The sequence below is a fragment of the Hyperolius riggenbachi genome, chromosome 6 (assembly GCF_040937935.1).
Source record: "Hyperolius riggenbachi isolate aHypRig1 chromosome 6, aHypRig1.pri, whole genome shotgun sequence".
In the NCBI taxonomy this organism is placed as follows: domain Eukaryota; kingdom Metazoa; phylum Chordata; class Amphibia; order Anura; family Hyperoliidae; genus Hyperolius; species Hyperolius riggenbachi.
Genome location: NC_090651.1, coordinates 377328301 through 377389248, shown reverse-complemented (window position 1 = coordinate 377389248; position 60948 = coordinate 377328301). Strand labels below are relative to the sequence as shown.

The 60948-nt window shown below is 45.5% G+C and overlaps 1 protein-coding gene across 3 annotated transcripts; it reads left to right on the top strand.

Annotated features, from left to right (window-relative positions):
- The first annotated feature begins 401 nt into the window (after positions 1 to 401).
- On the top strand, positions 402 to 39441 carry LOC137523076 (trichohyalin-like). Of its 3 annotated transcripts, XM_068243272.1 has the most exons (14): positions 402 to 470; positions 11221 to 11265; positions 18041 to 18133; positions 18741 to 18833; positions 23160 to 23252; positions 23519 to 23605; positions 24324 to 24410; positions 25129 to 25221; positions 25488 to 25574; positions 25743 to 25829; positions 27058 to 27091; positions 27644 to 27769; positions 27940 to 28056; positions 37626 to 39441. In XM_068243272.1, the coding sequence occupies exons 2-14, from the start codon at positions 11240 to 11242 to the stop codon at positions 38211 to 38213; spliced, it is 1611 nt and encodes a 536-aa protein (XP_068099373.1). In that variant the 5' UTR covers positions 402 to 470; positions 11221 to 11239; the 3' UTR covers positions 38214 to 39441. The 3 variants fall into 3 exon arrangements, with proteins under 3 accessions (XP_068099373.1, XP_068099374.1, XP_068099375.1); XM_068243273.1 differs by lacking the exon at positions 25488 to 25574; XM_068243274.1 differs by lacking the exon at positions 25743 to 25829.
- The last annotated feature ends 21507 nt before the right edge of the window (positions 39442 to 60948 follow it).

The following is a 60948-nucleotide window of genomic DNA, read 5'->3' as shown; positions in this document are numbered from 1 at the left end:
CCTGCCACTACCCCTCTGTGTATCCAGGGTCCGTGAAGTCTCATCCGGGGTCTGTGAAGTCCCAACAAGTCCGGACCCTCCATCAGTTTTTTAACCCGATCCCCAGGATCGTTCATGGATCCATTTTTTTTATTGAGTGAAGACGGCCGCTATTTTTAACATTGGTATCCGTGGCTCCAGTTTTGGTCCGGGCACAAAAACTGAGCCACGGATACGTCTTTGAAACAAATGTGAACCGGCCCTTAGAGGTGTGATGTGTCTGTTATTCTGCCCTGAAGGGAATCTTCTACTTGCACTTGGCAGGCCTGAAAACCAGCCGAACTGGATATATTTTCACAGAACTATTAAATGTATGCGTTCTGTGTCTGACGTGTCTGTCACAGCTTTGCTTTTCCAAACCTGTGAAAGGAAACTAAAAGCTATTTTTACGAGGACGTTTAAAGAAGTAGACGTGTCCGAGCGCATTATCGGTAAATATTCATTTTATGCCGTTCATTTTTAAATCTGGTAGAATATATATATTTTTGGTTATACTGTTATTGATATTCAAAGAAGATATCAGTATAGATCAGACTTTGTAATTCTTATTACTCCAGTGATCATAATCATTGTGTCATTCAAGGAAGATATATGCCCAAAAGTTTCTTTACCTGGGGAAATTATAGGCTTAACCTGAGGCGTGAGACCTATGGAAGCTGCCATATTTATTTCCTTTTAGGCTACTTACACACCAAGACGTTGCGTTTTAGGGGACGTTATGGTCGCATAACGTGCCCCTAACGCAAAGCATGGTGGTGCGGGAGATGACGGTAGAGTGAGTCGCGTTAGGTGGCTCTATCCGCATAAGTTCTCCCAGAGTGGCGGTGATTGGCAGGCGGGACCACGTGATGCGGAGCGAGACACTCCGCATCACGTGGTCCCACCGGCCAATCAGCGGCTGCCAGTGCAGTGCATATTAAGTAGCCATGTGCGCGGCTACTGTAGCGGCATCTCCCCGCCTCCTCTCCGCCCCCCACTGAGCATATGCAAACAGTCATTAACAACAACTTTCACTACAACGTGCAGCGTTACATGTAACGCAACGTGGGCACTGTGAACAGCCCACTTGTGTTACATTGCTGTGCGTTGGGGGAGTGTTACAGGTGCACTAACGTGCGCCTGTAACGTCCCTGTGTGGAAGCAGCCTTAAACAATACCAGTTGCCTGGCAGCCCTGCTAATCTTTCTGGTCAGCGGGTCTAAATCACACACCTGAAACCAGCATGCAGCTAATCTTGTCAGATTTGTTATAGACCTCTGATATGCATGCTTGTTCTGGGTCAATGGCATTAAGTTAGAGGCAGAGGATCAGGCAATGTGCAATTATTTGAAAGGAGATAAACCTGCCAGCCTCCGTATCCCTCTCACCTCGGGTTCTCTTTAACCTCTTGAGGACTGCAGTGTTAAACCCCCCCCCCCTAGTGGCCAGGCCATTTTATGTAAAATGGGCCACTGCAGCTTTAAGGCCGAGCTGCAGGGCCGCACAACACAGCACACAAGTGATTCCCCCCCCCCCCCTCTTTTCTCCCCATCAACAGAGCTCTCTGTTGGTGGGGTCTGATCTCTCCCCGTGTGTTTATTTTTTTTTAATATAAATATTAATGTTCATTATTTATTTTTTAATAAATTTTACTATTTTTTTTTTTTTAATTCATATTACCCTAGGCCTGCCCTCCCTCCGCCAGCCAATCACTGTGATCAGCTGTCATAGGCTTCAGCCTATGACAGCCGATCACCTCTGATCCTCAGGAGGGAATAGCCTTGTCACACGCTTTCCCCAGTACAGTGCTGCTGCAGATCGCAGCACTGTACTATGTAATTAGACGGAGATTTCGCCGTCTAATAGTCTCCCGAGCAGCGATTGCCGCTCGGAGACTGAAGGGGGCGGAGCTTCGCCCGCTGAGCAGGAGATGCTTGCACACAATCTCCTGCAAATTGCTGCCCCAGGACTTTACACCAATTGGCGTTAGGCGGTCCTGGGGCTGCCGCTGCCGCGCCCATCGGTGTGACACGGTCAGCAAGCAGTTAAAGGGAACCTTAACTTTAGGGGAAAAAAATTCACTTACCTGGGGCTTTCCCAAGCCTCCTCCCGGCATCCTGTGCCCGCGCCGGTCCTTCGGTGCCCTCCGGTCTCCCTCCGCGGCTAAGTTTCGTTTACGGCCGACTGCCAGTCGTCCTCCGGCAAAGCGTCCTCTTCTTCCGCATTCCCCGCCGTAAAGCACGTCCGAATGACGCGCTTTACGGCACTTTACGTCGGGGAATGTGAAAGAAGAGGAGGCTTTGCCGGAGGACGACTGGCAGTCGGCCGAAAACGAAACTTAGCCGCGAAGGGAGACCGGAGGGCACCGAAGGACCGGCGCGGGCACATGACGGCTGCAGGAGGCTTGGCAAAGCCCCAGGTAAGTGAGTTTCTTTTTCCCCCCACAGTTAAGGTTCCCTTCAAAGAGAACCTAAACTGAAGATAGTCAGAATAACCATATACAGGTCATACTTGCCTCCCATGTAGTCTACTCCTCAATCTCTTTCTCCTCTCCTGCAACCCATTTGTCCGCTGTGATCAATGGAATTCTCCGTCCTCCATTTTAAAAATAGTCATTACCCCCATAACAGCTTTCTGGTCAGCACACTGTTACACTGTAATATCGCCCACTTGAGCCATAGGGAATCATGGAGATTACCTTGGTTATCAGTTGTCCTTTCAGTTAACCAGCAAAGCCACCACTTACATTAAAAGTTTGGCAGTTAATATTAACTAGCAGATTTGTGTCGGTCAGGCATTGCACAGTGTGTAGGGTAGGTTACAGTGGGGGAGATTAGTACACCGGTATGGTGCGTTGATTTGATTTTTTTTTTTTTAACGCAATCCATCAAGAATATTGATTGAAAAAGATATGAAAAAAAAAAAAAGAGAAACCAATGACGGTGTTTTGGAATAGTATTCACCCCCTCTTGGTGGGCAGCCCTTTTTGGCAGGTGTGGTGTACCATGTTCTTTCCATTTCACTAATTATGTGACATATGAAGGTAATTGGTTGCACCGGGACTGTTTAGGGGCTTCATAGCAAAGGGGGCAATTACATATGCACATGGCCATTTTCAGTTTATTTTTGCAAAATTTTGTTTTATGTATATTTTTCTGATTTCACTTTACAATCTTGATACTTTTTTTTATGTGGTGGATCTGCACAAAATCGTGTCTAAATATTAAAATGACAGGTAGGAATGTAACAAAATAAGAACAAAGCCAGGAGGATGAGAAGATGGGAAGAATAGACTTTTATAAGGCACCGTCTGTGGGGTGTGGCCACCATAAGGAAGGGAACACACTTATTTGGCTTGTGCGTGTTTTGCTGCATTATATGCCAAAACAGGCCCCGGCCATTGTAGTCAGACCAAGGCCAGCATATGAGCATATGCTAAAGCAGCCCATACACTCAGCCGATTTTCTGGCCGACCGATCGATCGCTGACGGCCGATTTCGATCGATTTCGATGGATTTCCATCGAACTTGCAGGGTGGAAAATTTAGGTCGATCTGATGAGATTGCTTATCAGTTTGCATTGGCCTTAATGGAAATCTGATGGCAAAAAAATGCCATCAGATCGAATTTCAACAGATTTCAAACTGAAATCTATTGGAATTCTATCCTGGTAAAAAATGTTCTAAAAACGCATCAGATAGATCATCAGATGCATTTCTTATCTGTCTGCTGCCAATCTGACGAGTGTATGGGCACCTTTAGACTTTTATTATTGTGTAATAAATGTATAAAGTGTGTTTGTGGTGTGTGAAATATTTGGCCATGTTCACAGTAATGCCTTGCAGTGTAACGGGCGCTCTATACTTCTGCACCACTTGGTGTGTGCAGACAGTGTGTTGCGGTATAATGGGTTGCGGTCAGGTAACACACTGCAAGCATTATGTTACCGTTTAAGCGAGCATTAACAGTGACATATTTTTCATTGTATGCTTTACTGTACCTGATGAACGGGGCAAATAACTTGCAGCATCACTGTCTCGATCCATTGCGTTCCTGCTATCACAGGGAACGCAATGCAGTGATCACTGTGAACCTAGCTTTGACTGCAAAAATGCGTGGGAAATTGAGCAGCATGTTAAAGGGGTTCTCCTGTGTCTTTTAAAAAGCTAAAGCAGACACTTACCTGGGGCTTCTATCGGCCCCCCGCAGCTGTCATGTCCCACGCTGTCCTCCTCCGATGCTCTCGTACCCACCGCCGGTAACCTGCTAATTATTCGTTTAACTAGACGAATAGAACTGCGGCTGCGCGGTCGTGGCCACGCACGTGCTTTCTCCTGCGCGCGTCATCGGGAGCTTACTGGCAAGCACAGTAAGCTCCGGATGACGCGCACGGGAGCAAGCACACGGGAACGCAGCGCAGTTGTATTCGTCTAGTTAGACGAATAATTACACCAGTGCCAGCTGCATTTTTTTCCCCAACTTGTGCTTTTAGCTAATCGGAAGCACAAGGGGGATGCGGAAATTTTGAGGCGCATAAATATTGAAGCCTCTTGTAATAGCCCTTTGGTTTTTCTGTGGGGGACATGGATCGATGATCGGGAACCATGTTGCTGTTCACTGATCCCCGAGGTACCGGGGGACACCACGGGGGCGCGCCCACGATTGCGCGCCGAACCGTGGCACCGCAGCAGAGAAGCCACCCGGACGTGAGCTTCTGCCGGGCGGCAGAAATGGTTAACATTGGTTTGTCGTTTTTCATGTGCATATTTTATGCACTATTATTGGTCACTTTCACTCTTGCACCTTCTTTGTGGTGCTCATACTTGCTAAGGACCCGGATGGACTCCTTGGTTGGATCATACAGACCCAATTTTGGTTGTCCTTGTAGGCATAGGGCATACTTGTAGTGAGGCAGGCAGTTATTACTGGTCATCCCTCATATCTCACACGATTGGGGTCTGACTGACTGGTTGGTTTTAACATTTATTGTACATGTGTTTTGATACCAATAAAAATGTGTTTTCTTTTTTAATTAAACCTTGGTTGTGAAGCCTATCCAGCAGGATTCTTTTTCTTTCCTTTCTTCTTCTCAGAACCTACAGTCAGAAGGCAGTAGAGAGATTTTTTTTTTGTAAATATAAGTGCCATCCAGATACATTATTAACAAGGGATCTTGCAAGGATTGTGAGGTATTTATGGCAAATAGATAAGACCCTTAGCTTACTTAATGCCAACATAGACTCAGGCTGACATGAAGAGTATTTTACAGATCCTATCCTGTTCATTGTATGCTGCTTAAGCCTGTAAATAGGGAACTGTATGTTACTGAGTACTGAGCGGGATAGGGGGGCACTCAGGGAGGCACAGTGATTCCCAGGGGGAGCCAGTGCCCCAGTGTGCACTAGTGTAGCTTCCCCACTGATGGTGAGGCTATGGTTACTGTGGTCATACTTATAAAGCTTGGAGTCCAGCAGGACCTTTTAGAGTTTTTTTTCAGCCATATTTTTAAAGTGAATGTTACAAAAAGTATGATAAGGCAGCACGGAATGCAAATTTACCACTTCTTGGTAATGTGTCGAAACAGACACAGTTTAACTAGTTGTTGCTATGGGGGCAATATATCTACGCCATGTTGGACTTTATCTGAAGTCCCAGGGGTGTAGCTACTCGTCTTTGGGTTTCTATGCACGCCACGTGCGCCCATCAGCCGTGGATGCATGTAAGATTGGTGAAAGGAAATATATGTTCCCAAAGCCAATCTAAGTGCCTGATTCATAAATGATCAGTGCTGTAACCAACAGCACTGATTATTCAATAAAAGTATGTAAAAAAAAAAAAAATTCCTTTTGTTTTCACTTCGCCTTAGAATGCATCAGCATGTGGCCAAAAATAATATTGCAGGTACAAAAAATAAGAGTAGATAAAAATGAAATAAAAAAATCCATTAACTCTTTCTGATACCACCCCCTCCCCCATGTAAAACAAAATAAAAGTCTGTAAAAGAAAAGTGGTAGAATTTAAAAGAGAATACATAAATTGTTAGGTTAGGGATTTAACTTTGGGTACATGTATGCCATTAGGTTATATTATTGTTGTTTTTACACATTTGGGATTGCAATTAATGATAGGGTACAAAGAGGAAACCAAGATACTAAATGGAAAAATACACCTTATTTCCAAATAAAATATTTCCCCCATACACTGAGCTAGGAACATTATTGAAATGTTGTAATAACTGGGCCAATTTGGCGAATAAAATGTGTGGGGTTTATCTACAGTCACACGTTTTAATTTAAGGCTGCTTTCACAGTAAGACGTTACAGGCGCACGTTAGTGCAGCCTGTAATGCAGCCCACTGCACAGCAATGAAAAATCAATGGGCTGTTCACAGTGCCCACATTGCATTACAGTGTAACGCTGGACGTTCAAACCAAGTGCTGCAATCTGTACGTTATACTGGGCTAAGCCGCGTTAGACTACTTGCACATGCTCAGTAATGTTGGAGGAGGAGGTCTCCCCTCCTTTTCCGCCGCCAGCCACATGGCTAATTAATATTCTCTGCACTAAGTGACGTTCAGTGTTTACTTCCTGGAGCGGCCGCTCTGTGCGGCGATTGGCCGGCGGGACCACGTGATGCGGATCACTTGGTCTCCGCATCCCATAGCATAAAAAAGGCACACCAAGAGCTGCATAACGCGGCTCTTTGTAGCGTCCTCCTACAACACCACCATGTGTTTGTTAGGGGCACGTTATGCGACCTATAACGTCCCCTAAAACGCAACGTCCTGGTGTGAAAGAGGCCTAAAACTATAATGGCTGAAAACTGAGAAATAATAATTTTTTAAATTTTCTTATTATTCCTGTTAAAATGCTTATACAGTAAAATAACTCTAAGCAAAGATGTACCACCAAAAGAAAGCCCAATTTGTAGCAAACAAACCCGATGTATAGATTATTTAGGTATGATACCGTCTTTCCCCGAATATAAGACACTGTCTTATATTCTTTTTAAGGAGGAAATGTGTGCTAGGGCTTATTTTCGGGGGTGGGAGGGGCTAGACGCTATATGTATGGGGAGGCTCTTACCGAAACTCCCTTGTGGCGGCGTCAAAGTACCGGTAATTCCTCAGGTGGTGGCGGAGCCATAGTAATGAATCTGTGAGGGCGCCCTTTGACACTCACGCAGTACGCTAGTTCAGCTCTGCACTGGCGCGCCCTTCCTTTCACCATGTGCGCCCGGCTGATGCGTCCCAGGCGCACATTGATTATTATTAAGAGGGGAGCGCAGGCACAGAGCCAACCTAGCATACTGCGTGAGTGTCAAAGGGCGCCCTTACAGATTGATTACTATGCTGCCGCCACCACCAGAGAAATTATTTGCAACAGAGGGGGACGCAGCCACAAGGGAGGTACAGTAACAGACCACTCCCCTCCCCATACACAAAGCGTCCCCCCAGCTAGGTCTTCATTTCGGAGTAGGTCTTATATTTCAAGCATGCTTGAAATATAAGGTAGGCCTTACTTTTGGGGTAGGTCTTACTTTAGGGGAAACACGGTAATCTATATATATAAAATCGTGTGTGTGTGTGTGTGTGTGTGTGTGTGTGTGTGTGTGTGTGTGTGTGTGTGTGTGTGTGTGTGTGTGTGTGTGTGTGTGTGTGTGTGTGTGTGTGTGTGTGTGTGTGTGTGTGTGTGTGTGTGTGTGTGTGTGTGTGTGTGTCGCGATCACTCGAAAACAGCTGGACCGATTTGAACGAAACTTGGTACACAGATCCCTTACTACCTGGGATGATAGGTTCTGGGGGTCTCGCGGCCCCCCTGCACACCTAGGCGGAGCTACAAACAGCAAATCAGATTTCACCCATTCAAGTCAATGGAAAAAATGTAAAAGTCTGCCATTCTCACAGTAATCAAGCCAGAGTCCCCACACTTGGCACAGTTGGTCACTTGGTGACCGAAGTTACAAATCCAGGAAAAGTGGGCGGAGCATAAAACAGCCAATCAAAATGCAGCCATTCATTTTAAATGGGAAAATGTAAACTGCAGCCATTCTTACACTGTTAATCGCAGGGTTCTCAAACTTGCCACACTTGGTCACTGGGTGAATAAGATTACGATTTAGGAAAGTGGGTGGAGCCTACAACAGCCAATCAAAATTCACCTATTGCATTTAAAGGGGAATATTTAAACTGCTGCCATTCTTACACTGTTTATGGCAGAGGCTTCAGACTTGCTGCAGTCAGTCATTGGGTGACTGGGGTCCAAATTCACTAAAGGGGCGGGGCCACAGACAGCAATACAGATTTCTTTGCTGGATAAACTGCTTCCATTCACACATTTTTGATGCCAGGAACCTGAAGGCTCACAAAACAACAGCCAATAAAAATTCAACTTTTGATTTTCAAAGGGAATATTTAAACTGCTACCATTCTTATACTGTTAAAAGCAGATGCCTCAACCCTGGTACAGTTGGTTACTGGGTGACTGGGGTTCAAATTCAGAAAGGGTTGGAGCCACAAATAGCCAATCAGATATACAAAGTATTGATACCAAGGACCCCAAAGCTGATAAACTTGGTAATTGAGTGACTATATGTCAAGGTTACAAAAAGTGGGTGGTGCCAGAAGCTTAATTTTTTACATGGCAGGGTTCCCAAACGTGACACAATTGGCCACTGGGTGCCTGGGATTATTATTCAGAAATGTGGGTGGCGCCTACAACAGCCAATCAAAATTCACCTATTGATTTTCATGGGGAATATTTACATTGCTACCATTCTTACACTGTTAATGGCAGAGGCCTTAAACCTGATACAGTCAGTAATTGGGTGACTGGGGACCAAATTCACTAAGGGGGGTGGAGGCACAAACAGCCAATCATATTTGTTAGATTGATTTCAGCCATTCTGTTATTGGCAGGGTTCTCAAACTTGACACAGTTGGCCACTGGGTGACTAGGATTAATATTCAGGAAAGTGGGTGGAGCGTACAGCAGCCAATCAAAATTCATCTTTTGATTTTCAAGGGGAATATTTACATTGCTGCCATTCTTGCACTGTTAATGGCACAGATTATTATACAGATAAGTGGGTGGAGCCTAAAAAAAGCTAATCAGAATTCACCAGTTGATTTTCAAGGGGAATATTAAAATTGCTGCCATTCTTGCACTGTTAATGGCACAAGCCTCAAACATGAAACAGTTGGTCATTGGGTCACTGGGGTTCAAATTCAGAAAAGGGGATAGAGCAGGCATGAGCAGGCTTGGCCCTCCAGCTGTTGAGGAACTACAAGTCCCGCAATGCATTGCAGGAGTCTGACAGCCACAGTCATGACTCATAAAGACAAATGCATTGTGGGATTTGTAGTTCCTTAACAGCTGGAGGGCCAAGTTTGCCCATGCCTGGGATAGAGCCACAAACCGCCAATCAGATGTGTTTCATTTCACTGGGAAAATACAAATTATTGATGCCAAGGACCCAAAGCTCACAAACATGGTCATTGAGTGACTGTGTGTCCAGGTTACAAAAAGTGGGTGGAGCCAAAAGCAAATTTCACTGGGAAAATGTAAACTGCAGCCCTTCTTCACTGTTAATGGCAGGGATCTCAAACTTTGCCAAGATGGTCACTGGGTGACTGAGATAAATATTCAGGGAAGTGGGTGGAGCCTATCATAGCCAATCAAAATTCACCTGTTGATTTTCAAGGGGAATATTTAAATTGCTGCTATTTTTACACTGGTAATAGCAGATGCCTCAAACCTGCTATAGTTGGTCATTGGGTGACTGGGATTCAAATGTTGGAGAGGGGCGCAGCCACAAACAGCCAATCTGATTTGTTTAATTTCTATGGGAATATACAAATTATTGATGCCAATACCCCAAAGCTCATAAACTTGGTCATTGAGTGTTCGTGCATTAGGGTCAGAAAAAGTGGGCGGAGCCAAAACCGGTCAAATACATACACGGGCAGGCAGTTCCAGGTCATTAGTGGGCGGAGACAAATACAAATTTCCCTGGGAAAATGTATACTGCAGCCATTCTTACACTATTAATGGCAGGGTTCTCAAACTTTGCACTGTTGGTCACTGGGTGTCTGGGTTTAATATTCAGAAAAGTGGGTGCAGCCTACAAAAGTGAATCAAACTTCACCTATTGCTTCTAAAGGGGAATATTTAATTGCTGCCATTCTTGCACTGTTAATGGCACAGGCCTCAAACCTGCTACAGTTGGTCATTGGGTGACTGGGGTTCAAATTCAGAAAAGGGGGTGGAGCCACAAACAGCCAATCAGATTTTTTTTTTCAATTTCAATGCAAATTATTGATTCCAAAGACCGCAAAGCTCACAAACTTGGTCATTGAGTAATTGTGTGTTAGGGTTAGAAAAAGTGGGTGGAGCCAACACTAGCCAAATACATTCCCGGGCAACGCTGGGCAATCAGCTAGTTAGTGATAAAGTTATAAGCGGATGAATGGGAGGAGAGATGAAGTGTGAAAATTTCTCTGGTCCTTAAAGAGAACCCGAGGTGGGTTTGAAGAATGTGATCTGCATACAGAGGCTGGATCTGCCTATACAGCCCAGCTTCTGTTGGTATCCCAAACCCCCTTAAGGTCCTCTACTCTGCAATCCCTCTTAAATCACAGCCGTGCTGTCGACACACAGCATGTCTCAGCGGGCTGTGTTTTTCTCTATAGTGTCAGTCTGCTGCTCTCCCCACCTCCTGCAGAACTCCGGTTCCCGCCTGCCTCCTTTCCCTCCCCGCTGATTAGAGGGAAGGGAGGGGGGTAGGGACCGGAGCTCTGCAGGAGGCGGGGGAGCAGCCGAGACTGACACTACAGATGTAAACACAGTACGCACAGCGCGCCTGTGATCTATGTCTGATTGCAGAGTGCAGGGGGACATTAGGGGGGTTTGGGATACCAACAGAGACTGGGCTGTATAGGCAGATCCAGCCTCTGTATGCAGATCACATTCTTCAAACCCACCTCGGGTTCTCTTTAAGGGGCATTAACCCGTAGTGGTCAAGTAGTTAATATAAGAAAATCTTTTATTTACTGGCATGTGCTTTTAGATGGGGTGGATTGCATGTCTTGCTAGTGCTACAGAATTGAAAAATGAAGTAAGAAGCAGATGTTGTAAATGTCTCCAACATGCCTGTCTGCTTTTATACACAATTAAAATGTTACTTTAATATTCTCTCGTATAGGCAAAATCCAGAATCGGGAATGATGCAAGATCCTGCGGTCGATCCGTAAGTGTCTGGGTGGTTATGATTGCTCATTCATGTGACCCTTTTAGTTCCTACATGGTTTAAAACAGTACCAGGAAGTGATACATCGTCACTTGGTCAGTTTGGAACTGGCTTATGCAGTTATGTGTTACTCCTGCTCCCTGCTTAAAGGGAACCAGAGATGAAAGTTTCACACAAAATAAAAATATCAATCGATAGCTTGTAAAGAATAAATGCTTTACCTGATAATTTCTCCGCTCTGGTGTGCATTTTTGAGGTTTTTTTTAGCCATCATTGCTCCAGGAAAAATCCAATATGGCCACTGGCTCATAGCCATTCTGCTTACAGGTTATGAGCTGTTCTGGATGTGCTGTCTAGGCTCTATGAGACTATAGACAAGCAGGGCTGCTACTGCAGCCTTTCATCTGTGTGCTTTCATTATTCTGGAATGATGTGCAGCTGCCTGTAGGAAGTGTCTCTCATAGGAATGAAACTGCACAGATAATAATGATGATGACTGCACAGTGCACACAGATCACACAGCAGCCACACTTGTCTGTTGTTTCAGAGCTTCTTTCTCAGCAGGAGCAGCCCCTCCCATGTCATCAGAGCTCTGAGTATGCAAAGCAGGAAGCTGAGCCAGGAGGGAGCGGGCTTGAAATGACTTCACAGAAGACTGACTCAGCTATAATGATTCCAGGTTGAACCTAAACTGAATGCTCAGTCGGGGATTCTTATCAGAGCTGATAACAGGCAAATTGAGCAGAGAAGAATGAAACAGAGAGCAGAGTAGGTGTACACTGTCATGTTACCATTGATATATATGGTAAAATGCATGAGGGTGCTTCATCTCTGGTTCATTTTAAGCCTATGTCCTGGGCTGCTGACAAAGACAGGTACTCCCTTCCTCCATCTTCACTTGGTTTATTCTACTAAACAAAATTTACTCTCTCAATTACTACAGTTATCTAGGTGGATGAAACCAAGGAAAATAGGGGATCATCATCAGTGAAGAATTTTTAAATGTAAAAAAATGTCAACAAAGTCAAAGGTAGGAACTAGTGACCATGGAACGGGAGCTGTGTATAGAAGAACTTCTGTTGCATATACAGTATAGTGCAGGCATGGGCAAACCTGGCCCTCCAGCTGTTAAGGAACTACAAGTCCCACAATGCATTTGCCTTTGAGTCATGAGTGTGGCTGTAAGACTCCTGCAATGCATTGTGGGATTTGTAGTTCCTTAACAGCTGGAGGGCCAAGTTTGTTGATGCCTGGTATAGTGGCTTCAATACATGGGGGTGAGGAAAGGGTATAGCACATATGGAAGAGGGGCGTGTTCTGTATGAAAGTCATATATTCAGGGAGAGGTAAGAGCTTGCAATGTGCAGACATTGACTCAATATTAAATATTGTAAAAAAAAAAAAAAAAAAAAAAAAGCAATTTTAGGAATATGACTAATTTCACATAGTCGTAATTTTGCATCAAAATTCACAATTATGATGCAAAATCGTAATGCAAAATTTCAGGAAAAACCGTACTGAATTTTGTCTGTAGTCAGTTAAAGGGGAACTTCAGCCTAAACAAACATACTGTCATTAAGTTACATTAGTTGTGTTAATTAGAATAGATAGGTAATATAATCTCTTACCCACCCTGTTTTAAAAGAACAGGCAAATGTTTGTGATTCATGGGGGCAGCCATCTTTGTCATGGGGGCAGCCATCTTTTTGGTTGAAAGGAGGTGACAAGGAGCAGGAGACACAGTTCCAACTGTCCTGTGTCCTGATTACCCCTCCCAGCTGCACACACTAGGCTTCAAATGTCAAATTCAAAATGTAAAAAAAAAATTGCAACAAAACAGCAGAACGAGAACAACAACATCAGAAATCCCATCATGCTTTGCACAGCATCCGGGGAAAAATGCCCGGGCAGTTTTCTTCTGTGCAGCTAAAAATGAGGCTTGTATAAGAGAAACAAAGTTCTTATGCTGTAAAACTGTTAAAGAAACACCAAGCGTTTTCAGTGCTGCTGAGTCGATTTTTAGTCTGGAGGTTCACTTTAACATATCTAGCAATGTTGGTGACAATAGCATGTATGGGGACTTTGCTATTAACAACTAAATATGACACGAAAATTACACAAAAAGTACGCGCAATTACGAATGGATTACACAAAATCAATTGAATTTACAGATCATAATTACGTATGGGCATAGTTTTGGGAAATTCTGCGTAATCCTAATTAGTTGATTACGATCAGCACTGATATTTGTGAATGAGATTTGAACACCAGCACTACCACTGAAGTTGCTGAGGATCCAGAGTTTGCATTTTACTGGTGCCCACGGTTTTTGTCTTAAAGCGGAATATAACCCTGCATTTCAACTTTGCTCTAAAACATTATTACATATTATATGCAACTAGCAATTTTTTTTTACTAGACCAGCATTGAAAGGGTTACACACAGAGCGTTAAAGTTCCGTGGAGAGAAATGCAGACGCATCCAAAGTTTAGATAGATACAGTTAAGTAAACACAATGTAACAAGTGTGAAATGTGACTCACTCTCTCTGACTGTGCAGGAGCTGGAGGACAGCCAAAGAGTGTGTAACATTCACCACTTGTTACATTGTGTTTACTTAAATGTATCTATCTAAACTTCGGATGCGTCTGCATTTCTCTCCACGGAACTTTCAAGCTCTGTGTGTAACCCTTGCAATGCTGGTCTATAAAAAAAAAAAAAATGCTGGTTGCATATAATATGCTGTAAATAATGTTTTAGAGCAAAGTTGAAATGCTGGGTTATAGTCCGCTTTAATGGCAAAGCTCTACAACTGTTTGTCTGTACGTGGAGGCGCAGCTTTAATCAGTGATTATTATTATTTAGTATTTATATAGCGCCGACATATTACGCAGCGATGTTCGTAATCAGCATATATGCTTATATGTAATTACGATTTCTAAATGTAATTGATTTCATATAGTGATTCGTAATTTTGGCTGAAATTTCACATCATTTTCGCGTAATTTTGTGCCAAATTTGGCAGTGAATAGAAAAGCCCCCATGCATGGTAGTGACACCAAAATTGCTAAACGAATTTACCAAAAAGACCTTGTAGCTTTTGAGAAAATCGATTTTAAAAATGCAAAGAAAAAATGGTTTTCAAACTAAAAAATGACAGTTGTAAAACCATTTTTCTTTACATATTTAAAATTGATTTTCTCAAAAACTGCAAGGTATTTTTAAATTTTTTTTTTTAACTTGTACCCTATGTTCTCCTTAACATATGTATTTTAGTAGCAATAGCATATATGGGGGCTTTGGTTATTAACCGCTAAAGTCAGCACAAAATGTAGCGAAATTGCGTGAAAATTACGCAAAAAATGTACGTGAAATTATGAAATATTACTATCGCATACAAAATGAACTATGATTTTCCCTGAAAGTTCACATTACGGTTACGGTGCATAAATGCAAATTTCGATGCGAAATTACGCATATGCGAAAAAACGGCCCACCACTGGTTTCAATCAATGCTAACCTGCCAAGCATACAAGTTGTTTCACCAAATGACCTAGAGTGCATGAACTTTATCTAGAATCTCTGTTTGCTTTGAGGACATAACTCTGGTGATTTATTTGGGTCTTTGAAGAGCAACTACAGCAGCCATATGCACCCAATTATTTTCTGTGGTTTGGAGGGCAATGTAACAAACATCTTGTATCACACAAATCCACTGCGAGCTACCATATCTGTAAAAAACAATTTCACATAGTGTGATCTGTTTAACCACTAAAGATAACCACCACAACTCCCATCAATCGTGTTGCTGGTGAACAAGTGATCAATCATGATTCCCACCACCTCTAATAACAGAGCGGCTCACCAGATGTTTACCACCAATTCACAATTCACAGTGGGATTGATTCTTTAACACAACGTATAGGGGAGTACATTGACTTCTTCCTGCAGGAGGAGGTCAAAAAACTCCCAGCTTTATTGAAGGATACCAAACATTTATTGAAAAAATTGGAAACTCTAGAAGTGAATCAAGAGGACTGGATAGTCACAGCTGATGTGGCATCTTTGTACACAGTGATTCCACACGGTAAGGGCATGGAGATAGTGGAAGAAGCATTGGTGGGAGGATCTGATTTAGATCCTAGACAGATTTCCTCCATTATGACTTTGTTAAAATTTTCCCTAGAACACAACTACTTTTGGTATGATGGGGATTATTATCTCCAAACGCAGGGATGTGCGATGGGGGCAAAATATGCCCCCAGCGTAGCGAATCTCTATATGGGGAAGTGGGAGGATATGATCATTAATGGGGAGGGTAATCAGGGGATTGTAATGTGGTCCCGATTTATAGACGACCTTATGTTTGTCTGGAGGGGTCCCAGGCAGGAATTGGATCTATTCTGTGAACGAATTAATCAGCTATTGGAGGAAATTGATCTGACCTTCACGGTCAGCCAAGATACAGTCCAATTTTTGGATCTGGTGTTATGGAAGGGGGAGAAAGGATTGGTATCAAAAACGTTCTTTAAAACCACTGATAGAAACGGATATATTCCGAGATCCAGTTGCCATCATAATAGGTGGCTGTCTAATATTCCTAAAGGCCAGCTGACCAGGATAAAGAGGAATTGTACATACCAGGAGGATTATGACATTCAAAGCCAGCTCCTTATAAACAGATTTGTGGAGAAAGGTTATGATAGGACAGAGGTGGAAAAGGTTGCTATGGAGGTAGGAGGTATGGAGGGCGGAGCCAGTACGCCTGACGCACAGCACGGAAATCCGGGCAGGCTGGTGGTCGTGGGGGTTGATCAAGCGGGACGCCGCGGACGGACCTCGTATCTGAGACTACAGACCTAACAGCTCTGCTGCTGTGAAATACTTAAACATCCATCTTGGAGCTTGTAAGTGTATTCGGGCGCGAGAGGCGCAGTATGGTTTTATTTTAGCAGACATATTACGCTATGAACATTTTTATGTGTTTTATTGAGGAATAAATGCCGAATTTTATCATATTATGGATATGGATGTGGATTACTGATGAGCCTGGAGTACCACATATTGAGCCTGAATTCCACCTGTGAATTGGTGGTAAACATCTGGTGAGCCGCTCTGTTATTAGAGGTGGTGGGAATCACGATTGATCACTTGTTCACCAGCAACACGATTGATGGGAGTTGTGGTGGTTATCTTTAGTGGTTAAACAGATCACACTATGTGAAATTGTTTTTTACAGATATGGTAGCGCGCAGTGGATTTGTGTGATACAAGACTTCTTAAAACAGGATTCAACACAGCGCACTCCAGTTGCTCTTTGGAACTTTGAGAAACCTTATTGGCAGCTCAGCCTGCGGTGATTAGTAGGCAAAATACTGTTAAAGATATTATATACAGGTGGTAGTGTGTTGTTTAGACTGATTTAGGTGGCGCAGCATTGTTTGATCAATAATGTCACAAACAGGGCCGGGCCGAGGCATAGGCTGGAGAGGCTCCAGCCTCAGGGCGCAGTGTAGGAGAGGGCGCACAATTTATTCAGCTGTCATTCCTAATTGTGTATGAAACAGAAAGAAATAAGAAAAGGGGATACATAGCAGTGACTGCAAGCCAGATAACTAGAGATGAAGGTGTTGGGGAGGTTGTGGGCCCTGTGGCCCTCTTAGTCTAATAGCAATCAGTGTGTGATGGCTGGGGTGGGAGGGATGGAGGGGCGCACTTTGGTGTCTCAGCCTTGGGTGCAGGAGGACCTTGTCCCTGCTCTGGTAACAAACATGTACAACCGCTTTGTAGAGTCCCATAATGTTGCACACATGGAGCCTGATGCACGGACCCTCAATAAATTTGCCGCACAACAATAATACTGGTGCTATCACCAGTAGAGTATTTTGCATTGAGACCTGCGGTACATGGGTAATGCGCATTACCATAGCAATGCTCACATTAGCAATGTACTGCAGGCCGCGCTAATTGCGCAATGCAAAGCACTCTGCTGGTGCTAGTACCATTAACCCAAATGTTTAGTTTGAAAGCTGCTTGTGCGGTGCCAGCCTTTGTCGGCATATCTCATCTGGCTGCCTTATAAAGCCAAACCAGCGGGTGGCAGGGAGGAGTAACTTTTATCTGTTCCGGACGGCTACTTTTCTTCCACCACCGGCCGCTCTGAACTTCCGACCTGTCTCCTGGGTCCCAATCACATGATATGATGTGATTGGGATCAAGGAGACTTCCTCAGCATAACAGCGCCACCTGGTGGTGGAAAAGGGGTGATGGAAGAGACTTTTCAATCGCCCTTCTTCCACCACTGGGTGGCGTTGTAATTCTGACATGGTCACCTGGATACCAATCACATCATTCAAGATTCAAGCACTTTATTGTCATTGTGTAACACAACAAAATTACTTTTCATGACAGCCCCACGGTCTATAGAGGGAAAAGTGTGATAGTAACAAAGGTAGAAATAGAAGAATTATGCAAGTGTGCCAGGTTTTTCAAATATTTAAACAATTTGTACACAGTGTTAGTTATTCAGAGTTAATCAAGTTTATGGCAGAAGGGAAAAAGCTGGTTTTCAGTCTGTTCATTTGTATGTGGATTGATCTAAAATGTCTACCTGATGGAAGGAGCTCAAACAAGGCATCCCAGCCCAGGTGGTGCCTGGGCTGGGATTCGACCCGGGGACCCAGTGCTGCAAGGCGAGAGAGCTAACCACTATGCCACCGTATTGCCCTTAATGTCGCACCATACAGTCAGGTTCCTAACTTCTTCTCTGTATGCAGTGTCACATCACGTGATTGTAACCAAGAAGACATGTCGGGAGTACGTCACCACTACGGTAGAGGAAGAGGAAGGCGATTCAACCATCCAGACAGGTTTGTATGAGAGCTCCCTGCTGTCACTCTACCCTGCTGAGCCTGCCAGGCAAGGGAGGGCACACTTCCTAAGCTGCTGAAGGGTTATATTGCGGTGCACTGCCTGTGCATAGCAAATTTACCAGCGGTTCATACATAAGAAAGACAAATCACTGTGGGGAATAACTTCTTTGGTCTTTTTTGTATTTAATAACAGGTTGTTAATTATTATTTAGTATTTATATAGCGCCAACATCTTGAACAGTGCTGTACAGAGTATATTGTCTTGATTCTTAACTGTCCCTCAGAGGGGGCTCACAATCTAATCCCTACTGTAGTCATATGTGTATGTATGTATCATGGAATGTAGGTATTGTAGTCTAGGGCAAATTTAGGAGGGAGGGCAATTAACTTATCTGTATGTTTTTGGGATGTGGGATGAAACCGGAGTGCCCAGAGGAAACCCCCAGACATGGCAGTACATACAAACTCTGCGCGGGTGGTGCCTGGGCTGGGATTCGAACCGGGGACCCAGTGCTGCAAGGCGAGAGAGCTAACCACTACGCCACCGTGCTGCCCTTAATGTCGCACCATGCAGTCAGGTTCCTAACTTCTTCTCTATATGCAGTGCCATATCATGTGATCGGAACCAAGAAGACATGTCGGGAGTACGTCACCACCACGGTAGAGGAAGAGGAAGGCGATTCAACCATCCAGACAGGTATGTATGAGAGCTCCCTGTTGCCACTCTACCCTGCCACCACATACCCTGCGGAGCCTGCCAGGCTGGGAAAGGCACTTATCCCAAGCTGCTGAAGGGTTAATATTGCTGTGCGCTGCCTTTGCATAGCAAATTTACTGGCAGGCCATACATAAGAAAGACAACATCACCGTGGGTGTCAAGAACCGCAAGGCCGATCCTTGATTGGGTCAATCGCTCAGTCAGAAACTCTGTCTCGCTGTCGCTTTGCGCATAGATGCCCATATGTGGATTCGCGATCTATGAACCGACTAGCCGAGAGGAGCGTTCTGACATCAAAGGATTCACCACACACATACAATTCAAACGCTTGCCACCACGTGCGAGTCAGCGCACGCCTGTAACTATTAACACACTGAGAACACTGTAACTTAACCAGAGCCAGGCCGACACATAGGCTGGCGAGGCTACGGCCTCTGGGTGCCTGTCAATCATGAGCGCACTTCGGAGCCGTGCCTCCCCGCCCTGCAATTTACCGGCCGCGGGTGGCAGCGGTGAGAATTTGTTTCTGTGTACACTCTCTCTCTGAGAGAGTGTTGCCATGGCCACAATAACGCTGCCTGCACTGCACCGCCCCCCGCTCTCAAGAGCCGATGTTGTTAGCAAGGCTAGTAGTAAGCAGCCACTAAGCTAGCGTGCAGCTCACTCGTAAGCCCATGTTTACTGTAGCTGACGCTAGTGGCTCTCGCGTGAGTCCCGCCCGTGGCCCGCCCCTTCACTTGATGTGGTCACGGACGGTGTCTGCTTGCTGAGTCCACCCCCCTTCCTCAGTCATCACGTCACGTGACAATGAAATCAGTAACGTCCCTTGCAGGCGTCTTCTCTTCTCTGGCTGGGCTGGCTGCCGCTGCTGCGTAGTGGGGAATGGACTGCACCCGCAGCCATAACAATAAAGTAAGTTAGTGAGTGCTATGAAGAGACAGTCAGCTTCAGTGTGTCACATAGATAGATGATAGTGAGTGACTGAGTGAGGAAATAGTATCCTGAATCCTGAGCTGACTGACTGCCTAGTTAGTTGTTTGCTAATTGCTATTGCTAAGAGATCTGCCTGCGAGCAAGCAGCATAGTGTCTGTTACCTGTGTATATAGGTGCAGAATGAGTGTGTGGATATAGTATATCATTCATTCTACACCTATAAACACAGGTGGCCAGAATTATGCTGCATGCTTTAAAGTAGTTATCAGGCAAATATTTAAAAAAAAAAGCTTTATTCACCTGGGGCCTTTTCCAGCCCCCAGCAGCCGACTGTTCTACACTGTCACCTCCACTCTCCCGGTCTCTGTGCTTGGTGCGGAAGCCGACCCCAAAGTCATCCGCACTGCGCATGCGTGAACCGCCGCTGTTTATCAAGCCCACGTTGTACACGGCTTACTGCGCAGGCACAGTAGTTCTGCGCCTGCGCAGTAAGCCGCATACAACGTGGGCTTGATTGACAGTGGCAGTTTGCACCTTCCGCACTGAGCATGGAGACAGCGGCGGCGGAGCAGTGCTTTTCAGCGCTACTAGATTTGGGCGCAGCCAGCGCCGCCATAGACTGTAATGGGAATCAGTCTATAGCGGTGCTCAGTGAGTAACGTTGGCTCCGTCAGAAGACGGAGCCGAAGTTGCTTAAAAAACACAATAATTTGGCCTCCAGCAATCGCTGGAAGTCGAATTATTTCATTCCCCCACTATCCATGGCGGCCTGGAGGGGGAATAGTAATTAATTCGGCCCGGACTTGTGCAGAAGCAGGATCAGCCATATACTGGCTGTGTCCTCCTGCGCCCAAGTCTACCGGCGCCGATTTCAAATGTACTCAGTGGCAGGGAAGTGGAGGTGACAGCTTGGAACAGTCCGCTGCTAGGGGTTGGAGAAAGCCCCAGGTGAGTAAAGCTTTTCATTTAATATTTGCCTGATCACTACTTTTAAAGGAAATTTGAGTTGAACTTACCTGGGGCTTCTTGCAGCCCCCTGGATACCTCCTGTGCTGTGCCCACGGTGCCGGTCCAAGACTCTCTGGCCAGCAGCGGGACTCCTCAACGCACTCCCGGGGGCTTTTGCCGCATCTGCCATTTATGAAAATTGCTAATGGACATGCGCAGTGTGCGCATGGCTTGGGGCCGCACATGTGCAGGAGCCGCCGACTGGCGGCAACCAGCCAGCTTTGTGGTGGTCGCCACTGCTGGCCAAAGGGACTTGGACCGATGTGTTGTGGGCACAGAAGGACTTCAGGGGGCTGCTAGAAGCCACAGCTAAGTTCAACTCATTATTTGTAGACTTACAGTACCCCTGACCTTATTTTAAAATAAAAATGTTTTTAACGCTTTTTTTATTTGCTGTGACATATGAGTCACAGCACCATCATCCCCCTTTAGCACCCCCTCTGTCCCCCACTCTGCTCAGCTGTAATGCAGAGCTCGCTGATGGGCGGGCAAGAAGTGTCAATACTTCCTCCTCTCTGCCCGTCCTCAGGAACGCCCACCCCATAATTTATTGTTACATTAAACGTGGAGAGGGGGGCGCACTTGGGCAGCCCAGCCTCTGTTGGTGGTGGACCTTATCCCGGCCCTGAACTTAACCCTTAGCTGTATGCAGGGATCAGCGCCAGATCAGTCTATCTGTGCCCGATTCAAGCATACGGGTTGTATATACGAGATACTTTAGAACACAAGGTAACGGAGAAGTTAGTACGATTGTGTATGTTTAGGAACAGGTCATAACCGTAAAACGATTTTTTAAATGTTTTAATAACAAAAATACATTATACACATTTACATACACTAATTAACATGTAAACACAAAGCTTAAAATAAAAGGTAATAACTGTGAAATATTTACTTAGCAGAAATGCAGTCTATGTGGGAATATTTCCTCAAATAAAGTCCAGTTCAAATGCAGGCATTGATATCAGAGTCCTTGAAACAAAGTATATGTCCATGTCCATGTCCTCTGATCTCCTGGAGAGCACATGTGTGTGAAGATTTTAGTTGATGGAATTTTGGATACAAAATGGTCACTGAGGGACCAGACTTTTATACAATCTGACTTGGTGGGCGGTCCTTTAGTAAAACATGGGCGGTTTTTACCTCCTGAATGACAGACTGACACAATTTACCAATAACCTGTGCCATTTCTGTCTGGATTGGCGCACAGCGAATCCGAGGGCAGAATTGTAACCGGCGACCAGGGGCGTACCTAGAAAGCCCGGGCCCCCTGCAAAAAAAATCCCCGCCCCCCAGGGCCCGCTCAGGGACTTTTTGGGGGGAGGAGGGGTCGCAGCATAAGAGGAGAGCTGTGGCCGCAGATCGGTGGGGAGGGGGGAAATTCCCCCCCCCCTCCCTCACCTCGGGCTCTCCTCTCAGCGCTCCCCTCCTGCAATCAATCATTGGTGGTGCTCGTGGCAGCAACAGCGGCGGCAGGCAAGCTGAGCACATACCTCCTTCTGGCCGGAGGTCTCCGTTCACTAAGTGCTTCATAGAACTTCCTGTTTACATAGGAAGTTCCATAAAGCACTTAGTGATCGGAGACCGGCCAGAAGGAGGTATGTGCTCAGCTTGCCTGCTGCCACGAGCACCACCAATGATTGCAGGAGGGGGAGCGCTAAGAGGAGAGCCCGAGGTGAGGGAGGGGGGGGGATTTCCCCCCTCCCCACCGATCTGCGGCCACAGCTCTCCTCTTATGCTGCGACCCCTCCTGCCCCCAAAAAGTCCCCAAGCGGGACCCTAGGGCCCCCCCCCCCCCACGGCAGCAGGGGTCGCATCCCCTATTGTTACGCCAGCCAGCAAGGTAACGTGCGCTCAGCGAACGCCAAATAACTCAGTTTCCGTAGATGCTATACTGCTATAAATTGGATGAGCTAGTAGGCTGATTATTAGTAACCGAGAAATATATTTGCCTTCTTGGATTCTTGGATTATTAATAAAGGAAGTTTGTCTATTGTCTGATTCAGCATTTCGGGGGAACATTTTGGAGTTTTGAGAGGGAACCAAAAGGACTGATCTTTATCTGCTGATGCTGCTCCATGGCCAGCATTTGGTCGTAGCAACTATGTGTGAATAGCTAGGAGGAAGTGGAAGAATGAGGGGTCTGCTCGTAAATCAGAGTGAAGGAAGGGGAAAAAAGACATCTGCTGTACATTTAAAACAGAAAGTGACATTTTGCTCTGCTTTGCGGAACGATACAGAATCGATAATTGTCTCGACTTCCGTATCATTCATGACAGTGGGAAATACATTTTTTTTATTGCTTTTGTATTTAATAACAGGTTGCAGCCAGGTTCCTAACTTCTTCTCTGCATGCATTGCAGTGTCGCATCACGTGAGTGGAACCAAGAAGACATGTCGGGAGTACGTCACCACCATGGTAGAGGAAGAGGAAGGCGATTTAGCCGTCCGGACACGTATGTATGGGAGCTCCCTGCTACCACTCTACCCTGCCACCACATACCCTGCCGAGCCTGCCAAGCTGGGAAGGGCACTTTTCCCAAGCTGCTAAAGGGTTAATATTGCTATGCGCTTCCTGTGCATAGAAAATTTACCGGCGGTCCATGCATAAAAAAGACAACATCAAGGCAGGGAATACATTTTTTCATTGTTTTTGTATTTAACAACAGGTTATTAATGTCGCACCATGCAGTCAGGTTCCTAACCTATTCTCTGTATGCAGTGTCACATCACGTTATTGGAACCAAGAAGACATGTCGGGAGTACGTCACAACTACGGTAGAGGAAACAGATTCAGCCGTTCAAACAGGTATGTATGGGAGCTCCCTGCTGCCACTCTACCCTGCCGCCACATACCCTGCCGAGCCTGCCATGCTGGGGAGGGCACTCTTCCCAAGCTGCTAAATGGTTAATATTGCTGTGTGCTGCCAGTGCATAGCAAATTTACCAGTGGCTCATAAGAAAGACAACATCACCGTGGGGAATAATTTTTTTGGTCTTTTTTGTATTTAACTGCTTCTGGACGGCGGTGGTTGAAATCTACGCCCTGTTTTGAAGCTGTTATTCCTGCCTGGGTATAGATTTCACTTCACCGCCTCCACGTGTTCTCATAGCTTTCATTGTTCCCGCCGATCTTGCCGACCTCTCCCCGCCGCAGCTCACTCTCTATGATCTCTGTGAGCCTTTTAGGAGCCGATTTCATTGGCTCCTGACCCTGTCCATCAATGTAAGCAACTCCCATTGGCTTACACTGATCACACGGTCAGAAGCCAATGAAAGCAGCTCCTGACCGACTCACAGAGCTCTGCCAGCCCGTCATAGAGACGTCAGAGTGGGTGGCCTGAGGTGATGGGTGTGGGTGGGGGTAGTGGCGGGTATGTGCGGTGGTTTGTTGGAAGGAGATGGTTTCTGGTACCAGCGGTCTCTGGTCCTTAAGGGGGCAGAGACCGCGGGTCCTGAAGGGGTTAATAACAGGTTGTTAATGTTGCATCATGCAGTCAGGTTCCTAACTTCTTCTCTGTATGCAGCATCACATCACGTTATTGGAACCAAGAAGACATGTCGGGAGTACGTCATCACCACGGTAGAGGAAGACGATTCAGCCGTTCAAACAGGTATGTATGAGAGCTTCCTGCTGCCACTCTACCCTGCCGCCACATACCCTGCCGAGCCTGCCATGCTGGGGAGGGCACTCTTCCCAAGCTGCTAAATGGTTAATATTGCTGTGTGCTGCCAGTGCATAGCAAATTTACCAGTGGCTCATAAGAAAGACAACATCACCGTGGGGAATAATTTTTTTGGTCTTTTTTGTATTTAACTGCTTCTGGACGGCGGTGGTTGAAATCTACGCCCTGTTTTGAAGCTGTTATTCCTGCCTGGGTATAGATTTCACTTCACCGCCTCCACGTGTTCTCATAGCTTTCATTGTTCCCGCCGATCTTGCCGACCTCTCCCCGCCGCAGCTCACTCTCTATGATCTCTGTGAGCCTTTTAGGAGCCGATTTCATTGGCTCCTGACCCTGTCCATCAATGTAAGCAACTCCCATTGGCTTACACTGATCACACGGTCAGAAGCCAATGAAAGCAGCTCCTGACCGACTCACAGAGCTCTGCCAGCCCGTCATAGAGACGTCAGAGTGGGTGGCCTGAGGTGATGGGTGTGGGTGGGGGTAGTGGCGGGTATGTGCGGTGGTTTGTTGGAAGGAGATGGTTTCTGGTACCAGCGGTCTCTGGTCCTTAAGGGGGCAGAGACCGCGGGTCCTGAAGGGGTTAATAACAGGTTGTTAATGTTGCATCATGCAGTCAGGTTCCTAACTTCTTCTCTGTATGCAGCATCACATCACGTTATTGGAACCAAGAAGACATGTCGGGAGTACGTCATCACCACGGTAGAGGAAGAGGAAGACAATTCAGCCGTTCAAACAGGTATGTATGAGAGCTTCCTACTGCCACTCTACCCTGCCGCCACATACCCCGCGGAGCCTGCCAGGCTAGGAAGGGCGCACTTCCCAAGCTGCTAAATGGTTAATATTGCTGTGCGCTGCCTGTGCATATCAAATTTACCGGCGGTCCATACATAAGAAAGACAACATCACCGTGGGGAATACATTTTTCCGTTGTTTTTGTATTTAATAATAGGTTGTTAATGTTGCACCATGCAGTCAGGTTCCTAACTTCTTCTCCGTATGCAGTGTCACATCACGTGATCGGAACCAAGAAGACATGCTGGGAGAAGAAGACAGTGGAGAAAGAAGAAACCAATCCAGCCATCCGGACAGGTATGTATGAGAGCTCCCGGCTGCCCCTCCACCCTGCCAAGCCCTGCCGATACATAAGAAAGACAACATCACCGTGGGGAATACAATTTTTCGTTGTTTTCGTATTTAATAATAGGTTGTTAATGTTGCACCATGCAGTCAGGTTCCTAACTTCTTTTCCGTATGCAGTGTCACATCACGTGATCGGAACCAAGAAGACATGCTGAGAGAAGAAGACAGTGGAGAAAGAAGAAACCAATCCAGCCATTCGGACAGGTATGTATGAGAGCTCCCGGCTGCCATTTCACCCTGCCAAGCCCTGCCGATACATAAGAAAGACAACATCACCATGGGGACTTGTTCGGATCCACAATAAAAAAAGGTTGGGTGGAGATGGAACATGATTTTTTCCTCATGTTCATCTCTTGTGCTGACATTCTTCAACTGCCTCGGGACTCCGGAACTTCTGATGATGCTCTGAGTCCTCATAGGAATGATTGGCTAGGAACAGGAAATGAGGAAACAAGGTACTTGTGAACAGACAGCTCTAAAGCTATTTAGCTAAAAGCAACAAGACAAGATTTTACAGTAATAAGCAGCCAGCAGACTTTATAGAGGATATCAAGACATAAGGTTGCTGCCTTATACAGATGAAAATGGCCAGACTGGAAAACTGTTACCTGTGAAGACCTCAGCAATGACCAAGGCTCCTCCTTAGATTGAGAGTAACATAATTTCTTGTAAAACTTGGTATGGGCACCCAGACCTAGTACACAGTTCAAATGATACTTTTTTGTTTGTTTGTTTAACCTGATCAGGGAGTTAAACTCATGACCTCATGCTTCATAGGCAGAGACTGTACCTCAGCTGCCTTAAATGAAACCTATTATATGCCTGCGGAATGTTTGGCCACTAGGTGAGCACAGGTAATGCATGGCTGAAATTTCATGTGCAGCTGTCGGAGACCTCTACCTAGGGTGCCAAGAATCACTGTTTTTTTTGTTTGTTTGTTTAACCTGACAAGGGAGTTAAACTCATGACCTCATGCTTCATAGGCAGAGGCTGTACCTCAGCTTCCTCAAATGAAACTTATTATGTGCCTGTGGAATGTTTGGCCACTAGGCGAGCACAGGTAATGAATGGCTGAAATTTAATGTGAAGCTGTTTGAGACCTTTACCTAGGGTGCCGAGAATCACTGACTATCTTCTTTTCCACCGTGCTGCACACCGTGCGGCATACCACACTACTGAAAGTGTACTTGATCTGAAGCTCGGGTACAAAATCAGATACCTACCTATAGAGAGGGAAGCCTCAGGATCCTCAGCTTTGTCTCGGGTTCACTTGAGGTTTATACTGAGCTTATTTATCATTAATAAAACTGGTATTTGAATGGGTGTAGGTCTACTGTATCTGATAAAATATTGTGGGAGGGGGAGGGGTGTGATTAAATGTGGCCCAGTTTGGAACATTAATATTTAGTACACTATCTTTCTTTTTCTTCAGACAGCCTAGAATCCGATCTGCAATGGCTGGAAATGTAAGTAAAATTGCGGACAGTTACCACCTGAAGGCAATCACTCCTGTACAGTTTTGTAGACCCTATTTTGCTGGGAGTTCTGCGTTGATGCTACTTTACTTTACATGAATTTGAAAAATAACTGCCAGGGTCAGCCATTTTGTTTTAATTCCGCGGAACCATTTGTGTATGCAAGAAGTGTTGACATGTTTGTCTTCTTTGAACGTGGAACTTTGTTCTGAATTATTTTGATCAGAACCTGCATGCAGATAGCGATATGGGGTGTTATTTAACCTTGTCGCCCCCTCTGCCTGCTGCATGCTTTCCAGCTATCCAAAACTTCCTCCATCTAAGCTGGAAATCGTAAAACAGGAATCAAGCTGCAGTGGCCAAATTTGTGAAAAATGGCCTGGGCTTTCGGGGGGTTTCAGCCCGTGTTCCTCAAATGGTTAAAGTGGAGAACTTAGGGGTCACCATAATAAAAGTGGATACTGCTGTTGAAAAAAGTAATACTTTGAACCTCCAATTGGACAACTGTACTAAAAACATCCATATTTGTTGCATTTTCACCAGGAAAACACAGAACAGGAAAGAGAACAGGAACAAGTAGAATATGAAATGTGGTGGCACAAGACTAAGCATGTTTTGGTTGAATGTCAATTATTTTTTCTCTTGGGCATCCTGTTGATTCTTGTACTGGTGAGTTAATTTTCATTTCTGGTGCATTTGCAGTTCATACCTTTTGCTTTGCTTTTCCTTTTCAGCATCCTTTTCCCTTTCCTTCCTTTTCTTTTGCTTTTCATTTTCCTTTGCTTTCTCCTCCCTCCAACCTTCTTTCTTTACCTATTTTAGTTTGTATTTTCTTTCAGAATGCAAGTATCATCTACAATGTGATGAGACTTCTAAGAGCCTGCTATAATCGATTGCTGACTCATCCCCTGAAGCTTTCTTCTTCCTCCACCCTGATAGCAGCAGCAATAGTTTTAGTAAGTACTTACACAAGACTGCCAAAAGTACTGAAACACCCACCTTTACACACACATCAACTCTATTGACATTTCATTCTTAAAGTGAACCTGAACTGATGTTAAAAATGCATTTCTGAATTCCATGGGGCTTCCTCCCGTCCCCTGTAGTTTGTGAGGTCCCCTCTATTTTTCCGCTGGGGACGTTACCTGTGCAAACCGGCTGGGAGTCGTGTGACCGTGCATACGCAGCCCATCTGAGCACCTGTCTGGATCATGCTTCCGTCACCAGGAGCATTCTGTGCATGAACGGTTCATTCTTTCGAGATCGGGGCATATGCAGATTGCTATCAGCGATGGGCGCCCGGTGGAGTTCCACACAACTCCTGGCTGGGTTGTGCAGGTCGTGCAAGGGACCCAGAAGACCTCACAGACTATGGGGAGGCTGGAGCTAGCCCCAGGTAAGTTCAGAAATATATTTTTACATCAGATCAGGTTCACTTTGATCTAAAGGTCTTAATATGCAGTTGCCCACACTTTGCAACTATACAAATTTCAGCTATTCTTGGAAGGTTTTCCACAAGGAGTGTGTTTATGGAATTTTTTGGGGCCATTTTTCCAGAAGAGCATTTCTGAGTTCAAGCACTGAAGTTGAGATAAGAAGATCGGGCTTGCAGTCTTGACTCTGATCCATCCCAAGGTTTTTGGTATCAGATTGGGGTCAGGGCTCTCTGCAGGCCAGTCAAGTCCCTCCACATTGAACTCACTCATCCATGTCGTTACTGAGCTTGCTATGTGCACAATCATATTGGAACAAGAAGGGCTCATCCCCCAACTGTCCCCAGGAAGTTGGAAACATGCAATTGTCTAAAATGTCTTGGCATCAGAATGCCAAGACGTTTTTGACAATTTCTTTGAGCATACAAAGGTTCTTTCACTGGAATGAAGGGGCCATAGCCCAACCCCTTAAACAGCCTTACACTATAATACCCCCTTACACACCATTTTACTTTTGGCACAATGAAAGTCAGGCAAGTAGCATACTCTTGGCATCCACCAAATCCAGAGTTGTCTATCGATTGCCGGACAGAGAAGCATGATTCACCACTCTGCTCTAGAGTCCAGTGGCGGTGTGCTTTACACCACTGCCCGCGGTTGCACTTGGTGATAAAAGGCTTGGATACAGCTGCTTAGCCATGAAAGTGCATTCCATGAAGCTCACTATGTGCTGTTCCACAGCTAACCTGGAGGCAATATGAAATTTGGAGGTCTGTAGCTCCTGACTATAGGAAGCTGGTGATTTCTGCTCAATTTGCATCTCATTATTTGCTCTGTGACTTTACGTGGCCTACCACTTTGTGGCTGAGTTTCTCTTGTACCTTCTGGTTCCAGCTTGTTATAACACCACGAACAGTTAACCATGGGATATTTAGCAGCAAGGAAATTTCACAAATGGACTTATTGTACAGGTGCCGTCCTATCGCAGTACCAGGCTGGAATTCCCTTTGCTCCTCTTGAGAGTGGCCATTACTTTCACAAATGTTTGTAGAAGTAGTCTGCCTGCCTAAATGCTTGATTATATGCCCATGTGGCCATGGAAGTGATTGGAACACTGGAATTCAATGATTTGGCTGGGTGTTCCAATACTTTTAGCAAATATAGTGTATATGACATGGACAATTGTATGCCTGCTGATGCAGGTTGAGATAAAGTAAGAGAAAGGGTTAATTGTTATGCAGAGCAAGGAATAAAGTCTGTATGGCACCAGGTCTCTGTGTAAGGGCTGATTCACACTACAAGTTCTAAGTGCTTTGTGATTTAAAGTTGGCTGATGGTGTAATGGTTAAGGGCTCTGCCTCTGACACAGGAGACCTGGGTTCGAATCTCGGCTCTACCTGTTCAGTAAGCCAGCACTAATTCAGTAGGAGACCTTTGGCAAGTCTCCCTTACACTGCTACTGCCAATAGAGCGCGCCCTAGTGGCTGCTGCTCTGCTCTGGCGCTTTGAGTCCGCAAGGAGAAAAGCGCAATATAAATGTTATTTGTCTTGTCTTGTCTCTAAAAAGCTCTTGCTAATATTATCCTATGTGTGTGTTCACATTGGAGCGATGTGATTTTGTAAAAATCCCCCATAGCATTGTATTAGCAAAAGCTTTTAAAATCTCAAGCGCTTTAAAAGCTCTTGTTGTGTGAATCAGCCCTAAGGGCTCAGCCACACTATGAGCCCTTTTCTGAGCGCCTGTGATTGAGTAGCGTATACACTGACTGTTGGTATAATACAATGTGCAGTCACACAGATTCAGTGAAAGGTATACACTGACTGCAGGTATAATACAATGTGCAGTCACACAGGTGCAGTGAAAGGTATGCAGTGACTGCTGTTGGTATAATGCAATGTGCAGTCACACAGGTGCACTGACTGGTATATAAAGCAGCATGCTGTCACACAGATGCAGTGAAAGGTATGCAGTGACTGCTGGTGGTATAATGCAATGTGCAGTCACACAGGTGCACTGAATGTGCTGGGCCTGGCACAGTATAGCAATTAGCAAGGGCCAGCTGCGACAAGAACATTAGCTCTCAAAAGAGCTTTTTTGTGGTGCTGTTCAGCAATAGAGTTGGGCCGAACGGTTCGCCTGCGAACGGTTCCATGCGAACTTCCGTGGTTCGCGTTCGCGTCCCGCAGGCGAACTTTTGCGGAAGTTCGGTTCGCCCCATAATGCACCATGAGGGTCAACTTTGACCCTCTACATCACAGTCAGCAGGCCCAGTGTAGCCAATTAGGCTACACTAGCCCCTGGAGCCACTCCCCCCCTAATAAAAGGCAGGCAGCGGCGACCATTACGGTCACTCGTGTGCCTGCATTAGTGAGAGTAGGGCGAGCTGCTGCACACTCTCTCTCATAGGGAAAGATTAGTTAGGCTTAGCTTGTCCCTAGCTGCATACCTGTTCTGTGAACCCACCACTGCATACCTGTACTGTGAACCCACCACTGCATACCTGTTCTGTGAACCCACCACTGCATACCTGTTCTGTGAACCCACCACTGCATACCTGTACTGTGAACCCACCACTGCATACCTGTTCTGTGAACCCACCACTGCATACCTGTTCTGTGAACCCACCACTGCATACCTGTTCTGTGAACCCACCACTGCATACCTGTTCTGTGAACCCACCACTGCATACCTGTTCTGTGAACCCACCACTGCATACCTGTTCAGTGAACCTGCCACTGCATACCTGTACTGTTCAGTGAACCCGCCACTGCATACCTGTTCTGTTCAGTGAACCCGCCACTGTATACCTGTTCTGTTCAGTGAACCCGCCACTGCATACCTATTCTGTTCAGTGAACCCGCCACTGCATACCTGTTCTGTTCAGTGAACCCGCCACTGTATACCTGTTCTGTTCAGTGAACCCGCCACTGCATACCTGTTCTGTTCAGTGAACCCGCCACTGTATACCTGTTCTGTTCAGTGAACCCGCCACTGCATACCTGTTTTGTTCAGTGAACCCGCCACTGTATACCTGTTCTGTTCAGTGAACAGTTTGGTGTGTCAGTGTGAAGCAGTACCTTAATTACACTACCTGATTGATGTATACACATGCAAGATGTTTTAAAGCACTTTAGGCCTGTCATTTAGCATTCAATATGATTTCTGCCCTTAAAACGCTGCTTTGCGTCAAATCCAGATTTTTCCCGGGGACTTTTGGCGTGTATCCCACTCCGCCATGCCCCCCTCCAGGTGTTAGACCCCTTGAAACATCTTTTCCATCACTTTTGTGGCCAGCATAATTATTTTTTTTTTCAAAGTTCGCATCCCCATTGAAGTCTATTGCGGTTCGCGAACTTTAACGCGAACCGAACCTTTCACGAAAGTTCGCGAACCCGGTTCGCGAACCTAAAATCGGAGGTACGGCCCAACTCTATTCAGCAACGAATATCAGCAAGGAGCAAGCTAACAGACCACCTAACTAACGCTTTCACTATCTCTCCAATGTCTCTCCCTTCTCTTACTAATTGCAGCAGCAGACAGAGTGAGAAAATTATGTAGTATAGGGGGCGAGTCAAACTCGCTAAATGTTTGCGATTCGACGTGAGCGCGAACTCGCATTGTTCGGGTAACAAGTTTGCATGTAAACCATTCGGGCCATCTCTATTCTCCTGTAAACCCCACATACCTGTAGAGCTTTTAGCCGGAACACTATAAAGCTTTTCAGAGGTCTCTCAGCACAGCCTGTGTAAAAAAATGCTTTGTTTACCAGCTGTTTGCAACGATTTGTGTCAGGGGAGGTGGAGGCAGAGCTGGACATGTAGCTAGGTTACACTTGTCTGTCACTATTTACAGAGGAACAATTTACTGTTTGTTTCTGCTCTGCCTGCTTTCTCACAGATGATATGAGAACAGCTGAGGGATTTTTAGATACAGAGAAGGATCTGAAAAGAAGGACCTCCTTACTTGGATGCTCTCCTCCCCCATTCAGAATGAGATCTTCCTGGCAGTAAACTGTTTACTTTACACACTGCAAGGCAGAGAGAGACACAGGATCGGGTACACAGAACTGCAACTGATGAGTTATTTACACACATTTGAAGCTATATTGCTGCTGTCTATCATTCTGAACAGATTCCAGTCACAGTATTAGAGCCAGTGAAGATTGTTTCTCTATGCTGAATGTGCTGGACACAGTCGTCCGTAGCAATGCCCACAGTGAAAACTATTCTCTGTAAATGTCATATTTTCATATGTTTTATATTTTGTATTGCTATTTGCTAGTAATTACTGGAAATATATGTGGCATTTAGAATTTTAGTTAACTTTGATAGTTGTCCTTTAAGTGCCTTAAAGAGACTCCGTAACAAAAATTGCATCCTGTTTTTTATCATCCTACAAGTTCCAAAAGCTATTCTAATGTGTTCTGGCTTACTGCAGCACTTTATACTATCACTGTCTCTGTAATAAATCAATGTATCTTTCCCCTGTCAGACTTGTCGGCCTGTGTCTGGAAGGCTGCCAAGTTCTTCAGTGTTGTGGTTCTACTATGAACTCCCCCCTCTCTGCACACTGCCTGTGTATTATTTAGATTAGAGCAGCTTCTCTCTTCTCTCTTATCTTTTACAAGCTGGATAAATCATCCTCTGAGCTGGCTGGGCTTTCACATACTGAAGAATTACAGACAAGGGCAAAGCTGTTTGCAGGAAGAAAAGAACAGCCTGAAACTTCAGTGCATGAGAGATGCAGGGGGAAAGAAACACACAAATGATCTCTTGAGATTCAAAAGGAATGCTGTATACAGCCTGCTTGTGTATGGATGTATTTTCTATGTGTGGACATACTGTACATCAACCTACTTCCTGTTTTGGTGGCCATTTTGTTTGTTTACAAACAAACTTTTTAAAACTGTTTTTAGCCACTTTTAATGCGGCTAGGAGCGGCGAAATTGTGACAGAGGGTAATAGGAGATGTCCCATAACGCACTGGTATGTTTACTTTTGAGCGATTTTAACAATACAGATTCTCTTTAATGCTCTGGTAAAAGGTAAAGGAGGGCGTGGTGCCCTCAACCTCAAATAAATGCAAATTAGAATGAGAATAAAGAAAAGTATAAGTCTGCTCTTTTTTTATAGAATGGAATTCATTCCAATACTAAAAATAGCTCATCACAATGTCTAAAAACTTCCCCTGCTCTGTCTGTATGATTCTTGCCTACCTTGTATAGGAAGGCATCGACTCTTAATGAATTTATGATAATTATTTTCAAAAAGCACCTCAGACGACAATGCGTTTCGCGGCTCAAACCGATTCCTCGGGTCAACAACAGGGTGCTCTATAGAGTATTTTTAAGATAAAACAGGGCGCTCTTACAGCAAGCTATAGGTATATAGTCCACAACTTATCATAGTACATAGTAAAAAAACAACAATACAGGGACAATAGTGATTTTTTCTGATGGTATGGGGAAATTTGTGACAGAGTCCACAAAGTCCTTCTTCCAGCCTTCTTAAGGAAAAATACTTCAGACTTCCTGAATCATATGGTTAAAGTTTACGCTCACCAGAAATGACAGCTGCCCCTCTCAGGATCAGCCAAAAGCGCTTCTGGCCCAGCCAGTGTTTACTCAGTGTTCCAGCGTATCTTCCTTCCTCTGTTTTTTACTCAAATCATGAAAGACAGAAGAGACACTCCAATAGTGTAACACTGTATATTGCAAATGGATTCTATTTCACCCATGCTCCCGGTTTTACTAACAGCACCCAGTGCTCCACCACCGAATGATCAACAAAGCCTCTCACCACAAAGTCTGGCTGACCCAGCACAGACCAGCAATTATCACTTCATAGATGACACCAGGTGTATTCCCTTATTGGCAACTCTCCTAGGGTTCAAACAAGGCCAAACATAGTGTAAAATCTTCTTTTATTAAAAGGTTTAAAACGTAGTGCACTTACAAATTAGTAGAAACAATTGCGCATATAAGATCCTGTAGAGCTCTCTCAGCGTCCCTCACTCCTCTAGGCCACGCCCAACTAGTTTCGTCCTATGACTCATCAGGGGCTGTAGTTGTTCGTGTAGTATATATTTAGATATACTTTATTTCCTCTTAAATTAACTGCAAAAAAAACCAATAATATGATTCTTGCCTACCTTGTATAGGAAGGCATCGACTCTTAATGAATTTATGATAATTATTTTCAAAAAGCACCTCAGACGACAACGCGTTTCGCGGCTCAAACCGATTCCTCAGGTCAACAACAGGGTGCTCTATAGGTATCCGTAAAATCCTGGGCGCCAAAAAAACTGTTTTAGATGACATGGACCCCCCAAAAAAGGGCCAGTTTTAGGTGACATGGACCCCTTATAAATAAGATGCCCCCCCCCCCCCCCCCCCGTACCATACAGTGGTATTTAGGAACGATCAAAGATACAAAGGTATGCAAGCACTTCTGAGTTTGTGCAAATGTGTGTCATTTCTGTATGCAAATATTTGCAGCTTGAAATTGGACCAATCAATGTAAACCTGGGTTTAAATTGATTGGTCCATTTTCAAACTGCATATATTTGCATAAAAATTGTATACATTTGCATAAACTCTGAAAATGTTGCATATCATTGATCATCCCTAGTGGTATTAAAGATAATCTATACTCTCAAATTCTTATAATAATAAAAAGCAGACCATTCTATTCATTATGTTCTCCTGGGCCCCTCTTTGCCATTTCCGCCGCTCCCCACCACGATCCTGGCTTTTAATCGCCAGTTTTAGGCAGTGTTTACAAACAAAAAATATGGCCGCTAACCAGGAAGTGATGTTTGTATACCCTCTTTCCCTGAAAATATGACCTACCCTAAAAAAAATAAGCCCTAGCTGGAATTTTGAGCATGATTGAAATATAAGTCCTACCCCGAAAATAAGCCCTAGTGGAAGCTAAAGAGGAGGAAGAGGCAGCCAGGAAGTGGGGACACAGTGGTGCAGCACACTGATTCTGTCATCCCAGGACACAGCAAGGTTATCAGCTGTGTGCAGGGAAGACAGGGCAGGTGCCTGATCAGTACAGCAGCATACTTTCAAATCCATGAACAACACAGTACGAAGGAACAGGAAATATTCTGTTGAGAGACACTTCCTAATACAAATATAAGACATCCCCTGAAAATAAGCCCTAGCACAGGCATGGGTAAACTTGGCCCTCCAGCTGTTAAGGAACTACAAGTCCCACAATGCATTTGCCTTTATGAGTCATGACTGTGGCTGTCAGACTCTTGCAATGCATTGTGGGACTTGTAGTTCCTCAACAGCTGGAGGGCCAAGTTTGCCCATGCCTGCCCTTGCACATCTTTTAGAGCAAAAATTTATATAAGACACTGTCTTATTTTCGGGGAAAGACGGTATATCTCATGTTACAGTATACTACAAGATTTTATTACATTGAGAATTTATATCTGCACTCCAGTCTGGGATTCTCACAGTTCACAGTATGAGACAGGCAGCTTCCTTCCCCCTCAGAGAGCTCTGTCTGTGAGTGGTAAACAAAGCACACAGAGCCTGCAGGGGGAGTGGAAGGGTTCGTGCATAACTTCTCCCTATCACAGCAGAGGCAGCACATTCCTCTTTGGCTTGACAAGGCTTGACAAAGAAAAAAAGATTAGATATATTACAGAGACAGTGCAACTAGAAATGGCTGCAGTAATCCAGACCACATTAGAACAGGTATAGGAACTGAAAGGATACAAGAAATAAAGCTGAATATTTTGTTACAGAGTCTCTTTAAGTGGCATTTTCTCTCCCATACCCCAGATCACAGCATTAGATGACCTTTTAACCCCCCTCAACCTCAAAATAGCAGCATGAAATGGCTTTTGCCCCCTCCACCACCACCACCTAGATAGCAGCATTAGGTAATCTTATTTCTGTCCACCCCATATAGCATTATTAGGGAAGTTTTTACCCCTTATAACCCCTAAATAGCATTATTAATGTAGCCTTCCCCCAAATAGCAATATTAGAGTTGCCCCCCCCCCCCCCCCAATAACAGGTATTAAGGTTGCCTCTGGCCCCCATAAAGGTATTAGGGTTGCCTTTGTTCCCCCACATGACAATATTATCTTTGCCTCTGCTTCCCCCCCCCCCCCATACACGTATTAGGGTTGCCTTTCTCCGCATCTCCATCCTTGCCAGAAGCTCTTCTCTGTTCCCAACAGGCACACACATACCAATGTAACATGTCAATGGGTCATGGGGACAGAGACACCTCTGCAGGGAGCCCGGGAGATGACACAGTGCCCAGAAAAAGAAAGAAGTAGAAGCACCGCACGCTGGCTGGATGGGTGAGACTACCCTCTACTGTGCACTCTGCAACAAGCGGGGGTTACCATCAGCTCATGTATCACCCCCATAGTGACTCCACTTAAAGCGGACCTGAACTCAGAACTTCCTCTCTGCTCTAAAAGATAAGCAACAGCATAATAATCTTTAAAGAATAACGTTTATTTGTTGCAGCCCACAGAACTCCTACTGAGATTCTGCTACTTCTTGGTTTCATGAGAGCAGAGAAAGAGTTAACCTCCTGTGTTTATATATTAGTACACAAGTTGGCACACCCGTGGCACTGATCAGACAGAGCTGGCAGCTCAAATTACAGTGACTCATTTTCTGCAGATAAGGGAGAATTGGACAGACTGTTACAACTAAATACACACAGGGTGAGTTTCTCTGTGTTTTCTTTCTCTCCTGTGGAAGAGTTTAGGTCTGCTTTAATGGAGTATACTTAGCTGCCCTACAGGCACTGGGGCCCTGGGCAATTGCTCAGTTTGCCCCTTACAAGCGCCTGTAATGGTAACAATAAAAAAAGCAGGCTAAAATAAACTAAGCAGTTGCAGGCAATCTCCTATTAAGTTTCCTAGATGGGAGATCAGAGGACTATAAGCAAGCAAGTTATTGCTGATTACTAAAACCACAACATTGTTGAACTTTATTTTAAAAAAAATTAAAAAATAAACGTTTCCACATACATAATTGTTGACCAAAAGAAAGATTTCCAATATTCCATAATATAGACAATAAAATTCTATCTTTTGACCTCCTTAGGGAATCTTTGCAAGTTACCACGTATTCACTGAATGGAATCATGTGCAAGACCAAAAAAGAGAATTGCTGGCTGAGCGTAACCGGTTAGCCAATGAGCAGGAACTGCTATTTGCCACGTGGAATCAGTTCCTAGCTGAGCGCAACCAATCAGAAGGGGACCAGAGGTGGAGGCTGGAGGAACTTCTGAGTGAGAGGAGGCAACTGCTAGGAGAAAGGAATGAACTGTTGGCTGAAAGGAGCCAATATATGAAGGAAAGACATCAGTTACTCAGAGAAAGGAATCAATTTCAGGAGGACAGGAAGCAGCTACGAGAAGAGAGGAACCAACTGTTTGATGAACGAAACCAGCTAAAGAAAGAAAGGGACCAACTCATAACAGATCAATGGCAACTGAAAGAGGAGAAGGATCTTCTAATGGGCAAGCTGGATGAGCTGGATGAGATTCATGGACAGTTAATGGCCCTCATGAGAGAAGGAATGGCAAAGATGAACACTAAAGGAGGGAATGACAACTCTTATTATGATTACTTTCTGAGGTCAATGAGGATCTTAGAATATGCCTTACCGTTCACAAAATATTTTTTTTGATCTTTTCAGGTCATCCAACACTGAAGAGGAAGTCCGTGCTCCTAGAAAATTTTATTGGTCGGGTGGCCACACACACCATACAATTTTTATATTTCTTTTCAATTTGAGAATTCCAATCAATTTTTCTGATTGTAACATTTGAAAAATCTAACCAATGTGCCACAAGTTCCCTAGTCTGGTGTGAGGTCCGTGGTCTCTACACCCTGGAACTAGTCTGAAGTATAACAGATTGATAATGCAAGTTCCCTAGTCTGGGTGTGAGGTCCGTGGTCTCTACACCCTGGAACTAGTCAAAGCATAAACAGAATAACAGTACAAGTAATCTGGCTCAGTGTGAATTCTCAGGTCCACCTGGTTCAAACACACTGTTGGATCTGACTAAGGTCTGAGTGCTTTCACATAAGTGTTCGCAATGGCAGACAACTTGAGACTGGCCAGCAGTAACTATATATGGAGTAGTGCTCTCCGGCACCACCCCTAATTGATCAACCAATAGTATCCTGCTCTGGAGTCAGCTGATCAGCGTGATCAGCTGACCTCTCCTTGCCCAGTATAAGTGTTCTGCCTCTCAGCGCGCGCGCGCGTATTCCTAAGCCTGTGTGCACTAACAGACTCAGCCACACCAGACACACGCTGCCGCGTGCAAACCACCGCGCTGGACGCGGAACCAGCCGCCTTACTGTTGTTACATGCGGCGGCTTTTCCGCGTTCTGCCCTGTTACCAGACGCAGGCCTCCGCGTGCAAACCGCCGCATTGGACGCGGAAACAGCCGCCTCCTCAGCAGCACACGCGGCGGCTTTTCCGCGTTCTCTCACACTCTGAAAAACTTGCATTGATCTATACTGTACATCTAGAAATTGATAATGTAACCTACACCATTCAATGTTCTGAAAAATTGATCAGAAAAATCCACCACTCCCGATCAACGTCTATCGAAAAAAAAGGGAAATTCAATCAGATTTCTGGATCGAATAGAAAAAAAAAACTTTACATTTTTCTGTACATCTGATTGGTTTTATTGAGTTGTTGTAAAATTGGATCTTTTTTATAGTTTATGGTTACTTTAAAACATTTCAAAATGACACAGATACCTTGAAATAGTTTTTAATGATATTAGCAGTCAGGCTAATGGACAGCGGTTGATCCTGCCTCTTAATCCTCCTGGTGGTAACCCCGACTTACACTCGGGGTAGCCGCCGTGAAGGATTGCATGGCCCCGGGAGAGATTTTTGTAATAAAACTTGTTGTAATAGTTGTAGCTAGCACTAGGCTAGCTACCTGTGTCCCCAAAATCCCTCCGGTCCCCTTCGATCGCCCCCGATCGCCGCCGTAATACGTACCCCCCAGGGATCCTGCGATGGCGCAGCCTCCCAATCAGCTCCAGGCTTCGCTATGGGGAAGATCGGGACTGGGCAGGACGTCATGACGTCATGTCCGATCGTCACGCCATAGCGACGACTGAAGCTGATTACGGAGGCTGCGGCTCTCGTGGGATCGCGGCTGGGTAAATATAAGCGGCGGCGATCGGGGGGATCAGAGAGGTCCGGGGGGCTTGGGGGACACTGGTAGCTAGCCTAGTGCTAGCTACAACTGTTACAACAAGTTTTATTACAAAAATCCTTCCCATGGATGCAGCCACCGAAACTGCGTACCGCCAGGAGGGTTAAGGTGCCCATTACCGGTACAATTTTTAGTGAATGGTCACATTTTCAATCACATTACTCAGATCGTATTGTATGAAATAAGAGCAGCTGGTGTGCGGCTTACACTGCACTGGAGTAGGGAGCTGAACATAGACTATTCCAAACATGGCTTCACAGGGCGGAGTCTCTGCGATCCGACGCCGTCAGTATCTTTATGGAACACTGTTCTTCAGGTAGAACCCACTGAATAAAAAAAATTACTCTGACTGCCTTTTTATTCCTATAGCCATGTGCTTTATTACTGAGGTCCTGAGAAAATGGTCACCTCTTTCATAGTTGGCCTTTAACCACTTCCCCGCCCTGGTAATTTTCACAGGTCAGCTCAGCTCTGATTACTTTGGCAATAACTTTATCAATAATTATCACAACTAAATGATTTGATATTGTTTTTTTCAGGACACATTAGGCTTTATAGGGCTGATATTTGTTATTAGTAATTACCTTATTTTCTATGCATTTTAAAAGGAAAATAAGGAAAAAAGTGAAAATCATAATTTCTGGTCAGAATTCCACGGAAATCCTAGTTTCCACAATTCAGTAATTTTTTTAGCTCAATCACAGAACTCAGAAGCATTGGAACAATCAGAGAATGCAGAATTTCCCTGCAAAATTTTAATTTAGACCAATCACAAGACTAATTTTCCGTTTTTCCGATTTCCGTTTTTCCAATTTCCATTTTCTTTTCATTTTCTTTGCATTTCCTGGTGTGGAAAAAAAAAACGGAAACGAATCAAATACTCCTTGAAAAACGGAAATAAAAAAAATGGAAAATGATAAAACGAAATTTCTGCCGAATCAGAAATGGGCATTTACAACCATCCTTAAAGGGGAACTTCAGCCTAAACAAACATACTGTCATTAAGTTACATTAATTATGTTAATTAGAATAGATAGGTAATATAATCTCTTACCCACCCTGTTTTAAAATAACAGGCAAATGTTTGTGATTCATGGGGGCTGCCATCTTTGTCATGGGGGCAGCCATCTTTTTGGTTGAAAGGAGGTGACAAGGAGCAGGAGACACAGTTCCAACTATCCTGTGTCCTGATTACCCCTCCCAGCTGCACACGCTAGGCTTCAAATGTCAAATTCAAAATGTAAAAAAAAAAAAAATTGCACCAAAACAGCAGAAAGAGAACAACAAAATCAGAAATCCCATCATGCTTTGCACAGCATCAGGGGAAAAAAGCCCGGGCAGTTTTCTTCTGTGCAGCTAAAAATGAGGTTTGTATAAGAGAAACAAAGTTCTGATGCTGTGAAACTGTTAAAGAAACACAAAGCCTTTTCAGTGCTGCTGAGTCGATTTTTAGTCCGGATGTTCACTTTAACAGCCACTTAGGGTGGACAACCAGGACCATTAGGGAGCCTTGCCCAAGACTAAGATGGTTGAAGACCTCCACCGAGGCCTGGGGGTATCAACACAGTACCAGGTTAAAAGGAGGCAGTGGTGGACTTACCTCCAGGAAGTCAGGCTCAACTAGTCTTATACTGGGAATACACGGTTCGTTTTTGAGCCATTTAGATGGCTCGATAGATCATTTCCGACATGTTCGATCTCCCGCCTGATTGTTTCGCCTCTTGATAGAAGTGTATGGAAAAGGATAAGAAAAATGAGTGGAAGATAGGAGAACCGAGTGGGAGAATCGAGCGGGGAAATGATCGAATGGGAGAATCGAGCGCCAGAATCGACCCGTGTATTCCCAGCATAATATCAAAACAGCTTTTATTTTCATAAAAAAACCCCTCCAAATTGCTATGCATTCCAACGGGCGAACTCGCTTCCTCAGGCAAAATGATTGGAGTATCTGAGAGGCACAAACAGTATACTCAGAGGAGTTGCCACTAACACTTAACCTGCTATAGGTTTCTTATTCTCATGTGTGTTGCTTTTATATACAGACAACAGAGTTTTTATATAATATAGAGTTATGTTCCATGATTCTAGGTTTGTACAAACTATCTGTAATTAACATATGTGTGATGAATGACAGCAGAGCTGTAGTCTATGGTCCTAGGGTTTTACAGACTTTCAGTAATCAACCCATGTATGACTCAAAGGTTCTTAAAGAATAAGTGACACCCATGCTAACCTAGATAAAAACACACATGTATATAAGTAGATAGATACTAGTTCTACTTACATAACAGATGTATTGCACTGTCCACGTTATGATTCCTGTGAATGTTATAAAGGAAAAGCAGGGAATCCGATTCTAGACAGTTTCCATCTTTGTTACCTATGAATGAAGCGAATCATGACATCATTTCCTCCCTCACTCTTTTTTCTCCTCTTGCTAATTGTGTATTTGTTACCAATCTTATTGAATTAAAGTCAAATAGATTTTTTTTTTGTATCGTGTGTGGCAACCTTTTAATATATTATGAGTATGATAATTTTTAGGATGTATGGTGGTGGGTCTCAATCTGAAATGTAGCAAACATTACATGCAAAAATATACCAAAAATGTTATTATTTACTTCTGGACTTTCAACATTGTGTGGCCTTATAATAAAAAGGGTTGGTTTATGGACAAAATCGCATTCCTTCTTTTTCCATTCCCTCAGTGTAACAATATTTGAGATAATATCTGCCTGTGGCCCTGCGTCCCCCTCCTGTGCCCCCGTGTCCGTGCGTTTAGGCCAGTGCGCATGCGCGGCATGTTAGTGGACTTTAGACAGCATAGGAGGAGGTGTGCAGGGGGCGTGCATGCGTGCGAACATTGCGGCATACGTGCAAATCGCGGTCACTGTGTTGTGCATGCATGTATGTGTGGCGGCCACGTACGCGTAGCGGGCATGCACATGCATGCTGACCGTGCGGGCGCTGTTTTGCAGGGTGTTGGTGGAGGTGACCGGGGAGGGAGGGGGTTTTGAGGGGCGCAGCGGCCAAGGCATAGCGCCAGTTATTGTGATGGGCCTAGGGTCTAGTTTCCACACAAAAAAAGCTGTTTTCTAATGCCTGAAAATTTCCACTGCATAATCTCTACAAAATTGTTTGCAAAGCTTATTCACAAGTTACTAATATAAATTAATTCTAAGGCCCCGTTTACACTTAAAGAAGATCTATGGTGAATTTACAGCACATTAAAATAAACATATTACTGTTTCCCTCATTATTCCCAATCTTCATTTCTCCAATTTTCGTCGCTCCCCGCTGCCAATAAATAACTTAATTAATAAAATATAATTTGTAAACCTTTGGGCAAGATGGCTGCAATGTAAAGTGCTTCCAGGTCAGAACACAGTCTCCCTGTACTGCTGTGCAGGAGAGATGAGCTGAGCTGAAGCCGCAAGAGCCAGATCTCCCTCCCCCTGCTGTCTGGAGCTTGCAGAAAGGTCAGGGATGACTCATCAGATGACGTGCAGCAGGGAAAGGGGGAGGCAGATAGCAGGGAGGAACAGCTTCTAGACTGTGCCTCTTCCTGCAGCACAATAGTCGTCTAACTAGACTAATAATTAGAAAGGAGCAGGAGAGAGACAGCACTTTTTCTACTGTTTCTACATGAGACAGGGAAAAAAAAGATTAGTACTTATGAAATGAAGTTATCTCTTCACTTAAATTGCATTTTGAAAAAGGGACACAGAACCCCTTTAATCAGTTGCGCTCAGTTATAACTGAAGGGACAACTGATTTTCAAAGTAATGTCCATGTTTTCCTGATGGCACAGTTCACATAACGTGTTTTAACTTAAAGAGACTCTGTAACAACAAAAACCTCCCCTGGGGGGTACTCACCTCGGGTGGGGGAAGCCTCCGGATCCTAATGAGGCTTCCCATGCCATCCTCTGTCCCACAGGGGTCTCGCTGCAGCCCTCCGAACAGCCGGCGACAGAGCCGACTGTAGCTTCAATATTTACCTTTGCAGGCTCCAGCGGGGGCGCTGTGGCTGCTTTCGGCACGGAAATAGACGGAAATACCCGATCTCAGTCGGGTCCGCTCTACTGCGCAGGCGCCGGAAACTTGCCGGAAACTTGCGCCTGCGCAGTACAGCAGACCCGACGGCGATCGGGTATTTCCGCCTACTTCGGAGCCGACAGCCGTCAGAGCACCTGCGCAGGAGCCAGGAAGGTAAATATTACGTCACCGCTGCACGGAGGGCTGCAGCGAGACCCCTGACGGATGGAGGACGGCGTGGGAAGCCTCATTAGGATCCGGAGGCTTCCCCCACCCGAGGTGAGTACCCCCCAGGGGACGTTTTGTCGTTACAGTTCCTCTTTAAATCTTTTTCCCAATGCACTGCTATGAAGAAGAAGAAAAAAAAACGCGTACCAACTGATTAAGTGTAAACGGGGCCTAAGGATTTATCAGACTCTCGGGCGATAAGGAGCTCAGGCTACATTCACAGTGGGAGCTGCATTATGTTCACTGTAAAAACAGTAATGCAATGAAACAGAAAGTTCACACAGCACATTATATGACTGTAGGGTCACATACAGTGAAGCATAAAGCCAATGAAAAGTATGCTTCGCTGTCACTGTTAACGCATGCGTTATGCGGTAAAAGCACTGCAGGAAATGCATTGGGATGTCGCACTCTGTTAGATCGCACTGCACTGGACGCACTGAGAATGTCACATGGGTTTATTGGGTTCATTTGTGTACTGAGTTGTACGGCTCTGCAGCAAACTGTTAAAGGACCACTATCATAAAAATTTTAAAATTTTAAATACTTGTAAACACATACAAATAAGAAGTACATTTCTTCCTGAGAAAAATGAGCCATAAATTACTTTTCTCCTATGTTGCTGTCACTTACAATAGGTAGTAGAAATCTGACATTACCGACAGGTTTTGGACTAGTCTATCTCCTCATGGGGTATTCTCAGGGTTATGTTTATTTTCAAATGCACTTAGTGAATGGCAGTTGAACCGTCCAACTGTCAATAAAGTGTACGGTGAGCAGGGAGGCTGGCCAGCATCGTTGTATAAATCCGTTTCAAGGAATGTCTTTAGAAACAATAAAGGCCATGCTGAGAATCCCCTATGGAGAGATGGACTTGTCCAAAACCTGTCGGTAATGTCAGATTTCTACTACCTACTGCAAGTGACAGCAACATAGGAGAAAAGTCATTTACGGCTCATTTTACTCAGGAAGAAACTGACTTCTTATTTGTATGTGTTTACAAGTATATTACATTTTATGATTTTCGCGATAGTGGTCCTTTAAAGCTGAAGTGTGCTGAATTGTAAAAACTGGAGGGGTGGGGGGCCCGGGGCTGACTGCAGAAAACTTTTTACTATAATTATAGAATACCTACTCTCTCCTGGGCCCTGCCTCCCAACATGCAGAAGTATCTACAAACCTTTTTTTCAGGCCCCTAAGTGCATCAGGCAGGTGAGGAGGGAACTATTTTTCCTCCAGCGAATGTATATCGCCTTGGCCCAGTCGACAATGAATCTATAGTTCCGGCCAGGGAGGAGTGGCTGCTGAAGTGCAGATCCAGCGTGACTGTGTTAGGGCCAATTTCCACTTGTGCGAATCTGCATGCGTTTCCTGCATGCAGATTCGCATAACCAATACAAGTGGATGGGCCTGTTTCCACTTGTCAGAAATCCTGAGCGTTTTTCTTTGCAGGAAAAATCTACACAGTAGACCCTGCAGAATTCGCACTCGCACACAGCCTTGCAGTGTGCAATTTGCATACAATGTATTTAATAGTAAATTCGCATGCGTTTTCGTATGCAAATTTTACCGCAGATTTGCGGGCGTTTTTGCATAAAATCAATGTAAAAGCACACTGCATCTGTGACTGCACATTGTATTATACCTGGCAGTCAGTGCATACCTTTCACTTGAATGGATGGCAGACTTGCCCTCCAGAACAGATTCTCGTGAAAGGCAAGTGGTGTCATCTTTGTCCGCCATAACAGATTCTCGTTAAAGGATTTAAAGTTAATTCATTTCAAATACAGCAAGCGCTCGAAAGTCCTCCCATATTGTTATTTTTGGTCACTACCTTGGGGCGGGCATGCCATGCCTGCTGCCTTCCTTGCCTGGATGTGTGGTGGTAGCCGCTTCTTAGGCTCCAACTCCGGACCGGAATACAACCAGGATTCCCCCGCCATTACCTGTCACTCACAATGGCAGACTTGCCCTCCATAAAAGATTCTCGCCTCCTTGAGGTAGTGTTGGGCGAACAGTGTTCGCCACTGTTCGGGTTCTGCAGAACATCACCCTGTTCGGGTGATGTTCGAGTTCGGCCGAACACCTGATGGTGCTCGGCCAAACCGTTCGGCCACATGGCCGAACTAAGAGCGCATGGCCGAACGTTCCCCGAACGTTCGGCTAGCGCTGTGATTGGCCGAACGGGTCACGTGGTTCGGACCCCGAACGCGCTCTGGCCGAACGGGTCACGTGGTTCAGCCCGAACGCGCTCTGATTGGCCGAACGGACACGTGGTTCGGGTAAATAAATACCCGAACCACGTCATATCTCCGCCATTTGTCTGTGGGTTTAGCTTTGGGTAGGCAGGCAGGGTAGTTCGCGCTCCAGCCACGCTAGCCAGGGTCCCCCCAGTCATTGTGTGTCGCTGCTGGGAACAGTAGTACACCGCTCGCTCAGCCACACTATATAGCATTGTGTGTACTGCCACTGTGTACCTCGCTCAGCCACGTTATATATAGCATTGTTTACTGCCACTGTGTGTACACGGCTCAGCCAGACTATATAGCATTGTGTGTACTGCCACTCTGTGTACACCACTCAGCCAGACTATATAGCATTGTGTGTACTGCCACTGTGTGTACACCGCTCAGCCAGACTATATAGCATTGTTTACTGCCACTGTGTGTACACCGCTCAGCCACACTATATAGCATTGTTTACTGCCACTGTGTGTACACCGCTCAGCCAGACTATATAGCATTGTTTACTGCCACTGTGTGTACACGGCTCAGCCACACTATATAGCATTGTTTACTGCCACTGTGTGTACACCGCTCAGCCAGACTATATAGCATTGTTTACTGCCACTGTGTGTACACCGCTCAGCCAGACTATATAGCATTGTTTACTGCCACTGTGTGTACACCGCTCAGCCACACTATATAGCATTGTGTGTACTGCCACTCTGTGTACACGGCTCAGCCAGACTATATAGCATTGTGTGTACTGCCACTCTGTGTACACCGCTCAGCCAGACTATATAGCATTGTTTACTGCCACTCTGTGTACACCGCTCAGCCAGACTATATAGCATTGTTTACTGCCACTCTGTGTACACCGCTCAGCCAGACTATATAGCATTGTTTACTGCCACTGTGTGTACACGGCTCAGCCAGACTATATAGCATTGTGTGTACTGCCACTCTGTGTACACCGCTCAGCCAGACTATATAGCATTGTGTGTACTGCCACTCTGTGTACACCGCTCAGCCAGACTATATAGCATTGTGTGTACTGCCACTCTGTGTACACCGCTCAGCCAGACTATATAGCATTGTGTTTACTGCCACTCTGTGTACACCGCTCAGCCAGACTACATAGCATTGTGTGTACTGCCACTCTGTGTACACCGCTCAGCCAGACTCTATAGCATTGTGTGTACTGCCACTCTGTGTACACCGCTCAGCCAGACTATATAGCATTGTGTGTACTGCCACTCTGTGTACACCGCTCAGCCAGACTATATAGCATTGTGTGTACTGCCACTCTGTGTACACCGCTCAGCCAGACTATATAGCATTGTGTGTACTGCCACTCGGTGTACACCGCTCAGCCAGACTATATAGCATTGTTTACTGCCACTGTGTGTACACGGCTCAGCCAGACTCTATAGCATTGTGTGTACTGCCACTCTGTGTACACCGCTCAGCCAGACTCTATAGCATTGTGTGTACTGCCACTCTGTGTACACCGCTCAGCCAGACTATATAGCATTGTTTACTGCCACTGTGTGTACACGGCTCAGCCACACTATATAGCATTGTGTTTACTGCCACTCTGTGTCTGCTGGGAACAGTAGTACACCGCTCACCCGCCACTGTATAGCATTGTGCTCTGTGTCGCTGCTGGCAATAGTGGTACACCGCTCACCCACCACTGTATAGCATTTCTGTACTGCCACTGTACTGCTGCCAGTCAGCGTGTACTTTAAGGATAAGTGAAATGAGGAAGAAATCCGGTGAAAGAGGGAGGGGCAAGGGAAGAGGTGTTTCCCCTGACGGTTCACGTACAGGCCACAGGGGAGCACCCAAGAAAACCCACTCAATACCGTCCATGTTGTCCAGGACAACAACCCTCACAGATCCAAAAGAACAGGACCAGATAATTACTTGGATGACCTCTCAAGCGTCCAGCAGTGGGTTAAGCAGCACCAGCACATCACGCACGAGGTCCGAGTCCTCAGCCAGTTACAAGGAGCCAGTGGGCACAAAGCTGACACAACCGGCAGCGACACCACGCACACAACTGCCAGATAACCAGTCCGATGAATTACCTCAGGACACAATGGGGTATTCGCAGGAGCTATTCCCAGGCCAACAAACTTCCACCTTTGAAAGGTCAATGGAGGAACAGCCAGAAATGTTGTGCCCGGATTCACAACCATTCACTGTGGGAAATGCACCGGGCACTGAAATACAACAAGGCGAGTCCGAGGACTTTGAAACCCAAATCCCAGAGCAAGTTGGGCAGGAGGGGTTGCAATTGCAGGAGGTCGGCCGAGAAGCTCTGGAAGACGACGTTGGAGTGAGCTGCGCAGAGGTTGTTCTGGGGAGCTCTACTCCACGGCGGCGGCCCCCCACAATGACATATGACGAGTTTGAGGAGATGGAAGAGGAGGGTATGGACAATGTGGACATAGACCCAGATTTTGTTTGTGAACGAGAACATCGCCGTCGTAGCAGCAGCACAGATGAGTCTGTTGAAGAACCCACTGCTGCACGAGTTCGCCTTGTGCCACAAGGTAGGCGGCGCGCAATTTCAGGCACCACAAGCGTGGAAGTTCAAGTGAGAGGCAAAAGAGGCGCAAACAGAAATCGCCAGCAAGGCAGGTGCTCCAAAGTCTGGGCTTTCTTTGAAGACTGCACTGAGGATGTTACCATGGCGATTTGCAAGGTGTGCAAGACCCGCCTGAGCAGGGGGAAAAGTATGAACAACCTCTCCACCACCAGCATGAGCGCCACATGCTATCCAAACATCCCACTCTGTGGGCAAACTCGACAGGACAGGGTACCAGCAACACTGCCTCCCTTGGGTTCACCAGACTCACCACCAGACCCGCTTCAGCAGCAGCAGTAGCCCAGCCATTGCGTGGTTCACAACATTCACAAACATCAGACGACGCTGACACTGTCACTTTCCGGACTAGTGCTCTTGAGGTCTCCCAGTGTTCATCAAACACAACAACCAACAGCCCTTCAGTGTGCAGCCCTACGGTTCAGTTGTCTGTCTCGGAGATGTTTGAGCGCAAGAGGAAATTGCCAGCAAATGACCCCCGGGCCGTGGCAGTAACAGCCAGCATAGCCAAGCTTCTGGCCTGCGAAATGCTGCCATATCGAGTGGTGGAGACAAACAGCTTCAAGGGCATGATGTCAGTGGCCATCCCACGTTACGTGGTTCCCAGCCGCTACCACTTTGCGCGCTCTGCAGTGCCTGAGTTGCATGAGCACGTGGTCAGCAAAATAACCCGAAGCTTGAAGAATGCCGTTGCCTGCAAGGTTCACCTCACCACTGACACCTGGACGAGTGCGTTCGGCCAGGGTCGATACATCTCCCTTACCGCGCACTGGGTGAACCTTGTGGAGCCTGGCAGCGATTCCTCACCTGCTACGGCGCGGGTGTTGCCCACGCCGCAAACAGCCGCACCGCCGTCCCTCCCACTGGATAACAACAACAGCACCTACCTCTCTGACTCCTTCTCCTCCAACGCATCTCAAAGCTGTACCTCATCCGGAAACGCGAACCCAGCACCAGCAGCAGTAGGATCGTGGAAGCAGTGCAGCACAGCTGTTGGCATGCGTCAGCAAGCGTTGCTGAAGCTGATCTGCCTTGGGGATAAGCAGCACACAGGGGAGGAAATTTGGAGGGGAATAAAGGAACAGACTGATTTGTGGCTGGCACCGCTGGACCTGAAACCGGGCATGGTTGTGTGTGATAATGGGAGTAATCTCATTCGCGCTTTAAGGTTGGCTAAGCTGACACACATCCCTTGCCTGGCGCACGTGATGAACCTAGTAGTTCAGCGGTTCCTGAAGACATACCCAGGCGTGGCCGATCTTCTGTTGAAGGTGCGTCGAGTGGCCAAACATTGTAGAACTTCCAGTACTGCTTCGGGGGCACTCGCCAAGATGCAGGAGCGCTTCAATCTCCCCCACCATCGCTTGCTGTGTGATGTCCCTACGCGCTGGAATTCTACGCTGCACATGCTAGCCCGCTTTTGCGAGCAGAAGAGTGCAGTGGTCCAGTACATGACGGCGCAGTACCGAGGCACATCCGGCCAGCTGCCAAGCTTCTGTGGATCCGATTGGGCCAACATGTTGGACCTCTGCCAAGTCCTCCAAAATTTTGATCAATCCACGTTGCTTGTGAGCAGTGACAACTCTTCAGTCAGCATTACCATACCACTGCTGTGTTTACTGAAGAGGTCAATGTTGAAAATCAAGGAAACAGCTGTCATGATGATGCAACTGGGGGAATCTGAAGGAGAAAACGATCAGCGTGATGGTACCAACATCAGGCCATCCGCCTCAGGAAACGCTGGCCCCAGCAGCTATGACGAAGAAGAGGAGGAACAGCTGGAGTTGGAGCAGGAATTTCCTGCCACCACTGACAAGGGCCAGAGCGGTGCACGTTGGACTTCCACAATTCAGCGCGAACGGTCAGCAGAAGCAGACCAGGAAGAAGGTGACGACTATGATGCATCACAACAACTATCACAACGCTCACAAGAGGATGATGAGGATTCTGGTAGGACTCTGGCACACATGGCTCAATTCATGCTAGACTGCATTGAACGCGACCCACGCATTGTGCGCATTCTGGACAACACCAATTACTGGGTTTATACCCTTCTGGATCCACGGTAAAAAACACAATGTTCCAAAACTGCTTGAAGAAAGAGTCAGACAGGTCAAAATGGAAGAATACCAGCAGGCCCTTGTGGAGACTTTAGAGAGGAGATTGACATCCTCCCCCTCCTCTAGCCAGTTGTACGCCGACAGACTGACTTCCGCAAACCCAGGACGACCAGGAGGGCAGCAAACAACACAAGCCGCAGCTAGTGCCCAAAAGGGAATGGTATCGGCAGTGTCCTTGGAGTGGGAACATTTTCTGACACCCATGCAGCAGCAGCCCACAGAACAGCAAGCGTGCAGATCCACCTCCAACACCGATCGCCTGGAGAAGATGGTCAAGGACTACATGTCAGATGGCGTAGCTGTGTCTAACAATCCATCTGCACCCTTCAACTATTGGGTATCGAAGCTAGACACCTGGCACGAACTGGCAATGTACGCAATAGAGGTGCTGGCTTGCCCGGCAGCCAGCGTTATGTCGGAACGCTGTTTCAGTGCTGCCGGAGGCATCGTCACAGATCGGCGTATCCGCCTCTCCACAGAAAATGCAGACCGTCTGACTCAAATTAAAATGAATCAATCCTGGATTGGAAACGACTACGCAACACTCCAGGACCCCAACCAAGTAACATGACCAATGAACATCTGGGATGGTTTAGCGTTTCCGGTCCCTGTTTATTGAACCTCTCATCTGTATTACATTTATGACTGCATGGCGGCAAAAAGCATTGCTGCTATATCCGCACGCTTTTTGTCCTCATGCAAGGCCTGGGTTGTTGTGTCTCAAAAAGCTTGGCCTTCTCCTCCTGCACCTGCTCCTGTTCCATCACGTGTGCTGCTGCTGCTGGGTTAGCGTTTCCGGTCCCTGTTTATGGAACCTCTCATCTTTATTACATTTATGACTGCATGGCGGCAAAAAGCATTGCTATATCCGCACGCTTTTTGTCCTCATGCAAGGCCTGTGTTGTTGTGTCTCAAAAAGCTTGGCCTTCTCCTCCTGCGCCTGCTCCTGTTCCATCACGTGTGCTGCTGCTGGGTTAGCGTTGCCGCGTGGTCCCTGTTTATTGAACCTCTTATCTTTATTACATTTAGGACTGCATGGCGGTACAAAGCATGCTATCCGCACGCTTCTTGTCCTCATGCAAGGCCTGGGTTGTTGTGTCTCAAAAAGCGTGGCCTTCTCCTCCTGCGCCTCCTCCTGTTCCATCACGTGTGCTGCTGCTGCTGCTGGGTTAGCGTTACCGGTCCCTGTTTATGGAACCTCTTCTCTTTATTACATTTAGAACTGCATGGCGGTAAAAAGCATGCTATCCGCACGCTTCTTGTCCTCATGCAAGGCCTGGGTTGCGTCTCAAAAAGCGTGGCCTTCTCCTCCTGCGCCTCCTCCTGTTCCATCACGTGTGCTGCTGCTGGGTTAGCGTTTCCAGTCCCTGTTTATTGAACCTCTCATCTGTATTACATTTATGACTGCATGGCGGCAAAAAGCATTGCTATATCCGCACGCTATTTGTCCTCATGCAAGGCCTGGGATGTTGTGTCTCAAAAAGCGTGGCCTTCTCCTCCTGCGCCTCCTCTAGTTCCATCACGTGTGCTGCTGCTGGGTTAGCGTTTCCAGTCCCTGTTTATTGAACCTCTCATCTGTATTACATTTATGACTGCATGGCGGCAAAAAGCATTGCTATATCCGCACGCTTTTTGTCCTCATGCAAGGCCTGGGTTGCGTCTCAAAAAGCGTGGCCTTCTCCTCCTGCGCCTCCTCCTGTTCCATCACGTGTGCTGCTGCTGGGTTAGCGTTTCCAGTCCCTGTTTATTGAACCTCTCATCTGTATTACATTTATGACTGCATGGCGGCAAAAAGCATTGCTATATCCGCACGCTTTTTGTCCTCATGCAAGGCCTGGGTTGCGTCTCAAAAAGCGTGGCCTTCTCCTCCTGCGCCTCCTCCTGTTCCATCACGTGTGCTGCTGCTGGTGCTGGGTTAGCGTTACCGGTCCCTTTTCCTGGAACCTCTTCTCTGTATTACATTTATGACTGCATGGCGACAAAAAGCATGTTACCTGTGCAAAGAAACATGACATTTTCCACATTTAAAAGACAGTTTTTCCTTTGAAACTTTACAATCAATTTTCTCAAAAACTATAAGCTCTTTTTCAAATATTTTTTTTTCCTCTTGTACCCACTCCCAAGGTGCACATACCCTGCAAATTTGGGGTATGTAGCATGTAAGGAAGCTTTACAAAGTACGAAAGTTCGGGTAACCATTGACTTCCATTATGTTCGGAGTTCGGCGCGAACACCCGAACATCGCGGCGATGTTCGGCGAACGTTCGCGAACCCAAACATCTAGGTGTTCGCCCAACACTACCTTGAGGAGACCAACCTGGTGAATCGCAGTGAAGGCACCATCAGACTTGCCCTCTATAACAGATTCTCGTTAAAGGATTTAAAGTTGATTCATTTCACATACACAGCAGGGCCTCGAAAGTCCTCCAGTATTGTTATTTTTGGTCACTACCTCGGGGCGGGCATGCCATGCCTGCTGCCTTCCTTGCCTGGATGTGTGGTGGTAGCCGTTTCTTAGGCTCCAACTCCGGAACGGAATAGAAACCGGATTCCCCTGCCATTACCCGTGGTCAGTCACCATGGTACTGAGAAACTAGTACCATCGAAAGTTTCACACAGTTGAATGAATGGCAGACTTGCCCTCCATGAAACATTCTTGGCAAATGCTTTCGAGTTGGTTTGTCTTCCGCTGGGTCAAGGGTCCATCTGACCACAGATGCCTGGTCTGCAAAGCACGGTCAGGGCAGGTACAGCATGGGTCTCAGGCTCCCACTTCGGACCAGAATCGAACCTTGATTCCCCGGCCATTACCCGTGTTGACAATGGCAGACTTGCCCTCCATAACAGATTCTCGTTGCAGCCTTGCAGGTACTGAACAGCAAGTAGAAAATGTAATTTAAAAAAATATAGATGTAAGCTAAGCTTTAACAATGGTAGAAAAAGAACGAAAGTTGATAAGGCAGTCAGACATCACCTGATATCACTGAGGAAGAGCAATCTCGCCATGTTGCGCACCAGTCCAGCACGGCCGTCACTACACAATCAGCTGTTTGCGATGCGTTACACAGTGAGTTTGGTGTGTCAGTGTGAAGCAGTACTCTCTAATTGCGCTCCCTGATTGATGTATACACATGCAAGATGTTTGAAAGCACTTTAGGCCTGCAATTTAGCATTCAATGTGATTTCTGCCCTTAAAACGCTGCTTTGCGTCAAATCCTGATTTTTCCCCGGGACTTTGGGCATGTATCCCACTTCGCCATGCCCCCCTCCAGGTGTTAGACCCCTTGAAACATCTTTTCCACCATTTTTCTAGCCAGCATAATTTTTTCTAAATTTTCAAGTTCGCCTCTCCATTGAAGTCTATTGCGGTTCACGAAAGTTTGCGCGAACCGAACTTTCGCGGTAGGTTCGCGAACCTAAAATCGGAGGTTCGGCCCATCTCTATTCCTAAGTGTTCGGTAAAATCAGCTGTTTTCTGCATTACCGAATTCGGTAATGCTTGATGAATTGACACCAATTACAGAGGCATAAAAAGCACACATGGGGCTGGAGTCATTCTTATGTGGTATTGGCACTGTCAGCACTGTGTTTTGCTTTTTCTCCCCTTTGTGGTTTCATGTTATTTTAATTATGTCGGCAGTGTTTCCCTCTTGCTTCTACATCCAGAATACATAGAGGCAAGGTGTGGCTTCTGTGTTTTGCCAAGACGTGCGTCTTACGTTGCATGTAGAGCTTGCTGTTCCTTCACTCTGTGCCAATTTCCATCATGGTTTTGACTTTGAACAATGGCAAACCATTGCACTAATGAAATATGACAGCAATCTCATTCTGATGAAGTAATTCTGCTTCTGTACTGTTTGCCAGAGATACAATTTTGACAGGACTTTTTCACCTATTTTGTGGGCACTTTTCAACTGCAGAAAAGTTATTTTAACCAGCAGATGAAAAATTATCTCCTAGGAGAAAACTCAGGAGAAAAATGGAATTGGAGCAGGCCCAAAGTGAATTGAATTAGGGTCTATGCATCTATGCCCTGCCCCTCTGCACCTGCCATGATTAGATTACAGAAATATTGCTCCACACCCCACACAGACATCTTGGTATTGTTGCTCCTCCCCTCGCAGCTATCCTGCTCTTAATATAATGTGCATAAGCATGTTTTTCTCTATCAGAAGCAATTCTCCTGATTCCACTAGACAGGTTCCAGAACCAGCTAAACTAGAAACTGTCAGTAATCAAATATATTTACCAGTTACAGTGGAGGAAATAATTATTTGACCCCTCACTGATTTTGTAAGTTTGTCCAATGACAAAGAAATGAAAAGTCTCAGAACAGTATCATTTCAATGGTAGGTTTATTTTAACAGTGGCAGATAGCACATCAAAAGGAAAATCGAAAAAATAACTTTAAATAAAAGATAGCAACTGATTTGCATTTCATTGAGTGAAATAAGTTTTTGAACCCCTACCAACCATTAAGAGTTCTGGCTCCCACAGAGTGGTTAGACACTTCTACTCAGTCACCCTCATTAAGGACACCTGTCTTAACTAGTCATCTGTATAAAAGACACCTGTCCACAGAATCAATCAATCAATCAAGCAGACTCCAAACTCTCCAACATGGGAAAGACCAAAGAGCTGTCCAAGGATGTCAGAGACAAAATTGTAGACCTGCACAAGGCTGGAATGGGCTACAAAACCATTAGCAAGAAGCTGGGAGAGAAGGTGACAACTGTTGGTGCGATTGTTCGAAAATGGAAGGAGCACAAAATTACCATCAATCGACCTCGCTCTGGGGCTCCACGCAAGATCTCACCTCGTGGGGTGTCAATAGTTCTAAGAAAGGTGAAAAAGCATCCTAGAACTACACGGGAGGCGTTAGTGAATGACCTCAAATTAGCAGGGACCACAGTCACCAAGAAAACCATTGGAAACACATTACACTGCAATGCATTAAAATCCTGCAGGGCTCGCAAGGTCCCCCTGCTCAAGAAGGCACATGTGCAGGCCCGTCTGAAGTTTGCCAATGGACACCTGAATGATTCTGTGAGTGACTGGGAGAAGGTGCTGTGGTCTGATGAGACCAAAATAGAGCTCTTTGGCATTAACTCAACTCTCTGTGTTTGGAGGAAGAAAAATGCTGCCTATGACCCCCAAAACACCGTCCCCACCGTCAAGCATGGGGGTGGAAACATTTTGCTTTGGGGGTGTTTTTCTGCTAAGGGCACAGACAACTTAATCGCATTAACGGGAAAATGGACGGAGCCATGTATCGTGAAATCCTGAACGACAACCTCCTTTCCTCTGCCAGGAAACTGAAAATGGGTCGTGGATGGGTGTTCCAGCACGACAATGACCCAATACATACAGCAAAGGCAACAAAGGAGTGGCTCAAGAAGAAGCACATTAAGGTCATGAAGTGGCCTAGTCAGTCTCTGGACCTTAATCCAATAGAAAACCTATGGAGGGAGCTCAAGCTCAGAGTTGCACAGAGACAGCCTCGAAACCTTAGGGATTTAGAGATGATCTGCAAAAAGGAGTGGACCAACATTCCTCCTAAAATGTGTGCAAACTTGGTCATCAATTACAAGAAACGTTTGACCTCTGTGTTTGCAAACAAGGGTTTTTCCACTAAGTATTAAGTCTTTTATTGTTAGAGGGTTCAAAAACTTATTTCACTCAATGAAATGCAAATCAGTTGCTATCTTTTATTTAAGGTTATTTTTTCGATTTTCCTTTTTATGTGCTATCTGCCACTGTTAACATAAACCTACCATTGAAATGATACTGTTCTGGGACTTTTCATTTCTTTGTCATTGGACAAACTTACAAAATCAGTGAGGGGTCATATAATTATTTCCTCCACTGTATATACTGTATGTGACGTTTTTGTTACGTATTTAGTACTCTAAACTCAAGAAAGGAAACTGCCATTTGCCTATAAAGAGAGAGGAAAACTCACCTGGACTTGCAACAGGTAAGGCATATTTTCATTTTTTTTTATTTCACTATCATCTATATATATAAAATCGTGTGTGTGCGTGCGTGTGTGTGTGTGTGTGTGTGTGTGTGTGTGTATGTGTGTGTGTGTGTGTGTGTCGCGATCACGCGAAAACGGCTTGACCGTTTTGAAGTAAACTTGGTACACAGATCCCTTACTACCTGGGATGATATGTTCTGGGGGTCTCGCGGCCCCCCTGCACATGTGGGCGGAGCTACAAACAGGCAATCAGATTTCACCCATTCAAGTCAATGGAAAAAATGTAAAAGGCTGCCATTCTCACAGTAATCAAGCCAGAGTCCCCACACTTGGCACAGGTGGTCACTTGGTGACCGAGGTTACGAATCCAGGAAAAGTGGGCGGAGCATAAAACTGCCAATCAAATTTCAGCCATTCATTTAAATGGGAAAATGTAAACTGCAGCCATTCTTAGACTGTTAATCGCAGGGTTCTCAAACTTGCCACACTTGGTCACTGGGTGAATGCGATTAAGATTCAAGAAAATGGGTGGAGCCTACAACAGCCAATCAAAATTCACCTATTGATTTTCAAGGGGAATATTTAAACTGCTGCTCTTCTTACACTTTTAATGGCAGAGGCTTCAAACCTGCTACAGTCGGTCATTGGGTGACTGGGGTCCAAATTCACTAAAGGGGCGGGGCCACATACAGCCAATCAGATTTCCTTGGTGAATAAACTGCTTCCATTCACATATTTTTTATGCCAGGAACCTGACAGCTCACAAACTTGGTCATTGAGTGACTGTGTGTGTCAAGGTTACAAAAAGTGGGCGAAGCCCAAAAAACTTTTATTGGGAAAATATAAACTGCAGCCATTTTTACACCGTTAATGGCAGGGTTCTCAAACTTTGCACAGTTGGTCACTGGGTGACTGAGATTAAGATTTTGGAAGGTGGGTGGAGCCTAAAACAGCCAATAAAAATTCACCTTTTGATTTTCAAAGGGAATATTTCATCTGCTACCATTCTCTTATACTGTGAAAAGCAGATTCCTCAAACCTGGTACAGTTGGTCGCTGGGTGACTAGGGTCCAAATTTGGAAAGGGGGCGGAGCCACAAACAGCCAGATTTGTTTATTTTTCAATGGGAATATAGAAAGTATTGATACCAGGGACCCCAAAGCCGATAAACTTGATAACTGAGTGACTGTATGTCAAGGTTAGAAAAAGTGGGCGGTGCCAACAACTACATTTTTAACATGGCAGGGTTCCCAAACTTTACACAATTGGCCACTGGGTGACTGGGATGAATATTCAGAAATATGGGTGGAGCCTACAACAGCCAATCAAAATGTACCTATTGATTTTCAAGGGGAATATTCCCATTGCTACCATTTTCACACTGTTAGTGGCAGAGGCCTCAAACCTGATACAGTCAGTCATTGAGTGACTAGGGTCCAAATTCACTAAAGGGGTGGAGCCACAAACAGCCAATCAGATTTGTTAGATTGATTTCAGCCATTCTGTTATTGGCAGGGTTCTCAAACGTGACACAGTTGGCCACTGGGTGACTGGGACTAATATTCAGAAAAGTGGGTGGAGCCTACGGCAGCCAATCAAAATTCACCTTTTGATTTTTAAGGGGAATATTTACATTGCTGCCATTCATGCACTCTTAATGGCAGAGGCCTAAAATCTGCTACAGTCAGTCACTGGGAGACTGGGGTTTAAATTCTGAAGGGATCAGGCCAAAAACAGCCAATTAGATTTGTTTAATTTCAATGGTAAAATGCAAAAATGTTCAAATTCAGTAAAGGTGCGGAGCCAAAAACAGCCAGATTTCTTTGCTGGATAAACTGCTTCCATTAGCACAATTTTGATGCCACGAACCCAAAAGCTCACAAACTTGGTCATTGAGTAGTGACTGTGTGTCCAGGTTACAAAAAGTGGGTGGAGTTAAAAACAGATTTTTCTGGGAAATTGTAAACTGCAGCCCTTCTTCACTGTTAATGGCAGGGTTCTTAAACTTAGCATAGCTGGTTACTGGGTGACTGGGATAAATATTCAGAAAGGTGGGAGGAGCCTGAAAATGGCAATCAAAAATCACATGTCACTTTTCAAGGAGAATATTAAAATTGCTGCAATTCTTGCACTTACGGCACAAGCCTCAAACCTGGTACAGTTGGTCATTGGGTCACTGGGGTTCAAATTCAGAAAAGGGGACAGAGCCACAAACGGTGAATCAGATTTGTTTCTTTTCATGGGAAAATACAAATTATTGATGCCAAGGACCCCAGAGCTCACAAACTTGGTCATTGAGTAGTGACTTTGTGTCCAGGTTACAAAAAGTGGGCGGAGCCAAAAACAAATTTCACTGGGAAAGTGTAAACTGCAGCCCTTCTTACACTGTTTATGGCAGGGTTTACAAACTTTGCCCAGATGGTCACTGAGTGACTGAGATTAATATTCAGGGAAGTGGGTGGAGCCTATAATAGCCAATCAAAATTCACCTGTTGATTTTCAAGTAGAATATTTAAATTGCTGCCATTTTTACACTTTTGATAGCAGATGCCTCAAACCTGCTACAGTTGGTCATTGGGTGACTGGGGTTCAAATGCTGGAGAGCTACAAACGGCCTATCTGATTTGTTTAATTTCTATGGGAATATACAAATTATTGATCCCAAGGACCCCAAAGCTCACAAACTTAGTCATTGAGTGTTTGTGCGCTAGGGTTAGAAAGTGGGCGGAGCCCACACCAGTCAAATACATACCTGGGTAACGCTGGGTCATCGGTGGGTGGAGACAAATACAAATTTCACTGGGAAAATGTAAACTGCAGCCATTCTTACATTGTTAATGGCATGGTTTTTAAACATCGCACAGTTGGTCACTGGGTGACTGGGATTAATATTGAGAAAAGTGGGTGGAGCCTACAAAATTAGGCTCCGCCTATTGCTTTTCAAGGGGAATATTTAATTGCTACCATTCTTGAACTGTTAATGGCACAGGCCTCAAACCTGGTACAGTTGGTCATTGGGTGACTGGGGTTCAAATTCAGAAAAGGGTGTGGAGCCACAAACAGCCAATCTGATTTTTTCATTTCAATGCAAATTATTGATACCAAAGACAGCAAAGCTCACAAACTTGGTCATTAAGTAATTGTGTGTTAGGGTTAGAAAAAGTATGCAGAGCCAACACCAGCCAAATACATACCCGGGCAACGCCGGGCAATCAGCTAGTCTATATATATAAAATCGGATGTATGTGTGTATGTGCCGCGATCACTCGAAAACGGCTTGACCGTTTTGAACGATACTTGGTATACAGATCCCTTACTACCTGGGATGATATGTTCTGGGGGTCTTGCGTCCGCCCTGCCCACCTGGGCGGAGCTACTAACAGCCAATCAGATTCCACCCATTCATGTCAATGGAAACAATGTAAAAGGCTGCCATTCTCACAGTAATCAAGCCAAAGTCCCCACACTTGGCACAGTTGGTCACTTGGTGACCACGGTTACAAATCCAGGAAAAGTGAGCGGAGCGTAAAACAGCTAATCATATTTCAGCCATTTATTTTCAATGGGAAAAAAGGGGTTTCAAACCTGGCACACTTGGTCACTGGGTGAATGAGATTACGATTCAGAAAAGTGGGTGGAGCCTACAACAGCAAAATTCATCTATTGATTTTCAAGGGGAATATTTAAACTGCTGCCATTCTCACACTGTTAATGGTAGAGGCCTCAAACCTGCTACAGTCGGTCACTGGGTGACTGGGGTCCAAATTCACTAAAGGGGCGGGACCACAAACAGCCAATCAGATTTCCTTGGTGGATAAACTGCTTCCAATCACACATTTTTGATGCCGGGAACCTGAAAGCTCACAAACGTGGTCATTGAGTGACTGTGTGTCAAGGTTACAAAAAGTGGGTGGAGTCAAAAACAGATTTCACAGGGAAAATATAAACTGCAGCCATTCTTATACTGTTAATG

Bases quoted from the DNA above. Each gene is read 5' to 3' on its own strand.
- LOC137523076 (XM_068243272.1), top strand. From the start codon at position 11,240: ATGATGCAAGATCCTGCGGTCGATCC. The intron at 11,266-18,040 runs GTAAGTGTCTGG...CTCTGTATGCAG, and splicing joins CAAGATCCTGCGGTCGATCC to TGTCACATCACGTGATTGTA. The intron at 25,222-25,487 runs GTATGTATGAGA...CTCCGTATGCAG, and splicing joins CAATTCAGCCGTTCAAACAG to TGTCACATCACGTGATCGGA.